Source organism: Medicago sativa, chromosome 7 (assembly GCF_051527215.1).
Source record: "Medicago sativa cultivar Bolivia chromosome 7, Bolivia_mono, whole genome shotgun sequence".
NCBI lineage: Eukaryota > Viridiplantae > Streptophyta > Magnoliopsida > Fabales > Fabaceae > Medicago > Medicago sativa.
The window spans coordinates 46,123,361-46,195,449 of NC_140755.1; the positions used below are offsets into that span (position 1 = coordinate 46,123,361).

At 34.1% G+C, this 72,089-nt stretch overlaps 1 protein-coding gene, 2 long non-coding RNA genes, 1 other non-coding gene and 2 pseudogenes across 9 annotated transcripts; 4 read left to right on the forward strand and 2 right to left on the reverse strand.

Annotated features, from left to right (window-relative positions):
- Nucleotides 1-6,124: 6,124 nt before the first annotated feature.
- Nucleotides 6,125-7,226, reverse strand: LOC146906202 (uncharacterized). The gene is made up of 2 exons (XR_015018318.1): nucleotides 7,025-7,226; nucleotides 6,125-6,937 (listed from the first exon to the last, which is right to left on the reverse strand). It is a non-coding gene; the product is annotated as an uncharacterized LOC146906202 (long non-coding RNA).
- Nucleotides 7,227-12,237: 5,011 nt separating this feature from the next.
- On the reverse strand, nucleotides 12,238-13,232 carry LOC146906203 (PR5-like receptor kinase; annotated as a pseudogene).
- Nucleotides 13,233-20,544: 7,312 nt separating this feature from the next.
- Nucleotides 20,545-21,975, forward strand: LOC146906204 (uncharacterized; annotated as a pseudogene).
- Nucleotides 21,976-31,059: 9,084 nt separating this feature from the next.
- Nucleotides 31,060-31,166, forward strand: LOC146906205 (small nucleolar RNA R71). The gene has a single exon (XR_015020881.1). It is a non-coding gene; the product is annotated as a small nucleolar RNA R71 (small nucleolar RNA).
- A 9,900-nt stretch (nucleotides 31,167-41,066) lies between these two features.
- Nucleotides 41,067-43,012, forward strand: LOC146906206 (uncharacterized). The gene is made up of 2 exons (XR_015020539.1): nucleotides 41,067-41,317; nucleotides 42,725-43,012. It is a non-coding gene; the product is annotated as an uncharacterized LOC146906206 (long non-coding RNA).
- Nucleotides 43,013-56,282: 13,270 nt separating this feature from the next.
- On the forward strand, nucleotides 56,283-68,336 carry LOC146906207 (PR5-like receptor kinase). Of its 6 annotated transcripts, XR_015020537.1 has the most exons (8): nucleotides 56,283-56,664; nucleotides 57,651-57,840; nucleotides 60,879-60,905; nucleotides 65,208-65,624; nucleotides 65,757-65,792; nucleotides 66,232-67,648; nucleotides 67,866-67,998; nucleotides 68,248-68,336. XR_015020537.1 is itself a non-coding variant. In XM_085730336.1 (7 exons), exons 3-7 carry the CDS (start codon nucleotides 57,756-57,758, stop codon nucleotides 67,326-67,328), a joined length of 1,662 nt encoding a protein of 553 aa, XP_085586462.1. In that variant the 5' UTR covers nucleotides 56,528-56,664; nucleotides 56,920-57,058; nucleotides 57,651-57,755; the 3' UTR covers nucleotides 67,329-67,756. The 6 variants fall into 6 exon arrangements, 3 of the variants coding, with proteins under 3 accessions (XP_085586460.1, XP_085586461.1, XP_085586462.1); XR_015020536.1 differs by having other exon boundaries at nucleotides 67,866-68,336; XR_015020538.1 differs by lacking the exon at nucleotides 67,866-67,998.
- The last annotated feature ends 3,753 nt before the right edge of the window (nucleotides 68,337-72,089 follow it).

Sequence of the window (72,089 nt, forward strand, 5' to 3'; positions counted from 1 at the left end):
ATGTATGAAGGAATAGATTGTAACACAAATTTGATCATAACTTCCTTTCCCGCCTTCGATAATTCTCGTCCCCTCCATGCATTTATTCGTTTCCAAATACGATCCTTGATAAAAGAAAAAACAGACCTCTTATCTCTACCAATCATGGAAGGTAACCCCAAATACTTTCCTGTACCCATCACATGTCGGACACCAATAATGTGTGACAAATCCTTTTGCGCCGCCTCACTCATATTGCGACTAAAAAACACCTCAGACTTTGATAAGTTAATTTCTTGTCCAGATGCTACCTCATAAGTGTTAAGAATAGTGAGTAAACATTATGCTTCCACCACATTGGCCCTGCAAAACAAGAAACAATCGTCTGCAAACAACATATGAGACACCACTGGTGCACCGCGACATACTTGTACCCCATGAATATCACCTCTATTAATTGCCAAAAAGTAAAGAATAAGTGGAAGAAATAGAGGAAATTAGGAAGCGTGACTTTGGGGGGCTTATTTTTCTTCAAAATATAAAACCCACCTCATTGAGGGAACTAAAAAATTGTATTGGAGGAGAGTTTTGGGGGGTTTGGGAGGGTTTATATGAATTCTTCAAATTTAATATATGTTTTTATAATATTCTTAAAATTAAAAATATATTAATAATAAGCATTAATTTATCAATCTCTAAAAAAATACTCTTTCAAAAAATGTGAAAATTTTCTCCAATATTTCTATTCCCTCAAAGTCTTTCCTTCCCTTCCTCTCCAAACTCCCAAATAAAGCCTTAGTTGATAAGTAGTTGATTCATGAAAAAGGTTGTGGGCTTAATTGTCATTGTCAATGTGAGGACGTATTTGGTGGGTGATTTGTATGTACTTTTATAAACGCTCTTTGAGCTTAAGTCTTGCCTTGGCGCTTGGTGAGTACCCGGAGCTCACCTAAACTTTCTATAACCAAAATTTTTAATGGATAATTCATTTTTCAAATAATAAATTTCCAGAGAAAATTTGAAAGAATCCTTTAACTAAAATTAAATTACTTGTTTTAATCAATTTTATATATAAGAAATTATTTTTTTTTACATGTGCCCATAAGTTTTATGTGCAAAAGGCTCTTTATTTTTATTTTTTTCATGCTAAAATCCTCAATGTTTTCTGCTCAGCAGCAGGAGGAAGAGGAGAAACAATTATTGTTTGTGGGTTATGTTGACATTAAAATGATGGAAATAAATTCTCTAAAGCAACTTTGTCATATAATTTTTTTTTGTCCCGTAATTCGATCTAATTCAGTGACAAAGATCATTTAAAATTGATTTTGTTATTGTATTGTTTTAAGATTCTGATTTTAATTTAACGGATGAAATTGTCTAATGCGTGTAAATGTGTGCTTCTCTTACAGTAGGGAATTCGGATCCCAAAATATAAAACAATTATTGTCATGGCCATATAGTCAAGGAAGGAGGCTGGTCAATTGTGAAATCACTACTCTCTTTCCTATTTCATAAAAAATATGGTGGCCACGGAACAAAGAAAATGGAATCCAAAACCAGGTCAACACATTTTATGTAGTCTCTATTTTATGTTTGTTTTTTCCTTAGTTGATTTGTCTTTTTAAGTTTTAAAGTACAGTTAGATAATATAATAGTTTTGGGAGCACTGGGAGCTATTGGGAATCCATTAACATCACGATTGTGTTGTGTTGGGGCGCAGGGAAGTAGGGGTTTTGGTTCCCTAGTGCATCAGTTTTTTACTACTGTTTTTGAGCTGTGAAGTATGGTTATGTTTCTTTAACAGGGAGTGCTTAGTTTTGGAAAAGCTTTTCTTTGGATGGTTTTTTGCAGGGTCCTGCTTCACTGTTGGTTTTTAGAATTTTGAGCTGCGGCTGTTTGGTGTGACCATAGTCACATAATTCGCGGTTCGTTCCGGTACGCGGTACGGGTACGGGTTCGCGGTACGCGACAGGAGAAGAATTCGGTACGTATAGGGGTATACAGCTTCGGTACGCTCCCGGTTCGTAGTAGTAATAATACCTAAATAAATATAGTGAGCTATAAAAAAAAAGTATTTTTTTTACCTAATTTCTTCTACCAAGTTTCTCACTCTCCACTCTTTGTTCATGTTCTTCTCACTCAGTCTTCAACTCATGGTGATTCATTTTATATTTACTTTGTAGTCTAAACCTTTTTTTCAACCAATCCATGCTTTGGTACGCTTGGTTCGCTGGTTTGTGCGTACCAATACGCCGAAGTACCCGAATTCGGTACTCACGTACCAATTCGCAATTCTCCCTTGATTACAAGAATTATGTGACTATGGGTGTGACCCTCCTTTTACTGGTTTTGTGTATTGGTTCGGGTGTTCCGCCTATATATGGCATCCAGTTTTAGGTTGTATTCCGTTTTTCTTTGCCGGCTCTCGTACTTCTTGTGTAGGTCAAGCATAATAATATTTGCTGTTTCAAAAAAAATATTAACATCATGATTAGAATAAGGTCAAATTTGTAAAAAAAAAAAAACAGAGAGAGAAGAATAAGGTCAGATTAGGCATTGGTGTGTTTACCGCAGTTTTTTTCCTTCCTTTATGCAAGATAAATGAATTCATTTAGCTTAGAGTTAGGGAAGCTCGCGTTAGAGAAGCGGTTTAGTTTCGATTGATTATGAGACAAAAAGTCATTTAATCTAAAAATTCAAAGAACTCATTTGGGTTGGCACAATGGTATTGGATTAGGACCTGAGAGTGTACTCATCTTCAAGGTGTTCGATTCTCTCCGATACCAATTTGAATGGACAAATTTAGCTTCTTGAAAAAATCTAAAAATTTAACTACTTGTGGTTCCATGGTTCCGTTTGAATCATTTCTGAAAAAAGGTGTCGCCACGGTAATGAGTTTGATTGTGGAGGTCTATATGGGTGTGGTTATGGTGCATAAGGAGATCCTTATGCACCGTGCATAATTGCTTTCTACACCCAACATAATTGCTTTCTACACCTCAAGTGAAAGCTTAATTCTAATAAGTAGAGGTGTCAATAGAGCTCCAAATTTCAAAGCCCACTTAAAAAAGCTCCCACCAAGCCCACTAAATTAAAGCCCCATATTATAATTTTTTTCTTAACAATTTATTTATGCAAAATAGTTTATTCGAAATAGTTTATTTATGCAAAACAACTTATTAGAATGATTTTTTAAAAACCACTTATTCAAAACAACTTATTTATGCAAAACAACTTATTCCGATCTCATTTTAAAAAGCAACTTATTCAAAACAGCTTATTTATGCAAAACAGCTTATTCGAAACAACTTATTAGGATCACTTTTTTTAAAACCGCTTATTCAAAACAACTTATTTATGCAAAACAACTTATTTGTGCAAAACAGCTTGTTTATACAAAACAGCTTATTCCGATTTCATTTAAAAAAACAACTTATACAAAACAACTTATTTATGCAAAACAACATATTTATGCAAAACAACTTATTCAAAACAGCTTATTTATGCAAAACAGCTTATTCGAAACAACTTATTTATACAAAACAGCTTATTTGTGCAAAACAGCTTATTTATACAAAACAGCTTATTCCGATTTCATTTTAAAAAACAACTTATTCAAAACAACTTATTTATGCAAAACAACATATTTATGCAAAACAACTTATTCAAAACAGCTTATTTATGCAAAACAGCTTATTCGAAACAACTTATTTACACAAAATAGCTTATTTGTGCAAAACAGCTTATTCAAAACAACTTATTTATACAAAATAACTTATTTGTGCGAAACAGCTTATTCAAAACAGCTTATTTATACAAAACAACTCATTCTGATTTCATTTTAAAAAACAACTTATTCAAAACAACTTATTTATGCAAAACAACATATTTATGCAAAACAACTTATTCAAAACAGCTTATTTATGCAAAACAGCTTATTCGAAACAACTTATTTATACAAAATAGCATATTTGTGCAAAACAGCTTATTCAAAACAACTTATTTATACAAAACAACTTATTTATACAAAACAGCTTATTCCGATTTCATTTTAAAAAACAACTTATTCAAAACAACTTATATATGCAAAACAACATATTTATGCAAAACAACTTATTCAAAACAACTTATTTCTGCAAAACAGCTTATTCGAAACAACTTATTTATACAAAACAACTTATTTGTGCAAAACAGCTTATTCAAAACAGCTTATTTATACAAAACAACTTATTCCGATTTCATTTTAAAAAATAACTTATTCAAAACAACTTATTTATGCAAAACAACATATTTATGCAAAAACAACTTATTCAAAACAGCTTATTTATGCAAAACAGCTTATTCGAAACAACTTATTTATACAAAATAGCTTATTTGTGCAAAACAGCTTAATCGAAACAACTTATTTATACAAAACAGCTTATTTGTGCAAAACAGCTTATTTATACAAAACAGCTTATTCCGATTTCATTTTAAAAAACAACTTATTCAAAACAACTTATATATGCAAAACAACATATTTACGCAAAACAACTTATTCAAAACAGCTTATTTATGCAAAACAAATTATTCAAAACAGCTTATTTATTCAAAACAGCTTATTCGAAACAACTTATTTATACAAAACAGCTTATTTGTGCAAAACTGCTTATTTATACAAAACAGCTTATTCCGATTTCATTTTAAAAAACAACTTATTCAAAACAACTTATATATGCAAAACAACATATTTACGCAAAACAACTTATTCAAAACAGCTTATTTAAGCAAAACAGCTTATTCGAAACAACTTATTTATACAAAATAGCTTATTTGTGCAAAACAGCTTATTCAAAACAACTTATTTATACAAAACAGCTTATTTGTGCAAAACAGCTTATTTATAAAAAACAGCTTATTCCGATTTCATTTTAAAAAACAACTTATTCAAAACAACTTATATATGCAAAACAACATATTTATGCAAAACAACTTATTCAAAACAGCTTATTTATGCAAAACAGCTTATTCGAAACAACTTATTTATACAAAATAGCTTATTTGTGCAAAACAGCTTATTCAAAACAACTTATTTATACAAAACAGCTTATTTGTGCAAAACAGCTTATTCAAAACAGCTTATTTATACAAAACAGCTTATTCAAAAAAACTTATTTATATAAAATAGCTTATTTGTGCAAAACAGCTTATTCAAAACAACTTATTTATACAAAACAGCTTGTTTGTGCAAAACAGCTATTTTGCACAAAATAAGCTGTTTTGAATAAGCTTTTTATGAGTTAGAGAGAGAAATGAGTATGGATTATGAGTTTCTTTACTGGAACGTTGTTTAACATGTTATACACTGAAATTATTACTGAAACCATAATTATGGTTTAATGGTTTTGATAATCATGTATGTGAAACCAAAATAAATGTGTAATGATTTTTAATGAAATTATTATTGTTAGATGGTTTTGAATAATGATTAAGATGTTATACACTGAAATTATTACTGAAACCATAATTATGGTTTAATGTGTTTGATAGTCTTCTATGAGAAACCAAAATAATTGCCTAATGGTTTTGCTATGGCTATGGTTTCTGTGAGTTGGTTTCAAAACCATTTTGCTGTGGAAATGGTTTCCGTGAGTTGTACTCCAAAACCATTTTGCAGTGAAAATGGTTTCCGTGAATTGTACTCCAAAACCATTTTGCAGTGAAAATGGTTTCCGTGAGTTAGACTCCAAAACCATTTTGGAGTGAAAATGGTTTCCGTGAGTAATGCTAACACCAGATCCGAACCGGATTGATCATAAACAACACAATTCATCACAACATTCTCAATAATTCATCAAATCCGAATTCCAGCTTATACCAACAGATTTCACATCGAATCGTTTCCCAATTCCAGTGAAAATGGTTTTGTAATAAAAAAATTGTGATAAACATTTAAATCATTATTAAGTAACCACTTAATAGTACACACTTATAACCTAATGTGAATTAATCAATAAGTAACCACTTTTTTGTAAAGCCTCGTCATCTCTCTTTTATTTCTTACGTTGTAAAACGAATTTCTGACTTTGTCTAAATATAATCGCGCTTTAATGGTTTTAATAGACTTGTATGTGAAAGAAAAATAATTGTCAAATGCTAAATAAAATAAAAGAATAGTGAAAATTATTATTGACAAATGATTTTAAATAAAAACTATTACTGAAACCATAAGTGTGGTTTAATGGTTTTGATAGTGTTCTACACGAAACCAAACTAATTGTTTAATGGTTTTGCTATGGGTATGGTTTCTGTGAGTTGTACTCCAAAACCATTAGATGTACTTAATGGTTTTCTTTGATCCAACATGGTGCATATCACAATCAAAAATAAAAAACATATGGAATTTTCTAACCATAACAGAACATTTTCAAAACCATCAGATTCAGGCACCAACTTTGAATTCTTAGCAACAGAATCACAATTCTCAGAAAAATTCCCAATTTGATTTCGACAATTTCTCAAACCAAGTCCATCATCAATTTTCCCAAATTCAAATCAATCCCTAATCCCTCCAACTCATTACTCCCAATTCTCCTCCTCTTCAACGTCGTCCTTTCACAATCAACGTCGTCCTTTTTCTTCCAAAAATCAAGAATGCAAAGGAACTTGAAAATCTCCAGCAAACTTCATCACCAAACCAATCAAACCCATCATCTATATGTAACCAAAATTGAAAATCATATCAAGATTCGAATTCAAACACAAAATCATCGGTAGTAACAGTTGACAAATTCCTGAAAGGATGGGACCTGAGAATTGAACCAAAACAAGTGAATGAAATAAAAGTGAAGAAAATATGAATTTCAATCAAAACAGAACACAGTAACATACATTTGATTTTCTCAATGCGTCTCTTGATTTCTTGTGAACAAGCTTCACAATACATGTGAACTTTCAGAATCACTATCATAACCTTAGGCTGCACCATATAATAAAATAAAAATGATAAAAATGATCCATCACAGATTCAGATAAATTTAAAAAGAAAAAAAAATAATTAATTAACCTCTTCAGCTTTCTTTTCTTCCTCTGGCTTAGGTTTCTCTTTCTCTTCAATTTTTTTCTCTTGTTCTGAAGGTGGTTTTGGGATCGGAGAAAGAAGCTCAACTTGTCTATGACTCTTCCTCTGAACTCTTTCAAGAACCTTCAATGGATTCGCTTTTTCTCCTTTAACAACAACCTTGTGAGATTTGCAATCAGTAACCACATCTTCATAATTATAAATCTACACGAATTCACGCATAGCGTTCCGCAATTCAAAATTGAAATCTCTACAAATTCACAATCACGTAAACTTGTCACGAATTACAATACACACATACCTCAGAAGAATAGGGATGATCTGCAATTCCGTTTGGGATCGGCAACCTAGGAAACGAATAAGCTGTTTGTGCAAAAGAGCTTATTTTGTGCAAAATAGCTTATTTTGTGCAAAATAGCTTATTTTGTGCAAAATAGCTGTTTTGCACAAATAAGTTGTTTTGTATAAATAAGCTGTTTTGCACAAATACGCTGTTTTGTATAAATAAGTTGTTTCGAATAAGCTGTTTTGCATAAATAAACTGTTTTGAATAAGTAGTTTTGCATAAATAAGTTGTTTTGAATAAGTTGTTTTTAAAATGAAATTGGAATAAGCTGTTTTGTATAAATAAGCTGTTTTGAATAAGCTGTTTTGCACAAATAAGCTGTTTTGTATAAATAAGTTGTTTTGAATAAGCTGTTTTGCACAAATAAGCTATTTTGTATAAATAAGTTGTTTCGAATAAGCAGTTTTGTATAAATAAGCTGTTTTGAATAAGCTATTTTGCACAAATACGCTATTTTGTATAAATAAGTTGTTTCGAATAAGCTGTTTTGCATAAATAAACTGTTTTGAATAAGTTGTTTTGCATAAATATGTTGTTTTGCATAAATAAGTTGTTTTGAATAAGTTGTTTTTAAAATGAAATTGGAATAAGCTGTTTTGTATAAATAAGCTGTTTTGAATAAGCTGTTTTGCACAAATAAGCTGTTTTGTATAAATAAGTTGTTTTTAATAAGCTGTTTTGCACAAATAAGCTCTTTTGTATAAATAAGTTGTTTCAAATAAGCTGTTTTGCATAAATAAGTTGTTTTGAATAAGTTGTTTTGCATAAATATGTTGTTTTGCATAAATAAGTTGTTGTGAATAAGTTGTTTTTTAAAATGAAATCGGAATAAGTTGTTTTGTATAAATAAGTTGTTTTGCACAAATAAGCTGTTTTGTATAAATAAGTTGTTTTGAATAAGTTGTTTTGCACAAATAAGCTATTTTGTATAAATAAGTTGTTTCGAATAAGCTGTTTTGCATAAATAAGCTGTTTTGAGTAAGTTGTTTTGCATAAATATGTTGTTTTGCATAAATAAGTTGTTTTGAATAAGTTGTTTTTTAAAATGAAATCGGAATAAGCTGTTTTGTATAAATAAGCTGTTTTGAATAAGCTGTTTTGAACAAATAAGCTGTTTTGCATAAATAAGCTGTTTTGAATAAGCGGTTTTAAAAAAAGTGGTCCTAATAAGTTGTTTCGAATAAGCTGTTTTGCATAAATAAGCTATTTTGAATAAGTTAGTTTTTAAAATTAATCGGAATAAGCTGTTTTGTATAAATAAGTTGTTTTGAATAAGCTGTTTTGCACAAATAAGCTGTTTTGTATAAATAAGTTGTTTTGAATAAGCTGTTTAGCACAAATAAGCTCTTTTGTATAAATAAGTTGTTTCAAATAAGCTGTTTTGCATAAATAAGCTGTTTTGAATAAGTTGTTTTGCATAAATATGTTGTTTTGCATAAATAAGTTGTTTTGAATAAGTTGTTTTTTAAAATGAAATCGGAATAAGTTGTTTTGTATAAATAAGTTGTTTTGAATAAGCTGGTTTGCACAAATAAGCTATTTTGTATAAATAAGTTGTTTCGAATAAGCTGTTTTGCACAAATAAGCTATTTTGTATAAATAAGTTGTTTCGAATAAGCTGTTTTGCATAAATAAGCTGTTTTGAATAAGTTGTTTTGCATAAATATAAATATGTTGTTTTGCATAAATAAGTTGTTTTGAATAAGTTGTTTTTTAAAATGAAATCGGAATAAGCTGTTTTGTATAAATAAGCTGTTTTGAATAAGCTGTTTTGAACAAATAAGCTGTTTTGCATAAATAAGCTGTTTTGAATAAGCGGTTTTAAAAAAAGTGATCCTAATAAGTTGTTTCGAATAAGCTGTTTTGCATAAATAAGCTATTTTGAATAAGTTAGTTTTTAAAATTAATCGGAATAAGCTGTTTTGCATAAATAAGTTGTTTTGAATAAGCGGTTTTTAAAAAATCATTCTAATAAGTTGTTTTGCATAAATAAACTATTTCGAATAAGCTATTTTGCATAAATAAATTGTTCAGAAAAAAATTATAATATGGGGCTTTATTAGGCCCACAAATAAATAGATTTTATAGTGGACCCAAATAATTCTTTTCACTTGGGGTGTAGAAAGCAATTATGTTGGGTGTAGAAAGCAATTATGCACGGTGCATAAGGATGTCCTTATGCATAATAACTTTTGCCGCACATGAGCATGTGTCAGACACATGTTGACGTGCACAAAAATCAAAATTTTTTATTTTAAGAATTTGGGTCATTGAAAAGTAATACACACAACCCAAGCCAAGTTGGCCGATCGGACAACGGCAGAAGCCACATGGGTGTGGTGGTCATGTTGATTGTATTTCTCTCTGTCATTTACAAATGTGGGACACGCCATGAGTGCCATGCCTCCACTATATAAACACTTGTGTTCCAACAAATATTATGTCCAGTAACTAGTAACACACCATATCAAGAGCTCTTTTTTGATGTGGTTCTAGTCCCTTTGAACTTAACTAGAGAATGCAATTGCGTTAAATTTTTTTAGGAAGTGTTATATGGTCCATTGTAGTCTTATCTTACTCGAGAAATTAGTCTCAATGTTTTTTGTTTATATTTTTATTATATTACATTAAATTATTATTTTTACTCTGTCAAATCATTTACTAACGTTTTATATAATTTAAACATATTGATCTACATCAATTATTGATGTATTTTAAAGATATTATTATGGAATAGAAATTATATAGATGTTATATGAAGTTAGATTCTCTAATCTTATTGATATATTAATGATGAGTTGCTTTTAGAGGGATATATATGAATCATTTTCGGTATTTGTCGCCTAGCTCTTCTTGTTTTAAATGATTTCTTTTGAACATCCAATATTATTGAAAAAATCAAAATCCACTCGAGAAAAGTTGGACAGAACATAACAAAGAACAAATAAGCAATCCTCCAAAAACAAACAGGGACACAAATACAACAAGAAACCATAACCATAACAAGCCCCATGAAAACAACGCATGCCAAGTGCCAACAGTAGCCCTCTAAAATCTCCAAGCACAACCCCCAGTATGAAAACAATAGCAAGATGTTTTCTTAAATTCCAACACCACTCATAGAATAAACACGTTGCAAATTTCAACTTACTCGTACTCCAATACCAAGAAACCACCTTAGCTTGCTCCACCATCTCATCAACCTCCAAAACCTTATTGTCGAAAATTCTGTCATTTCTCGACTTCCAAATGATAAGCTTGCCAAATTAGCAAAGCAGTGTGTCTAAGATTCTTGGCGTGCACCTCATTCGTCCAACAATTAAGATGATCAAACAAATTTGGTGGCGTCATAAAATTGAATTGCATCCAGTTCATAACATAGAGCCGAGATAACTTCATAGCGAAGAAAAAGATGTACCGTTGTTTCCTCCTCACAACCACAAAAAAAAAAAAAAAAAAACTCTAAGAACTTTGTACATCCAAGAGGAGTTTCTTTGCAAGGTTAACTCTCATTGGCATACAATCAAGTAGTAAAGTCCAAGAGAAGGTCAAAACCTTTGACGGAGTCAGGTCCTCCAAATTTAGCGAAACACAATCTCCTCCTCTACATTCACCTCTTGTATGGACCACAAATTCTCTAGTAAATCGTAATACGACATTACCAAGAAAACCCCTTCCCCTCCTTCCAGCCTCCCTCGATCCAAACTTTCCCCAGCTAAAACTTCATCAAGCCTTTCTCGAAAACTTTGATCAAGATCCTCTTCCCAAACAAACAACCCCTATGCCAATAGAGAAACCACGGTTCTCCTTTACTTAGGCCTCGCCACAACTCCCCCACCATGCTATCTTTGTGATTGTATAATGAAAAGGGATGGGAAAGCCATCACGAAGATGCACATTTTCCAACCAAGTAAAAAGCCAAGAGGAAGTACCCATGCCATTTCCCATCTTTCTCATCAACTCCCTATTAAACCAATTTATTCAATTCCAAGTTCCACTGCCCAAGTCCACTCTCCTACTCACTAGTGGCCCGTATTTCCTCTCTAGAACTTTCTCCTAAAGCATATTCTCATCATGAAGAAGTCTCTATCTTCATTTAACAAAAAGACTAAGGTAAACCAATTTAATGTCTTTCACACCTAAACCTCCCCTACTCCTTAGTGACAAACTATCCTCCACTTCACCCAGAAAATTTTCCTTCCACCTACTACTCCGCCCCAAAGAAACTTTCTTTGAAGCCCAACAACTTTCTTAACCCCTCTAACCCGCATCTTCAAAAAGGAAATATTTTAAATCATATAAACACATCATCTAGAATCTTCCCTTCTGAATATACCTTCATTCATTTCAGCCATGCTAGTTCTACTTGTACCTGCAGCACCAGCAAATTTATTCTTTAATTTAGTAATTAGTAGAAAACATATTAGAGTTTATTTGACCGATTTGTAATGCATTTACATACACTATAACAACAGTTTAACACACATGTGATTTATTGCTTTATAAATACCAAAAAAGCATTATGTGCCCGTCTTTTCGCTCTTTTTATTATGTTAGTGTGTTTAAATTACAAAAAGTGTGTTTATATTTAGCATTTTCATATTATAACAAACTATACTTATCTTTTTTTAATGACATGAACAATATAACAAATATAATATAAATTCTTATCTTTTTGAATCACACTAACAATATAACATTTTTATATGCAAATTTGTCTAAGGGTATAATTGAAAGTGAAAAGATCAACCCAACATGATATATTCTCTTTATATACAGTATAGATAATAGAAAAAGATAAAAAACAATTATGATTAAAATAATGTAGTGTGGAAGACTTGCAACATAAATTTTATGAAACTGATGATTTTGGTAGTGATCTAGAAGGAGAAGAAAGAATTGGTTTTGGTGGTATTTCCAATGAATTCACATTGCCTTCTAACATTTCAATAACTCTACTCATTGCAGGTCTATCATTTGGAAGTGTTTGAATGCACCATAATCCTACAATGGTCATTCTCTTTGCGATATCATCTTCTGTGGCAATCACTTCATCGAGTCTCAAATCAGTGTCTTGATCAAACCTTTTGTATACCCAATCAGGAAAGTATTTCTCCCTTGTATGACTTGCATTGGCACTAATATTGTTTTTCCTTCCTCCGATCATTTCCAACAACATCATTCCGTAACTATAAACATCAGACTTGTACGAAACGCCTCCAAAATTTCTATTCCACAACTCAGGAGCTACATATCCCATTGTTCCTCTAGCACCTGACATCGAAATAATGCTTTCTTTCTTGAGACAAAGTCTTGCAAGTCCAAAATCTGATATCTTTGGACAAAAATTCTCATCTAATAAAATATTATGTGGTTTTATATCAAAATGTTAAATTCGAGTACTACATCCTCTATGCAGGTACTCCAACCCTCGAGCTATCCCTTTAGCAATTTCATAAAGAATATCCCAACTCAAAGATTGATAGGTTTCATGTTGCGCGTTGTAAATAAATTTGTCAAGCGAACCATTAGACATGAATTCATAGATCAGAGCTTTTTTGCGACCGCCAAAACAAAATCCAAGAAGGGCAACAACATTAACGTGAGAGGTTTTAGTAATGCTAGAAACATCGTTCATAAATTCTTCACCTTTGCCTTTGGATGCGTTCAATATCTTCACGGCCACAAGGCAGTCATTGAGTAGCTTTCCTTTGTATACTGTACCATAACCACCTTGTCCTAGTTTGACTTTGAAGTTGTTGGTCATTTTCTTGATATGCGAGAATTTGTATCGTCTTATAGTAAAATTTTCATTAGTTTTTAAGAATGCTTCGATGTCTTGGTTAATCTTTTTGTCTTGATTATTCTTTATGGACTTGTATGGGAAATATAAGATAGTGATGCATATCGATAATCCTACAAATGTTGCACCTGCAATTCCTGTTACGATTATGAAAAGATTTAGAAACTTTTATTTATATAAGCAATTTTGTGTAATTGAAACAATACAAAATTCCATAACTCTATGTAAGCAAACTTACATTGGCAGGCAAGGCATGTACATAAGGTTTGCCTAGTACATATTTAACGCTAATAGTTTGCTCATAAAAAAATAGTCCAAATTAGCGAGCAAGTAGCCCATTATGCCCAATTCGATTCATTGCGATTCTTTCGCACGTGTAGCTTTAAGATAGACCTTGAGTAGAATGAAGGATAACTATGTTATTAGAAACTGTCCAGAAGCCTGTTTAAATGACTATGATTATTAGCAAAGAAGTAATGGTTTATAAGTATTATTATGATGTTTTATGATGATTCTATTGACATGATTCATTCCTCAAATGATGATATGATATTCAAGCACTGTTATATGTTACATTTGTTGTTGTTTACTGCTGTTGACCATTTAATGTCACGAAGTTGTATAAGTCGGTCCAAGTTGTAAATATTTAAAAAGTTGTCCATGTTAATGGAATTATAAGATATGTTCATGATGTTGTCTAAGTTGTAGGAAGTTGAGTCCATTGTATACTCATTAAAGATGGGGGCTTGATGCCTGGAGCTTTTGCTCAAACTACGTTGGGGCTTGATGCCCTGGAGCTTTTGCTCACTTTTGTTGGGGGCTTGATGCCCTGGAGCCTATTTACGCTCATATATGTTGGGGGCTTGATGCCCTGAATGGTACCACATGCATTTGCATATCAAGAAGTTTTAAGATGATTTAAGATGATTAAGAGTTGCATTGTCAAGTTGAGTCGCATTGTCGAGTCAAGTGTTGAGTCGAATAAGAGGTTGATTAAGATTTATTGTTTATGAATTAATGATGATATTTGATTATGATTTATTGTTTATGATTTAATGATGATATTTGATTATGATTTAATATGATGCTAAGTGATAAATGTTTGATATGTTAACAATGTTTTATGTTGTTAAATGTATTTTGATGAATTATATGCTTAATATGTTGTTTGTGAAATCTCACCCCTTCTGCTTGAAAATGTTGCTCTTCGTATAAGTAACTTGCAGGTAATAAAGACTAGATGCGGTCGTGAGTGGACTCCTCACATTGTGTCCTTAGGTGCTCTGATACGTAACGTGATGGGACTTTGACTTAATTTCTATTCCTTACGTATTACTTATGGGATTTTTATGAATAAATGTTGAACAAGACTTATGAGATTTTATGATGAGGCCTGCATGCCAAAGACTTTTTACTGATGTTGAACTAATTCCGCTGCGAGGTTTTGAAATATTTATGTCAAATGATTTTTGAAGGATAAATTGTTATTTATTCAGTTTATGAATTTTTAAGAAGTGTATCATTCTGTTTAAAGTTGTTAAACTCTGATTTATATTTAAGAAATTTTTATGTTGGGAAAACGGGGTGTTACAATTGGTATCAGAGCAGGTCGGTCCATCCGGCCAAGTAGTTGAGTCGAGTAGTGTCGTTTAAAAGTTGGAATACTATTATTATGCTGTTCTGATTGTTAAGGTTGTGTCAATGAGTGGACTATTTTTTTATGTCAAGTAAATCATAGGAAAATCATAATTTGTCCATTATTTATTTCCACACATTCATTTAGTACCTAATTTTTTTTATCTCTCTTTCTATGGTATCACTAATTTATCATATCTATCACATTTTCGTTATCTCTTTGTCTCTCGAGGTGTATACACAATTACAATAGGGTGTCCATCCACGAAATAATTTTAATGTAGGGATCTCTGAAAAATAGTCCATATGTATATCCTTGTTATTTTGAGCAAAAAATAAATTTGATATGAACATTTGCTTATAATAGTGATCAGAGTATTTTTATTTAAAATTTCTGCTAAAATTAAACATTTTTCATTGCATCTTTAACTGTTTATTTGCGAGCTAACTATCAGGCATCTATTATACCCTTCATTTAAATTATTATTTTAAATCTTGTAAAAAAAGATTATTATTTTAATCACAAATTTATCTTTCGCATAATACTATTTAAATTTTTAATTAAAAAAATCAATTAAATTTCGTTATAATAGAAACAATTCAAGTATAATTGAAACAATAAAATTAAATCTTTATTTGATTATATTATATTCCAAAAAAAGCCAATGAGTCGAAGATCAGACATGGTGAATCAGTGAACCAAAGATGGTGACTCGATGATCGAACATGGTGAATGGTGATCGAAGACGCGAAGCTTCTGTTTGGGACGGTGAATGTAATATAAGCTTTGTAAAAAAAATAAAAAAAATAAGCTAAAATAAAATAGTAATAACTTGTTTTTTGTGGCATTTCAGTGGTATTTTTAATTCAGATTTGCTTTTTTGATCATTGAAAAAAAAAATAGTAAAATAATAGTAGCAAAATCTTTTTTTTTTTATCAAAAAAAAAAATAGTTTATTTTCTTGTAGTGAAATAAATATATGATTACGCGGTATAAATAATGTGTTCGTCTTCACGCTAGTTCAAGATAGTTTTTTTAGGAGTAACGCATACTCTAACATATATTCCTCTATGATTTCTCCTACTATCGCAGGTAAGGAGTTGAGCTGGCAAGGGAAAATGAAAATTATCGCAGGTGACACATCTGATTTCATATTTGATTTGTCTCATTAACTATTTGTGGTGTCTATATATATATATATATATATGAAAATGCTACTTCTCAAGAAAAATAGCTTCAAGAATTTTTCAAGACACAGTTGGCAAATTTTAATTTGATGATTTATTTGTCCACTTCCTATTTTTCAACCACACCTCCTTGAATTGTGGCAAATAGTGCATCGTGATTGGCTACTCTTTATTCTTGAAGAATTCTTTATCCAAAGAAGATAACTAGACTCAAATGAATATCTACCATCTCTTGCTCATTCATCATATCGTCATATCCATCAATTCTAGGACCCATTTTTTTAGTTCTTCTTTTTGTTTAATTTTTTTACTTTATCTTTTTCATATCATTAACAAATGTTAATTTTTAAAACAAAATTACAAAAATTATCAAAACAACATATCATTTAAACATAATGAATAGCTAATTAGTTCTATCAAAACAACTTGTACTAATCTAAATTTCAAAGGAGACTTTTTATACTTGACTAATTGCATGTTTTGGTTCCGGGTCCAAAATTGATTTCTTACATGATTTGCTTAATTAGTTGAACATTCAAGCTTCTCCCTAAAAGTGCTGCTGCGTCCGAATCACCATTAGAGACCAAACACACCTTAAATGGATGTGAGAATCATTTTTTACCATGTAAGAATTATGAACTAAACTGCTTCCATAATAACTTTTTTTCTTTTCTTCATCATTCTAAACAAAATGTTCCAAAATATCACATTCATCTCTTTCTTTTTTTCTTCTTATTATTAATAATCACTTATTTTCCAACAGAATCCCACTCTCAACCACAACAAAATGAATCAGTTAACAATTATTCAACTTGTCAAAATACAAACTACACCTACAACTGTGGAAATCTCTCCAACATTTACTATCCATTCTGGGGACAAAATCGTCCTTCGTACTGCGGCGCCGGCAACCATTTTCACCTTAACTGCCACAAAAACATTACTACCATTGTAATATCCTCACAAAATTTCACAGTACTGGATATTTATTTACTCACAAAGTTACACCATGATACTCAAAAGAACTGACCTATCCCAAAATCTTTGTTCTCCTCAATTTGATGATACTTATTTGTCTCCAACTTTGTTTCAATATCCACAAAATGTTAACAACATCACCTTACACTATAATTGTTTGTAGTTCCACTGTCTCTCAATATATACTTGAAAATTCTCTATGTGGATCACACAACCCTTCTTTTTGTTATATTGGTAACGATGATGAGTTGTTAAGGAATTGCATGAGACATGTTGAAGTGCCAGTAGGAGATGATTTTCCTATGAATGATGATTTACTTGACACAACCTTCAATGATTTTCCTCAATGTTTGCTCAATGTTTGCTATGAATGATAAATACAACAATGATATTAATTTGTCCATTATTTATTTCCTCAATGTTTGCTATGTACTTTAGGTTTTTACTTGCTAATGTAAGAAAAGATAACTGTTCTTCTTTTACTGCATATAGATAGATAGATTGATTGATCTTTACGATATATATATATATATGAGCAATGCTATATCTCTAGAAAAATAACATATTGAACCAACTTTACTAAGAGATACCTAGATATTTTTATGGAGTTTTAATTCTGATACAATTGTTTTGAATGTCCAACCACTAGTGTTTTGGTTTTGAATGTTTAAACTATGTACTTTATCTATGTTGTTACTATCGAAAGAAAAAAAATATATGGGATTTAGATAATTTTAGTTATATATTTATGTATTTATCAATACATTTATTTAAATTGTCAACGAAAATCGCCCCGTTCAATTTTTTTTATTTATTTAAAAAAACTAAACATTTGTGACTGTTGTGAGGGGTCGCAAATGTAGATTAAACCACCTACTTTGCGACAGTTCTGAGGGGTCGCAGATATAGTATTGCGACTGTTAGGAACTATCGCAATAGCTTTTGTGACGATTGGTACGACCATTCCTTGAACTTTCGCAAAAGACAGTTGCAACCCCAATTTCAACGCTTGTTGAGAAACAGTCGCAAATTGACATCTACAACCTTTCTAACAGTCGCAATCCATCATTTTAAAAATTGTAAAATGCACTTTTTCTTGTTGTCGATGAAGATGTTGAATGAGGGGGAGGGATAAAAACCAATAATGTTTGATTTACATTAAAAAAATGATTTAGACAATTTTGTTTTCTCAAAGCGAACCGTGAATTCCATACTCGAGAAAGGGACCAGCGGTCCATAATTGGGGTGACTATGATGGGTGTTAAAACAAATGTTTGAAAAGTCCCCTCCCTTGATTGTGAGACCTTCTCTAAACAAGTTAATATAAAAGTACATTTTAACCTTTATTTTCACTTAACATTTTCTCTAGGCATATAGACGAAATGTTACCGACTATTAGCGAGTGACAATATAATGAAAGAGTTGGGGTTCAAAATTCGGTTATGGTGTCTGACCAAATAATTTCAACATTTTTACGACTTAAGTTAAGATAGGTGACTTGTTGACATTTTTCCCTTACATTTAAACCTCAAATAACAAACAAATGCAAATCAAGTGCACATTTATCTCACAAGTGCAAACAAATTTTTTAGACGGCAAAGTTGTCATATTCAAATGCGTGCCTCTCATCAAAGAAAAAAAAAACTTTGATTATAAGAAAAGATAAATGACATTGTCACATAAAAAACATGAAGAGTAGTCCACATGATCCTAAGAATTATATTTCCCATGTAATCTCCTTAATTTAATTGGTTAGGGATTCTCTCGATGTACGAAGAATTTACCAAAATGAACTTCAAAGTGCTAAAGGAGAGAAATAGTACAGCATGGTTTTACTTGGGTCATAAACTTTCACTTGTACATGTTAGCAATAAACTTATAACCATCTAATCAAAACCTTGATTTTCTTTAATTTTAGATATAATTAGATGCTAGATATTGGTTCTCTAATTCATTTTATTGGGGGCCTTGTGATAAGTACCAAGAAGTGTTAATTTAATGTTGTATTTTAGGCACTTTTGTTGCTTGCTTTGCAAGTTATTGAGGGAAAAGCCAAGAGATAAGTGTTAATTGCCCTATTACGCTTTATATATCTTACTCTACCCAATTGTGCAGGATTTGACTTCAAGACACTAAGAAGAGAAGAAAACCAAGAAAAAGTACAAAGAGGCAGAAAGCACCCCATTGCTCGCGAACCGAGCAATCCAGCTCGCAGTGGCGAGCACAGCAACTCGTAGTGACGAGTAGCAAGGTGAGAAGGAAACAGAGGACACCCCTTTGCTCGCGAGGCGAACTCAGCAACTCGTAGTGGCGAGCATCAGAGCAAAGAAAGAAACAGAAAGCACCCTATTGCTCGCGAGGCGAGCAAAGCTACTCGCAGTGGCGAGTAAGGGCAGTCTAACCCCCCCCCAGAGGTGACGTGGCAAAAACTTAATGGTGAAGAAACTTCAACTCGCCATGGCGAGTGAAGGAGCTCGCGAGGCGAGTTGATGCAGATCAGATTTTTCTATAAATAGGCCACTTACCATTCATTGAAGAAATCTTATGATCTCTTAGTTTTCTTTTAGTCTTCACTTGTAATATCTTTTAGAGAGATAAATAGGGTTAGATCTCAGAGTGAGAGTGATTAGAAGTTGGATTCTTCTTCCTTTGTTGAGACATCACAAGTTGTAATGAATCTTTCTTCTTCAATCCATTCTTGCAAGGCTTCCATGACAATGAGTAGCTAAATCTCCTTTGTTGGGATTAGACGTACTTGATCTAAGTTAACATGTAATCTTTTTGATCTATAAATATATGGTTCTAGCATTTTATTTGATATTGATGTTATTCTTGCACTTTAATCTTCATGTTTGATTTATTAGTGATTGAAAAATGCTTTTGAATCTAGATCTAGAATAATCATCTATCAAAACATAGATTCTAGACATGGAATGGATGTTTTGATAATCACCTTTTGTATCCAAACTTAATGCTTACTTATCATTCAATAGATTGAGAAATCATCGGTTGAATGATAAGAACGACTCTTGAATCATTCAATAGTTTGAGACATCGACGATTGAACGATACAAGAGATCTCATGATATTGTTTGGACACAAATGATGTTGTTGAGGGATATGTGATAATATCAAAGGAAAGCTAGAATCCGTATATGATCATTAGGTTATATGTGACACTTAATTAAGGAACTCTAATCCTAACAAGTTTAAACGCCTTATTAATCTCCATTTTATTATTTGCAAATTAGTTCATTTAGTTTAAACAAACAAACAAGTACTCTTATAACTTAAAATGATATTTGGTGTTGAACGGTCTTTGATATTGCACTAGTCCCTGAGGAGACGATTTATAAATACTTATCTTGTTTGATGCAAAAATATTACATCAAAATGGCGCCGTTGCCGGGGACTGGTGTTTAGATATCATAGACAGTACGACTATTATATCGTTTTAAGCAATTTTGCACATAATTACTTTGTATAGATATTTATATCATTCATTCATTATCCTTGGTGTTGCTAATATTGTGGTTAGATTCTTGAAATTTGTTTATGCGAGGTACAGTTCCACCAGAGAAACTAAAGTTTGATCCTGAGATTGAGAAGACGGCTCGCAGGAACAACAGTTTAAAGAAAAAGAAAGAACGAGAACTAGCCAAACAAAAGCAACAAGAAGGAACCTCAGCTTTCATTCCTTCATTAACCACATTATTTGAAGAAGAAGAAGAAGACATGGCTAATAACAATCAAAATGTTGATCAAAACAATCAAAGTGTGATGCCTTGTTGGACAAGTCCAAGACGCTTGGCTCATCTGGGAAAGGACAAGGAGAAACAAGTGGAGTTGAAGTCTGGAACTATACAACTTGTCTCAAATCATCCTTTTGCAGGGCTAGATCATGAAGATCCTTATCAACATATGTCGGTGTTTTATGCCCTAGCCAACAGTCTTGGTCAATCTGAAGTTGATGATGAAGCTGGGTTCGTTAGGTTGTTTCAACATTCACTCATCGGCAAAGCTCGGGTGTGGTATCTTGATCAACCATCGTCTATTTTGAATAATTGGAATGCACTGGAGAAAAAGTTCCAAGAGAGATTCTTTCCGGATTATAAACACATGGATACTAAAACCGCAATTGCAATGTTCGCTCAAGGTTCAGATGAGTCCTTATGTGAAGCATGGGAGTGATACAAGTCATTACTCAGAAAGTGTCCAAAGCATGGATTTGACGGCCAAACTCAAATCCATATGTTCCGTGGAGGATTACTACCAGAGCCAAAGCTTATCTTGGATGCAGCTGCACATTGTTCTTTGATGGCATTAAGTCCTAAAGACGCCGTGGATATCATCAACAAGATGTCACTCAATGACCGAGCAGCCAAACACAATCAAAGTGGTGAACACAGGAAGTCCGAAATTCTTGAGTTAGTGTCAAGTGATGCAAATCTAGCACAAACCAAAATCTTAACTCAACAACTTGAAGAAATGAAAGCTCAAATGAAGGAGATGCCTAAGCTCATTAAAGAACAAATTCAAAAAGAACAAAGGCATCAACAAGTTCATTTTTGTGAGATGTGTTCCGGTGATCATCCAACAGGTCATTGTCCACCGCAACTTGAAGAAGAAGTCAATTATGTGGGCAGTCAACAAAGGCCAGGACAATTTCAAGGACAATATCCGGGCAATTCAAACCAACAATGGTATCCGAACAACAACAACTTCCAAAGAGGAAAAAACTTTGGACAACCATGGAGGTCTACTGCCGGACCTTCAAATCAACAGCCATACAACAACAACTTCCAACAATATCCACCACAATAAGACTGCACACAAAAGATTGAAGACACCCTCAATCAATTCATGCAGCTTACAATGGCCAACCAACAAAACAACACCGCGTCCATCAAGAATCTCGAGACACAAATGGGACAACAAGCTCAACACTTGAGTCAAATCTCCCAAATTTTGGCCAATCAACAATGAGGTGTCTTCACAGCTAATACTCAAAACAATCCCAACAAAGGCAACAATGGAAAGAACGAGTAATGCAAAGCCATTTCAACAAGAAGTGGCATGGTAATCGGGCAAGGGATTGGAGATAACTTGGAGGTGGAGAGGCAAGTTGTTGAAGATGAAGAGGAGGTGGATAAAGAAGAAAGTGAGAAGGAAGAGGTGGATGTACATAATGATGAAGATGTAGATAATAGAAGCTTAGTTGAAAATGAAAAAGAACAAAAAAATGAGAAAGATGAAAAAATTCAAAAAAATAAAGAAGTGGTTGAAAAGGATGTGGGGAAGAACAATAAGAAGGAAGTCAGGAAGGATGTGCCGGCTCACAAGCTTCCATATCCTAAAGCTCAATCAAAGAAGGACTTGGAGAAGCATTTCAAGAGATTCCTAGATATTTTCAAGAAGTTAGAGATCAACATTCCTTTTGCAGAAGCTCTTGATCAAATGCCAACATATGCCAAGTTCATGAAAGAGATCTTGTCTAAGAAGCGTCGATACAATGATGAAGAAACAATTCAACTTGACGCAAATTGTAGTGCAATCATCCAAAGACGGTTACCAAGGAAGGAAAGAGATCTCGGAAGAGTTACACTGCCTGTAGCAATTGGTACCGTCAATGTCGGTAAAGCTTTAATTGATCTTGGTTCAAGTATCAATCTTATACCTTATTCGGTTGTTAAGCGTGTTGGTGGCTTAGACCTTAAGTTAACCAAGATGACTCTACAATTAGCCGGCAAATCCATAGCCCGACCAATGGGAATAGCTGAAGATGTTTTGGTTAAAGTGGACAAATTTGTGTTTCCCGTAGACTTCGTGGTGATGGATATTGAGGAAGACGATGATGTGCCCTTAATTCTTGGACGAGCATTCATGTTAGCCGCAAGAATGATGATTGATTATGATGATGGGTTAATGAAAGTGCGGCTTGACAATGAAGAGATCAACTTCAATCTCCATGATGTAATGAAACATTCCAAAGACAATGGAGCGTGTTTCAAGGTTGATGCAATGCATAAACCTACAACCCTTGAAAGAGTGCTCACCGATGCACTCAATGTTCTTGGTGTGGAAGAGGAAAAGGAGATTGAAGAATGTTTGAAAGAGTTAGAGACTTTGAAGGAGATTCCCCTAAAGAAAGCCAAGATGGAGGAATTGAAGGACAAAGACAAAGTTGATGAACCAAAGATTGAAATGAAAGTCTTGCCGTCACATCTTAAATATGTGTTCCTTGAAGAAGACAGCACAAAACCAGTGATCATTAGTAGCTCTTTGTCAAAGAATGAAGAAAAGAAATTGATTGAAGTTCTTAAGAGAAACAAAGAAGCAATAGGTTGGAAGTTGTCTGACCTCAAAGGCATTAGCCCTTCCTATTGTATGCATAAGATCAATATGGAGGAGAACTTCAAACCGGTGGCTCCACCTCAACGCCGGTGTTCTTAAGAGAAACAAAGAAGCAATAGGTTGGAAGTTGTCTGACCTCAAAGGCATTAGCCCTTCCTATTGTATGCATAAGATCAATATGGAGGAGAACTTCAAACCGGTGGCTCCACCTCAACGCCGGTTAAATCCTACAATGAAGGAAGTAGTCCGCAAGGAAGTGGTTAAGTTGCTTGAGGCCGGCATGATCTATCCAATCTCGGATAGCTCTTGGGTAAGCTCGGTACAAGTAGTGCCAAAGAAAGGTGGTATGACGGTGGTAAAGAATGAAAAGAATGAGCTCATACCAACAAGAACCGTCACCGGGTGGCGGATGTTTATTGATTATCGGAGACTTAACCAAGCCACAAGGAAGGACCATTTTCCATTGCCCTTCATGGATCAAATGCTTGAACGTTTGGCCGGGCAAGCATATTATTGTTTCCTTGATGGTTACTCGGGCTACAACTGAATCACAGTCAACCCGGAGGATCATGAGAAAACATCATTTACTTGTCCCTTTGGAATCTTTGCATATAGAAGAATGTCGTTCGGTTTATGCAATGCACCTGCCACATTTCAAAGGTGTATGCAAGCAATATTCTCTGACTTGATTGAGAAAATCATGGAGGTATTCATGGATGATTTCTCTATTTTTTGGATCATCCTATGATGTGTGTTTGAACAACTTGGACACCGTGCTGAAGCGGTGTAAAGAAACCAATCTTGTGCTTAATTGGGAGAAATGCCATTTCATGGTGACTGAAGGCATAGTACTTGGTCACAAGATAAGTCTATTGTTTTTTATAATGATTGTATAATTGCATTTGAAACTTTGAAAGAGCGATTGACCTCCGCACCAATAATCACAACTCCTAATTGGGACTTAAACTTTGAATTAATATGTGATGCTAGTGATTATGTTGTTGGTGCTGTGTTAGGTCAACGCAAGAACAAAATTTTTCATGCTATACATTATGCAAGTAAAGTTTAGAATGAAGCACAAATAAACTATGCTACCATTGAAAAAGAATTATATGCAATAGTGTATGCATTGGAAAAGTTTCGTTCATACCTTGTAGGTTCCAAGATTGTTGTTTATACTGACCATGCAGCCATTAAGTACCTCCTTACCAAGTCGGATTCAAACCCAAGGCTCATCCAGTGGATGTTGTTATTACAAGATTTTGACTTAGAGATAAAGGACAAGAAAGGTACAGAAAATCTTGTGGCTGATCACCTATCAAGGCTAATGAACAAAGAAGTGACAAAGAATGAACCGGAAGTTCGTGAAGAATTTCCCGATGAAAAGTTGTTTGCAATCGATGGAAGACCATGGTTTGCCGATATGGCAAACTGCAAAGCAACTGAATTCATTCCCGAAGACTTTACTTGGAAACAACGCAAGAAATTCCTCCATGAAGCTAATCATTATGTATGGGATGAACCATACTTATTCAAGATTGGAGCGGATAACCTTTTGCGTAGGTGTGTTGATGATGATGATGAGGCAAAGAAGATATTGTGGCAATGCCATAATTCACCCTATGGAGGTCACTTCAATGGGGAAAGAACCGCCGCAAAGGTGCTTCAATCCGGTTTCTATTGGCCAACACTTTTCAAAGATGCCAATACTCATTGCAAACATTGTGATGAATGTCAAAGAACTGGATCAATGTCAAAGAGAAATGAGATGCCTCTACAAAGCATTCTTGAGGTAGAAGTGTTTGATTGTTGGGAAATAGACTTTGTTGGTCCCTTTCCTTCATCATATTCCAACGAATTCATCTTGGTAGCTGTTGATTATGTTTCAAAATGGGTAGAAGTCGTCGCATCACCTAAAGCCGATAGCAAGACGGTAGTGAATTTTCTTAAGAAGAATATATTCACCCGGTTTGGTACACCAAGAGTTCTAATCAGTGATGGAGGATCACACTTCTGCAACACATCACTTGCCAAAGCCTTAGATCATTATGGAGTTAAGCATAAGGTGGCATCACCTTATCACCCTCATAAAAATGGCCAAGTTGAAGTTTCCAACTGGGAGGTGAAAAGAATTCTAGAGAAGACAGTCTCTACATCTCGAAAGGATTGGTCTGCGAAGCTTGATGATGCTTTGTGGGCATATAGGACAGCATACAAGTCTCCTATAGGCCTCACTCCATTTCAAATGGTCTATGGCAAGTCGTGTCATTTACCGGTTGAGCTCGAACACAAAGCATTTTGGGCACTCAAGTTTTTAAATTTTGATCAAGAGAAAGCCGGTGAAAAGAGAAAGGTTCAAATGCATGAGCTTGAAGAAATGAGAAATCAAGCTTATGAATCTTCAAAGCTTTACAAAGAAAGGGTCAAGAAATACCTTGAGAAGAAGATCATCCAGAGACAATTCAAGCCTGGACAAATGGTGTTGTTATTCAATTCAAGGCTAAGGCTTTTTCCAGGTAAATTGAAATCTAAATGGTCTGGACCTTTCATGGTTAAAGAAGTTAAACCATATGGTGTAGTGGATCTAGAGGATCCAGTTACAAAGGCTAGCTGGACATTCAATGGGCAGAGGCTGAAGCCCTATTTTGGTGGTGAAATTGATGCTTACGTCGACGATTTCACTTGACAATCCATGATTTCAATGCAACAGGCGTCGAGCTAATGACGATAAACAAGCGCTTGTTGGGAGGCACCCCAATTTTGTAAGTATATTTCCTGTTTTATTGCATATTAGGTACTAGAGTCGTGTGCATATCAAACCCAATCCAAAACAGAAGTCACAAAGAAAGCAGAATTCTGAACTGTCACAACTCGCGAGGCGAGTAAAACAGCTCGGCACTGCGAGCAACTTGGTCATTGACCATGTTGACTGCCAAAATACTCGCTACTGCGAGTAAAGTTGCTCGTGAGGCGAGTAACTGCATTTTTGACAGTTACGCATCCCAAAGCCACTAAATCACGTTAACTCCCCCATTATTCTCCTTAACCACCCATAACCTATTCCTTATCAGTTTCGTTTTTCTTTCTCTCTCTTCAAAACTTCTCCATTTTCTTCTCTCAACACCATCACTAACCCTAAAACACAAATCTAAAAATCCAACACCAAAATTTCAAAGTCAAGTCAAAAGCACAGCATAATCATTTCTGCACTTGCATCACTTGATTAAGGTTTGTACTTGTTATCTCTACTTTTTGAATATTAATGAATTGGAAGCATGCAAAACCCAAGGATAGTGGATAGAATAATCTTCATCTTTGTTCTGAAGAGATACCCACATGATTGAGATCAAATAGAATCATACACAGATGCTTGTTCCTTTTCATTCACATCCGCAATTTTGTTAACCCTTTTTGTAAAAAAAAAATTCAAATAAAAATGGGTTTTGTGGAACAAATTCAAATTTCAAAGCAAAAGCATGATTCAGTTCATCTCTAGATCATTATCAGGGTCGAAATTGTTTTGTTTAGGGTTAGAAACCATGAAAAATAAAGAATTTTTGAAAATGGGTTGATTTTGCAAATTCTGGGCAGAATCATCACTTTGCTCGCAGCGGCGAGCACATCACTCGCCACTGCGAGTAGACAACTGATTCCCAGAACTGTGCAATAACTCGCCACTGCGAGTAACTCTGCTCGCGAGGCGAGTAACTTCAGAACCTGCAAATTAATTTGGCCAAATGCTCTCTGATTGAATTGAATTGTTTCCATAATGTTGTTTAGTGATTGTATTGTCTTTTGTATGGTATTTCCTGGTTGTTTTGCAGGTATGGCTCCTAAAAAACCTACCCACACTGGAAAGAGAAAAAAAGGTGACACCTCTGCTCCACCCCAACCATCCTGAAACCAAAACTTTGACCAGACCAGATTTAAAACCCGTTACCAGCAGGATAGGTACGTCGAGTTACTCGACCAAGCTATGTGGAGTGAGAGAGTGTTTAAAATTAGCCCTGAGGGACCCTACAAATGAATCACCAAACTTTTCAGAGATCAAGGGTGGGACATCCTCTGCAACCCAATCACTAACCTTAATGCGAACTGGTGCGTGAATTTACGCCAAGTGCCCTTCCCGACAAACCTCACGGCTGAGTTATTCCCATTTGAAACCTTTGTGAGTGGTTGAACAATCCGCTTTGACCGTGATGCTATCATGATTACTTGGGCAACCCTTTTCAACTCCCCCCACCTCCGGATGAGTTCGATGATTTCCACCTTAAGCGAAGAAGTGGTTACTTCCCTCTTAGACGATGTCCATGAGGGAAATTAAGAGGTTTGTAAGAAGAAGAAGAAGAAGAAGAGAAGAAGATGAGAAGAAGAAGAAGAAGAAGAAGAAGAAGAAGAAGAAGAGAAGAAGAAGATGAAGAAGAAGAAGAAGTAGAGAAAAGAAGAAGAAGAAGAAGAAGAAGAAGAAGAAGAAGAAGAAGAAGAAGAAGAAGAAGAAGTAGAAGAAGAAGTAGAGGAAGAAGAAGAAGAAGAAGAATGAAGAAGAAGAAGAAGAAGAGAAGAAGAAGAAGAAGAAGAAGAAGAAGAAGAAGAAGAAGAAGAAGAAGAAGAAGAAGAAGAAGAAGAAGAAGAGAGAAGAAGAAGAAGAAGAAGAAGAAGAAGAAGAAGAAGAGAAGAAGAAGAAGAAGAAGAAGAAGAAGAGAAGAAGAAGAAGAAGAAGAAGAAGAAGAAGAAGAAGAAGAAGAAGAAGAAGAAGAAGAAGAAGAAGAAGAAGAAGAAGAAGAAGAAGAAGAAGAAGAAGAAGAAGAAGAAGAAGAAGAAGAAGAAGAAGAAGAAGAAGAAGAAGAAGAAGAAGAAGAAGAAGAAGAAGAAGAAGAAGAAGAAGAAGAAGAAGAAGAAGAAGAAGAAGAAGAAGAAGAAGAAGAAGAAGAAGAAGAAGAAGAAGAAGAAGAAGAAGAAGAAGAAGAAGAAGAAGAAGAAGAAGAAGAAGAAGAAGAAGAAGAAGAAGAAGCTCACAATTTTATTGAGGTCCATAAGGTGGACTTTGGAGGGTGAAGGTGTTGTATCATGTTTCGGAGCATGTGATTGTTTTCTTCATTTATTCAATTGCTCCTTTAGACATTGTTCCTTTCAACACCTTGACTTTGTCTCTCTGTGCTTATTCTTTGAACTTTGGTTTGCATTCATGCCCGCCGTTCATCATTATAGCTTCAACCGGCTTCTTGTTCATGGTGCAAGTTTGCACCTACCTCCTCTTCATTACCACCATCATCACCATCATCTTGTACCTGTGGGTTAGTACCAACATAAAGCAAATTTTCCACCACCTCCGGATTAGTTATGTCCGGGTCAGGTAGAATAATCAAACAATTAGCTCTAATAATTCTCCATTCATATTGGTAATTGTGAGTAGGGTCATGGGTTCTAAGGAAGGACAAAGTAGTGAGAGTATATAAGTCTAGTAATAGTTCCCATCTATCCTCTTGATCCCTTGATTCATACTCACCCCAAACTTCCTAGCAATAAAAGTGGTGATTCCACCTACCATTATATCACCCTTATGATCCAGTTTCTTTTTAGCAATTGAAACAAGATAATCAAACAAATAATAACAAATGTAAGCAGTGTGGTTATAAAGCATAGCCCACAATATGAACAACTCATCAGTCCTCATCATTCCCTACCTCTTTTCTTCTCTATACGGTGCAAGCCATAACCCTTTCAAGGTACCTAAGCACAGGGTTGTGTTATTCAACAGCCTAATCACATGTTCCTCTATTCCTAGTCTATACATATCATTAACATCAAGGTACCTTCAAGGAGAGATAGTTCTAGAGATTAGAGATTTATACCTATTTCTTTGCTCGGGATCCTTGAATTTGATCCCATGATTGCGGGCTGTTCATTGCTTCTTGCACTACTTTCGTAGTCTTCAATTTCCTCTTGGATGCCATGGTCCTAGTTGACATGAATTTGGTTTTGGGTTAAGGTTAGGTTTTTGTGTGGGAAATGTTGGTTTAGTGATTTGGTTGAGGTTTAATGAAGGTTTTTGAGTTTAATGATGAAGATTGGTGAAGAAATTGGGTTAGGGTTTAATGGTGTATGAATTTGGTGTTTGGTTGGATGAAAGTTGGTTTTGATTGGTGGTTAAGTTTGGAATGATGAATTGGGATGATTTGGTTAAGAATTTGTTGGATTTGGTGGAGTTATGGAGGTTTGGTGGTTGGGGGTTAATGGAGTTTTTAGAGAGAAGTGAGTGAATGAGGAAGGGGAAGAAAATTTTTGAGGGTATATGGTGCAGAAGCTTGGCACGAGCAGTGCCAACATTCTGCCATTTTTTTGGTTTTGGGTGGTTTTGGGTTGGCACGGCCGTGCCAACCTTAGCACGAGCCGTGCCAACATTCTGGCATCCTAGGCTCAATTTTTTTTCATTTTCTTGAATCATGCTCGGACAATTACCTACAAAACAACTTAAAACAACGAAAAACAAACAAACTAAAAGCAGTTAAATGAGTGGGTTGCCTCCCACGAAGCGCTTGTTTAGAGTCATTAGCTTGACGGTAAGAAAGTGGTTTGTCTATCCTATACCCAATCTTTCAGAAAGGGACAACGACATCAAACTGACATTCTCTCCCAAATCACACATGGCTTTTGCTATAGTTTCAGATCCTATGACACAAGGTATGGAAAAGCTCTCTGGATCCTTAAGTTTAGGTGGCAATTTGGTTGGAAGTATTTCAATAAAATTTCTAAACTGCTCATCTAACTTGGATTTGGCAAACTCTTGTGATAAAGGAATTTTAGGCTCATGAGATGGTGAAACAAATGACTTATCATTCTCTCCTATGGCTTTCTCACCTTGAGGCTTATCACTCCCTATTTCTCCTTCATTGTTCTTAACTTTCACAACTGGGTCCTCTAATTGTTTACCATCCCTAAGAATAGCATCACTTATATGGTCTCTGGGGTTGGTTTCAATATGGCTTAGAAGGACTTTGGAGGTATGAGAGGAAGCAGCTGCTTGTTGGGCTACTTGAGAGATTTGAGTCTCTAGCAATTTTTGGTGAGTAGAAATGGAGTCTTCTTTTGAAGTAAGTTTGGCAAAAAGAGTCACTCAAAAATTCAGTTTGATTTTGAAGCTTTTGGAGCTGCTCGGATTAATTTATAATAAAATTTTCTAAAAAAAATTTCAATCTGGATTTTTGAGGGACTCTTTGGCTGTTTGCATAAATGGGTGGTGTTGTTTGTTGTCCAAAAAGATTTTGAGGGGTTTGAAAAGAATTTTGGTTGTTTCTAAACCCTTGATTATATTGAGCATAGTTTACTTGCTCAGGACCTCTAACAACTCTACCTAGTTCGCAATCAATGCCAATATGGCCAAATATTCCACAAAATTCACAAGGTGGTGAAACAGGAGTAGGTGCGACAATACTTACATTTAATTTATCAAATTTTTGAAAAAGTATGTCCACCTTAGCAGATAGATGATCAAGGGGAGAAATTTCATACATACCTGCCTCTTGTTTAGAGGGAGAAGAAGTAGTGATGGCTCTCTCGCTTGTCCATTGATATTGGTTTTGTGTCATGTCCTCAATCAAAGCATATGCTCATGTGTATGTTTTATTCATCAAAGCTCCAACTGTAGCTGTATCAACATAAACTTTTATGGTATACAAAAGACCATTATAAAAAGTGTGAATAATAAGCCAATTCTCTAAACCATGATGGGGACAAAGTCTAAGCATTTCTTTGAAATGCTCCCACGCATCGTAAAGAGATTCTCCATATTTTTGAGTGAATTGTGTGATTTGATTCCTTAATTGGACGGTTTTAAAATAGGGAAAGAATCGGGCAAGAAAAGCTTGCCTCATTTGTTCCCATGAAGTGATAGAACCAAGTTTCAATAAATGAAACCAAGTACTAGCTCTTCCCCCTAAGGAGAAAGGAAAGTAGTGCAGCCTTTCGACCTCTTGGTTTGCATTTACGGTTCCACTGAGTCTTAAAAATATTGAAATATGAAAATTCGGATCCTCAGTGGGTGATCCGAAAAATTGATTTTGCTGCACTAAGTGAACAAGTGCAGGTTCTATTTCAAAATTGTCCTCAACCGTTGGGTACACAATAGCATCGTATAACTCATTTGAAAATGGGATTGCATACTCTTTGAGAGAGCGTTCCTGAGCCATATCGTCATTATCTTCCCAAGAAGTTAAAGGAAAAATAAGAAATAGAAAAAGAAAGAAATAAAATAAAATAAAATAAAATAAAGAAAAAGATTTATTTTTTTATTTTTTCTTTAGGAAGGAAATATAAAAAGAAAAAAAATAAAATAAAAAAACAATAAAATAAAATAAAATATCGAAAAAGATTTTTTTTTTTTTAGGTCTAATCGTTAAAAAAAAATTAACCAAATTGCAATAACTCCCCGGCAACGGCGCCAAAAACTTGATAGGCCAAACATCAAGTGCACGGTCTATCGAAGTAATAGTAGTAAAAGAGAGTATCGTTCCGACAGGGAGTTATGAATTCAATTAACTTTAGATAACAATTAGATGAAGGTTTCGAGAATAAAGTTTGGATTTTTAATTATAAGAAAATAACAATAATAAAGTAAAAGTGTCTTGGGATTATTGGTTCATCCTAATGACAAATCCTTCACTAGCCAAAACCTTAACTTCTAGTCTCATGCTTTGCACCTTAATTTCTAAAGACCGATTTCCCTTTAGCCCCTCACCTTTCCGGTAAAAGTCCGGTGAGAGTTTACCCCTAGTAACCAAGCCTATTTCGCTGACTTGATTACTAGAAGAAGCTTATAAGGATTGAAACTACACATGTCTCAATAATTGCAAAGACTATTTCGCTGCCTTTGCAATTATTGTCTAGATTCACTTGTTCCAATATCAAAGCTCCGCTTTCGCTTTATGAATTGATATTTGGGATGATGGATTAACAATTATCAAACCCTCCACTTTCGCTTCTACGGTTTGATAATGGTTAATCCATGTTGAAACGGTGAATCTAAATTAGAAATTACGGCTACATGAAATTAGGGTTAAAGCTTGGTTCGATTAGGATTATTTCATTAGACTTATCCAACAATCCCAAGACAAGAGAAGTCTACTCACTAACGTTCATCGTAGACATGGGGGAGAAGAGAGAAGGCATAAAATAATAAAGAAATAAAAGATGAACTTTATTTAGAAAACAATTGTCACTATTGATTCCAAGAATAAAGATGAATATTTGTGGTGGAGAGCTACTCTATTTATAGCTTTACAATCGACTTAAAATCTAAGCTATTACAAGGGCTTTTCGGTAAAACTAAAACAGAGTAACTTGGCCTCGAAGCAAAAGCAGCAAAAGCAATCCTGGGAGGTGGCACGACCATGCCAACCTTAGCACGGGCCGTGCCAAGCTTCTGACTTGGGGGAGACTTATTTTTGTCTACGAATCTTCGTATTTTCGCTCCAAATCAGCTCCAGACTCCTTTCTTGTGCTCCAAGGCTCCTTCCACCATATATTCTTTCCTAAAATATAAAATATGCAATTGTAGTAAAAAGACTCAAAAAGGAAATAATATTTAAATAAAATAAAACTAAATCTAAATAAAAATAAACTAAATAATGCATAAAAATAGACTAAATATTGACTCATCACCAAGGTACAAGTTTCCAGTTTTTCTAGGCTTTTACTCGAATATGAAACGAGTACTCTATGTAAATCTCATTCCATTTAGTTCTCCGCAATAATATGTTTGTTTGTGAACCACTTAGTTCTAGCCGAAAAGTGAGGAAACATCAAATGTGTTGTACTATATGCAAGGAGACCGGCATTCATTGTTTAACTCGGTCATTTTATGTTAAATCTAATAATTGTTTTGAATTGTGTGAAGGCATGGTAATGATCAAGGCACATTTTTGTTAATGAGTGAAACACACTTGACCACAAATAGCCTACCTTGTGAGAAGAGCGAGTATTTGTTAACCCACTTGAGCCAAATGAATCGGATTCCTCAATTATAAACTGTCAATTCATAAGCACAATGCTTGATGAATTTGCCCTTAAGTTTTTCAAAATCCAGTTCATTTTTGACGCACTTAAGGACTCTGAAATGTTTTTAATTGTTGAACCCTAAACCTTCATTGTTTATTTGTCCCTTTTGCCATAGAGTAGGGGAACATTCAGATAGGGTATTTTTTTATTCAAGTTGGGGAAAAAAGGTATATGTAAATCATCTGTCAAGTAAATGGGTGTAATTTCATTTTTGATCAAGGCAACATTGTTTTTAAATACAACAAAAGAAAGAAATGTGTACATGATGAAAAAGAAAAAGAAAAGAAGAAAAAGAAAAAGAAATAAAAATCCAAAAATAGAATAAGTTGTCAATATCAAAGTGTTTCATGTTTAAACACCAAGGGTTTGTTTAGAATTAAGGGGAATCTTGTAAATTTATCTTTTGGATGTGAATAGAAGGAATGTTCCCTTATGCTTGGCCATTTGAATTCAATTGACCCACAAATGTCCTTTCTTTTGTAGCCAAGCCAAGTTACAACCTTTAAAGGCCTTTTGATCCATGTTTTTGTGCCTTTTGAAATGATATTTGGATGGACAAATAACTTGATTGGAATGTTAACTTGATTGCCGGATGCGTGTTCATAACCCTCACTCATATGATTTTAATTATTTATCTACTTACAAAGAAGTGTGTTAGGTGTGGTTCGTGAATAAATGTATTATTGACTAGAACTATTTGACATGAACTTTGTACATAGGACTCACATCATATTAGTAGTAGAATTCGAGATTGGTTGGAAACTTAGACTTGCCTGTGCATTCACTTTGAATCAGTCATCTGAAAAAGTTTTCAAAAGCCTTTTGTACTTGTGGCTTGTCCTATTAAATTGTTTGATTTTCAATCTTTTGTTTGAGGACAAACAAAGAGTTAAGTTGGGGAGAGTTTGATAAGTGCCAAGAAGTGTTAATTTAATGTTGTATTTTAGGCACTTTTGTTGCTTGCTTTGCAAGTTATTGAGGAAAAAGCTAAGAGATAAGTGTTAATTGCCCTATTACGCTTTATATATCTTACTTTACCCAATTGTGTAGGATTTGACTTCAAGACACTAAGAAAAGAAGAAAACCAAGAAAAAGTACAAGGCAGAAAGCACCCCATTGCTCGCGAGGCGAGCAATCCAGCTCGCAATGGCGAGCACAGCAACTCGTAGCGGCGATCAGCAAGGCGAGAAGGAAACAGAGGACACCCCTTTGCTCACGAGACGAGCTCAGCAACTCGCAGTGGCGAGCATCAGAACAAAGAAAGAAACATAAAGCACCCTATTGCTCGCGAGGCGAGCAAAGCTACTCGCAGTGGCGAGTAAGGGCGGTCTAACCCCTAGACGTGATGTGGCAAAAACTTAATGGTGAAGAAACTTCAACTCGCCATGGCGAGTGAAGGAGCTCGCGAGGCGAGTTGATGCAGATCAGATTTTTCTATAAATAGGCCACTTACCATTCGTTGAAGACATCTTATGATCTCTTAGTTTTCTCTTAGTCTTCACTTGTAATATCTTTTAGAGAGAGAAATAGGGTTAGATCTCATAGAGTGAGAGTGATTAGAAGTTGGATTCTTCTTCCTTTGTTGAGACATCACAAGTTGTAATGAATCTTTCTTCTTCAATCCATTCTTGCAAGGCTTCCATGACAATGAGTAGCTAAATCTCCTTTGTTGGGGTTAGAGGTACTTGATCTAAGTTAACATGTAATCTTTTTGATCTATAAATATATGGTTCTAGCATTTTATTTGATATTGATGTTATTCTTGCACTTTAATCTTCATGTTTGAATTATTAGTGATTGAAAAATGCTTTTGAATCTAGATCTAGAATAAACATCTATCAAAACATAGATTCTAGACATGGAATGGATGTTTTAATAATCACCTTTTGTATCCAAACTTAATGCTTACTTATCATTCAATAGATTGAGAAATCATCGATTGAATGATAAGAACGACTCTTGGATCATTCAATAGTTTAAGACATCGACGATTGAACGATACAAGAGATCTCACGATATTGTTTGGACACGAATGATGTTGTTGAGGGATACGTGATAATATCAAAGGAAATCTAGAATCCGTATATGATCATTAGGTTATATGCGACACTTGATTAAGGAACTCTAATCCTAACAAGTTTAAACGCCTTATTAATCTCCATTTTATTATTTGCAAATTAGTTCATTTAGTTTAAACAAACAAACAAGTACGCTTATAACTTAAAATGATATTTTGTGTTGAACGGTCTTTGATATCGCACTAGTCCCTGAGGAGACGATTTATAAATACTTATCTTGTTTGATGCAAAAATATTACGTCAACTTGCTATATAGACAAGTTTTTGAGGGAAGCATACATAAGATGGCATGACTTGGAGGAAGTTGATGGGATTTTAAATGATAACATTGCTTTCCAGAAGTTATTTTCAATTAATCATCAAGGATTTTTTGTTGTCGGTATGCCAAATTATTTATACATAAATATAAATAAGACAAAATACTCACGTGGGTTGACTATTTTTGTTAGAACATCTTTGTATAAAAAAATAAGTTTTTTCAAATAAAAAAAATCATATTTAAAAGTTTTTGTCTATTTGTTGAAACTAAAAAGAAAAAAAACTAAAAACTGAATCAAAAATATATGAAATTCTGGCAGACTACCTTTCATGTGTTTTACACGATGTTATGAACAGAATGTCGAGTAAGATGTTTTAACATCTAGCTAGCAGAAAACAGACAGATCAAGGCAAATATAACAGATGTAGAATTTTAGCACGTTAGTTATAAGCTGTTTTTATGTGATGTTTTAATTCCAGATGCGCAGAAGGCAGATGTTCTGTTTAATGTTTCAACATCGTGCAAGCAGAAAGCATAAACAAACAGCAAAATAAAGGACAGGAAAGTAAAAAGGCACAGAGAGTTTGTTCACCCAGTTCAGCACAACAAGCTTACATCTGGGGGCTACCAAGCCAGGAAGGAAATCCAGTAGTGTAGTCCTTATTCAATAGCTTTTAGCAAACTCCTCGTTTACACTATATGACCTAGGACCTACCCGTATAGACTTCAACCTAGGAACTCCTAGATCTGAGATCCCATCTCACTATCCTAATGGTCAGTCACTGCCCCAGTGACCTATCAGACCTCAAACACAACAAAAGTAGAAGTTACCTTCCAACACAATCAACTAAACCTTGTTTCACAACTTTGGTTTAGTGCACAAGCTACCTAGCTCCTTGCTTCACAACTTCGGAGCAGTGAACACAGTAACCTGTCATAGACTTGCATCACAAACGATACAAGAGAAGAACACACAGGGAAGACGACTCAAAACCCTAAAAATCTATTCTTTTACAAATCGATGGTTTTGATACATTACAACTCAACTAAAGGTCCATCTCGATGCATCAAGGTGATACAAAGAGAGGCTCACAAATAAAGCATGAGTTGAAACCCTAAAGACTCAATCCAATATTCTTGAATTGGTAAATAAAACTAAGGTACAAGTCTTCCTTATATAGCCTCTCAACGCATGGGCATTTTCGTCATAGGCTAAACATATATTTGTATCAAATATTCTCTTCAGAAATATGTTGAAACAAATATTCTTCAGAAAATATATTTTCTAAAATCTCTTTTGAAAATATATTTTACAAGTATGGTAACTCCTAAAAAGTAGGAAAATTTTTAGGAACTTCCATACACACCATCAAGGAATCCTAAAATATTGTTTATATTTTAGAAACAAATCTTCCAGTTTATTCTTGGCAATAACGCGCTGCTTGGTGAACAAGAAATAGGGCGTGGTTTCCTTACTGAGATAAAGATTGCGTAAACCAAGCCACTTGAACAGGGCACACTGAACCATGTCAAGATGTTGGAACATCGTATCCAACATACATGAGTATTTGTTTTAGCAACAATGAAGCCAATACCCAAATACCCAACAATCTCGCCCTTTGGATTTATTTCTTGTTAAAACAAATCTTAGACCATTCAGACAAGGTAGAGAGATACCACACATACATTTCTTCATCCGCAACCATGAAGAAAAGTATCACAACTGCAAATGGACATGTTGAATCATCATCCAGCACATTATCCAGCATCTTGCAGAGATGCCTATCCACATGTTAGAACATTGGTTCCAACTTACAGAACGAGGATATTTGTTTTAGCAATAATGCAGCCAACACAAATACCCATCAATATAAATTGTTTCGAATGGTATTGAATATAAAAACTCCAACAAATCTTTCATCATTTTCTTCCATAAAATGGAAATTAGAAAAAAAAATTTAAGCAAAAGACAGGATGCAGAGGGGTAACCTGCCGCAACACCCTAATCTTATCTTTTAATATTAGAAATAAAATGAGTACAAAAGAAGAGGGGGTACTAAAGCCAAAACCATCAACAAAAAAGAGGGAAACAAGAAAATAAAATCAAAAGGAACAAAATAAAAGCATAAGGAACAACAACAGACCAACGAGCTAGCGTGGGGTACCGTTCGAAGCACCTACCTTGAATCCTTTGTTAGCCTCGGTTTGTTGCTTCTTTAACCTGCTCTTTGACTTTCTCGGAACCACCAATTGAAATGTTTGATTTGTGTTTCCACCCAAATCAACACTCTTATCATTTTGAGCCATGTTAGACCAGGATTCAGTTAAAAATTCCATAACTTGTTGGGCATCATTAGGAACTAGCCCTAAAACTTGCATGTCATGAATTACATTTGAGCTAAAGTTCGACAAATTAGGGTTTGTCACCACCATAGATCTACCAAAGTCCTCCTGACTTGAAGGAAAATCTTGAATATAATCTGCATCAGTGACTGTATCACCCCAAGGGCCAACAATAAGCATATCCGAAAATTTGTTGTGATGTCGGTCATCATTCTGTGTCTCAGCCAGAACAGAATCATCAACCTGCAAAGTTTGCTCACTAACCACTCCAACAGAGATATTAGGAATCTCTTCCTCATGGTTTAATCCCACAAACCTAACATTTGTAACTTCCCTAGATCTTATTATATCATCAATAAGCGGGTCTATTTCTACAACAGTTTTATTGTAATCTATCACTTTTTTTAGCGTAGCCTGCAGGTGGTATGATCACGCTGTCAACCTTCTCAACATTTGAGGCAGTAGGCTTAATAATAGGCTGCACTTTGGGACTTTGATACTTGCAATTCTTAACAGAATGTCCAACAATCTGACATGAGTTACAGAATGGGGGAAGTTTTTCAAACTCAACATCCACATAGAAATCAAAATCCTTCCTTTCAACTAGGATTATTTCACGCATCTCTAATGTTAGATCAACCACTATTAGAACTCTAGTATAATGACCGAAATTTCTCTTGTTAGTTACCTCATCAAGTGCCAAAGGAGTTCCTAGGGCCCCTGCTATTTCAAACAATGTTTTTTTGCGCCAATATTCTCGAGAAAGACCATGAAGGAGAATCAATGTTTGAGCAATTGTTTGTTGCACCTTGTGAGGATTGAAGTTGATAGTCCAAGCAAATGTACGAAGGTCACCCGGTGAGAGATTCCAAGCACCAATAGATCGAACAACACTTAGATCATCTAAGGATGAAAAAACAAATTCAAAGTAACCTTTACCTAATGAAACCATGGACCACGGACCTTTAGTTTTCCAAAACTTTGAGATTCTTTCTTTCAAGTCCAAAATATGCACCGGGGAAGAACCCTTTGGAAGAGTGGACCTCCCGTAAAGGACATTTTGACAGTCTAAAATTGCTGCCAAAACTTCATCTTCAGAAATTCTTATTGAGAGTTGCTCACCTTTCAAACAAGGCTAAGGCAATTGTGAATTAGGAATGCTGCATGAATTGGTTAGAGCTTGAGCAAACGATTTTGTAACCCTCGACTGTAGAGTGTTGGAAGCCATCAGAACTCACACAATCAAGACAAGCACAAATCGCAGCACAAAACATAAAAACAAATCCGAATCAATCTTAACCCAACAACTAGTAACAATGACAGAAACCAATCGAACATAGAACCAATCGAAATGATCAAAATTGGCAAACAAAAATACACCCCAACAGAGAACCAGTCAAACCCAGCAAAACCTCAACCACACAAAAACAGAACTGGAAACAAACCTAGCAGTCAAGAATCAACCGAAAACTCACTGTGAGGAAATGGCAGATCTTGACCACAGTGTTTAAATCGTACCAGATCGAAGTTATGAGCAACCAAAGATTAAATCGGGTTATTGTTCATCTGTGTTTTTGAAATCTCCAGAGAGAATTGGTTGATTCATCAGGTTACTGTTCATCTCTAGTTTGAAACCTCAAAATCGCGTGAGAGAAAGGAAACAAATAAAGGAGAACAGCGGCCGTATTCGGTGGTAACGGAAGCCATAGTTCAGTCATTCTCCACTTTTGTTCTGACAGAAATTAAAAAATTAATTGTAACATGAATTCACTTGCGTCTTAAATACCAATTAAACTACAACATTTTCTTTCGCTTTGTTTTTACAATGTCCTTCTTATTGATGTTTGTTGGCATCATTGCAACATGGTAGTTTTCTTAAGATGCATTCGTTGCTCTTCACTTATAGATCATATTATTTATTATTTATTTGAGTGCTTGCATTCTAGAGAGCTTTTGTAACGCCCGTCTTAATTAGTTAATTATTTTAATGAGTTTAAGCATATATTTATATACTTTATATGTGATTTAAATGATTTATGAGGTTTACGTGATTTATATGATTTTCATGAAATTTAAGTGAATTATAAGATTATAAGATTTATGAGGAGTTATGTGATTTTTAGAGATTTTATGAAGTATTGCGACGTATTTTATAATATAAGATTTAGAAATAAAATAAATATTTAGAGGAGGGGCTGTTTCATAAATTAGAAAAGTTTAGTGGAAGAAAGAAGAAATAGAGAGAATAGAAGAGGTGTTATAAATCGAGGAGTTAGGTTGAGAGAAAGACAGAACGTACGATCAGTTTTCGGTGAAAAGGAGAGAAAAGTCAAGAGAAGAAGAGGAGACCTGGAGAGCTGCGATTTCATCTGTTATAAGGTAAGGGTGAGACTAACTTTCAATATTATTAAGTCTATGATTCTGAGAAATGGATTTAGCATGATTTAAGATGAGTTTTGTGAGAATTAAGAATTAGGGTTTGAGACCGATTTTGATGATTAAACCATGAAAAATTGTTAGATTGATGTAAAACTTGAGTACAGACCTTAGATATTGCATAGGGTGATAATTAGCTAATGTTTTGATGTTAGAACCAAGAGATTAGGTGAAATTTTGAGAAAAACATAATTCTGGCCATACTGACATTGATCGCTCGCCGCAGCGAGCACCATCACTCGCATCGCGAGCTATGAACATCATCGCTCGCCACCGCGAGCAATCCACTCACCTCGCGAGCAAGCTATTTTCAAGACTCCAGGAAGCATGTTTTACTCGCCGCAGCGAGCAATCCCACTCGCCGCAGCGAGCAAGTAGCCCATTCTGCCCATTTTGATTCATTGTAACATCCCGCTTTTTAGAGACTGAAGTATTAATTGGATCGATTAAATGCGTACGAGTGTGGCAAGGGGTATTTTGGACTTTTCACGTGGAGGTGTTATTTTTATGTGGGTTAGAACCACAAAATCTTCATAACCTTCTTCTTTTCTCTCTCTAGGGTTTGTAACTTTGCTCTCCCTTCTCTCTAAGAGTTTTCTTTCCTCTACTCTTCTCTACATGTAATCTTCACACCAAATCATCCAATCTTCTCTAAATCTTCCATAAGTTAGAGCTAAACAAGGATTTGTTAAGGGTGTTAACAAGAATTTGGGAGCAACTTCTCCAACACACTTCTCTATCTTTTAGGGTTTTGCTCAAAGGACTTTGTCTTCAAGAACTTGAGCTTGTTTCCAACTTATTTAAGGTGAGTTCTTAGATAGATCTTTTCCATGGGTTGTGTGTTGCTTGTGAGAGAGTAGTTGTTTAGTTAGGGTTATACATATAATTCATTTGCCCTTTTCATGTGATGCTTGTTTTGCTTAAGGATACTTGCTTTGAGACTGTTTTTACAGGTTTAAATGTTCCTAAGGGTCATATTATGCTTTGGGATACTTGTATATGAGGTCTTTTGATCAAAAACACCATTTTGGGTGATTCTGGACTGTTAGAGCTCGCCTCGCGAGTAAGTTGCTCGCCATAGCGAAGCTCGAAGGCCGCAGGGGGGGTGTTGCTCGCCTTCTACTCGCAGCTGCGAGTAAGGCAGCTCGCCTCGCGAGCTCTTGTACTCGCCTAGGCGAGTAAGTCAGAGCAGCACTGCACTGTTTGCTCGCCTCTCGCCTTTGGTCGTTCTTCGAGCTGCTTTCTTTGGACAGTCTTTTTATAAGTGAACCCCTCATAACAATGTCCTAAGGCATAGGCTTTCAAATGTTTTCTTGAGAATAAAAGAGTGAAGCAAGTATTCGTTGGTGATGGCAAAGCATGACATGAGAGAAAGCTAAGTCCTGAAGGGGTAGCAAGCTATACACTATGATAAAGGGAGAGAATTTAGAGCCTCGATCTATATATCGATAATTAGATAGTTAAGTTTTGTGATTTATTAACAAGAAGAATAACGAATAGGAATCTATTCACGAGTAAGATAAGACGAGAATCATACGAATAAGATTATTAAGAAGTAAGGTGTCGTGTCTGTTGTATACCTTCCAAGGTTGGGTACAAAAGGTTCTCCAAGGGGAATGGGATAAGCCGTAAGGGACCCGCACGTTCACTAAGGGAGTCCGGTACGCCCTTGCAAGGCAATTTTACCGGTAGTAAGGATGAACTTCCGGGGTTACTCCACTCGGGACTAATCCATAAAATGAATTCAGATGTTATTGTTTGTTCAACACAAACCTCTAACTTAAGTTTGAGTATAAGTGTATATGATTATGTATGTAAAGCAATGTTTATTATATATACAAGTTTAGAAGCAAGATCAAGAAACTTTGTCGTTAACGAACGTAGGTTTCCCTAATCGTTCGACATAGAATTTTAAAGTGATCATGATTAGTTAGGCCTTGACGCATAGAGCGAATCTTGGCACAGCGGTTTAGTTACCCTTTAACCGCCATGACACATATAGGGAGTTTAACCTATGACAAGTTGAGAAGAACTATGACGGCCCTAGCATGAACCACCGTCTAGTTAAGAAAACCACACACGTATAATCAACCGACAGGTTGTATTTTAGGCACGTGATAATCATAGGTTTTTCCCCCAAGGTTATCACGAGCCTAGGGATAGATAGAACTCACTGAGGCATTATGTCTCACCCAACTCCTTATTTGTTCAGGTTCTCAGGTTACTCATGGAAAAGGTAAGGAAAAAGCTTTGGATTGACCGAGTTCGCAAGAAACCATCATGAAGTTGATCTATAGATGCATATGTTATATTATTTAAGAATGTTGTTAAACGTTGTAATTAGACTTATGAAGGAAAAATCCTTGGTGTGTAATAATGTAACATATGACTTGGTAGCGTTGTATCTTGATGTTCGCCTTGGAAGCGAAACCGTATTGTATAATTAATGTATTCAGTATCACTATATAACACTCTTTTGATTATTCTAGACAATTTCAAATTGGGTGTTACATTTTGGTATCAGAGTTGGTCGATTCAGATCGTGCTTTGGGTCATTAATAATACAATCCAAGTAGTCGTTCTTTTGTGTTAGGATATTGTCCTCATTGTTATATTTGGTTAAAATTGATCACTTTGACTTAAATATGGCAGTTAGAGTGAAAATGTCTGGAGCACGAAGGGGACGAGGTCGGGCAAGAGCTAATCAGAATGAAGAGGAGAATGTTAACCCTGATGCTCAGATGTGGGCGCAGTTGCTGCATCAGAATCAACAGATGATGCTTTTGATGCAGCAACAGATTCAGCAGAACGCTCACTCTCATCAGCAGTGGGCTGCAAATACCCATCATGGTCAGGGAGTACCCCAACCACCTCCAGTTGTAGGAAATCCTACTTTTCGAGAATTTAATCGGAACCATCCGCCGGAGTTCGATGGTAGTGGTGAACCACCTGAAGCTAAGAGGTGGATCAAGCAGATGGAAAAGATTTTTCTGATGGTTAACGGTACTGAGGAGGACAAGGTGGTTTTTGCAACAAACCTTTTTCGAGGTGCAGCGCAGGATTGGTGGGAAACTGCTCGACGTAGAATGGTGTCAAATGGAGTATTAGTGAATTGGGAGAATTTCAAGCAAGTGATGAAAGAGAAGTACCTACCTTTGCCATACAAGGTCAGGAAGGAGCAAGAATTTCTCCATCTGAGGCAAGGTCATATGTCGGTGACAGATTTTACGAAGAAGTTTGAGGAATTATCTTATTACTCTACTCACAATGAGTATGCGGGTAATGAGATGTGGAAGGTCAATCATTATAAGCATGCTTTGAGGGGGGAACTCTATGCTGTAGTTAGTGGGCAAAGGGTAACGGATTTTGATGAGATGGTGCACAACAGTTTGGAGGCTGTCAGAGAGGGTACCGCGTCCTTTGATAGAAGAAGAGGTAATTTCGTAGATAGGCATCATGATAAGTTGAAGCCAAAGGGGTCTCCTCAGAAGGGGTCTCCTCAGAAGTGGTCGTCTCAGAAGGGAAGGCAGATGGCTTCATCTAACTCTTATGTCGCTTGTGGGAAATGTGGAAGGACTCATGCTGGACCATGCAAAATGGGTGATGATTCATGTTATGCTTGTGGCCAGAGAGGACACTTTATGGCAGATTGTCCAACTAGAGTGAACAAGGGTAAGGGTGTAAGTTCTACGATGAGCAAAGGAAGGGTGTACTCATTGGATGGCAGGAAGGCACAAGCTAATGAAGATTTGATCGTGGTACGTGTTTCCTTGGCCAGAATCCTGTTAATGTTTTATTTGATTGTGGTGCATCATGTTCTTTCATTTCATCTCAATGTGTAGAAGCTCTTCAGTTGTCTGTTTCATTATTAAATCCCCCTATGAAAGTAACCACGGCCACGGACGGAAGTATTGTAGCGAACTATATTTGTGAAAATTGTCCCATCACTGTATCTAGTAAGACGTACTATATAGATTTAGTATGTCTTCCGATGAAGCAACTTGATGTTATATTGGGTATGGACTGGTTGTCAGCCAATCGTGTGTATATAGGATGTGCAGAGAAGACTATTTACATACCAACTAGTGATGCGGTAGAAGGAATAGCCTTATCAGAACTGCTTAAGCACACGTACCAGATGGCTCATTTCATTTGTGCTCAAGATAAGGGTTTTTATGTTATGCTCACCGTAACTTCAGAATTAGATTTGAGTCCAAGCGATATTCCTATTGTCAGCGAGTATCCAGATGTTTTTCCGGCCGATATTACAAGTTTACCACCAGAAAGGGAAGTTGAGTTTTCAATTGATCTAATTCCGGGAGCGGAACCAGTGTCAGTAGCGCCTTATAGAATGTCTCCTCTGGAACTCAAGGAGTTGAAATCCCAACTTGAAGAGCTCATTCAAAAACATTTCATAAGACCTAGTGTGTCTCCTTGGGGTGCACCGGTGTTGTTAGTCAAGAAGAAGGATGGTAGCATGAGGTTGTGTATTGATTATCGTCAGTTGAATAAGGTGACCATCAAGAACAAGTATCCTCTGCCAAGAATTGATGATCTACTTGATCAACTTAAGGGAGCGTCCGTGTTTTCGAAAATTGACCTTAGATCGGGATATCATCAAATAGGTATTAAGTCTTCGGATGTGTCTAAGACGGCTTTCAGAACGCGTTACGGGCACTATGAATTCTTAGTTATGCCTTTTGGTGTATCCAATGCCCCAGCGGTATTTATGGACTATATGAACAGGATTTTTCAACCGTATTTGGATCAATTTGTCATTATTTTCATTGATGACATATTGATTTATTCTAAGAGTCCGCAGGAGCATGCTCAACATCTGAGGATAGTGTTGGATGTTCTCCGAGAGAAACAACTTTACGCAAAGTTTAGCAAGTGTGAGTTTTGGTTGTCGGAGGTCAAGTTTTTGGGCCATGTAATCTCTCAGGGAGGTGTGGCAGTTGATCAGTCAAAAGTGGAGGCCGTTCAGAATTGGACTAGGCCGAAAAATGTGTCTGAAGTTCGAAGCTTTTTGGGATTAGCGGGTTATTATCGGCGATTTATCAGGAAGTTTTCCCAAATTGCTTTGCCTCTAACTCGACTCACAAGGAAAGAAGTGCCTTTTGTGTGGGATGAAGAATGTGAAAAGAGTTTTAAGACTTTGAAGAAGAAGTTAACTCAAGCTCCTGTTTTGACAATACCAGACCCAGAAAAGAAGTATGTTGTATTTTGTGACGCATCGTCTAAAGGACTTGGGGGAGTGCTTATGCAAGAAAATAATGTGGTGGCATACGCATCTAGGCAACTCAATACGCATGAAGAAAAATTACCCTGCTCATGATTTAGAGTTGGCGGCTATAGTTTTCGTTTTGAAGATATGGAGACATCACCTGTATGGAGCGCATTTTGAGTTGTTCAGTGACCACAAGAGTCTAAAATATTTATTTGATCAGCGGGATTTGAACATGAGGCAGAGGCGTTGGATGGAATATCTTAAAGACTTTGACTTTGATTTGAAGTATCATCCGGGAAAGGCCAATGTCGTGGCGGATGCCTTGAGTCGCAAAGTTTTAGTTCAAGCTGAAGTGATGATGCACGCTTGTAAGATGTATGAAAAAGTTCGTGACCTTAACCTTGGAGTCACAGAAGTTGGTGAAGGTATTTGTTTGTATAATTTGGAAGTCTCATGTGATTTGCGTTCAAGGATTGTACAAGCTCAAAGTGTTGATTTGGAACTTCAGAAAAGGAGTGTTCACCCGGAATTTTCTTTAGCTTCGGATGGGGCAACCTTGTTTGAAGGAAGAGTATGTGTTCCAAACGACCAAGAACTTCGAAGACTGATCTTGGAGGAGGCTCACAAGAGTAGTTTCTCAATTCACCCCGGATCCACCAAGATGTACCAGGATTTAAAGAAGGAATACTGGTGGCCTGGTATGAAGACTGATATTGCTGAGTTTGTAGCAAGGTGCATAGTATGCCAACAAGTTAAGATAGAACATCAAAGACCGGCTGGTATGTTACAGCAGTTAGAGATTCCTCAATGGAAATGGGAGCACATTACCATGGATTTTGCAGGAGGTTTACCCCGTACTCAAAGAGGACATGATTCAATTTGGGTAATTGTAGACAGGTTAACCAAGTCGGCTCATTTCTTACCGGTTAAGTCTACCTACAAGACATCGCAATATGCGGATTTGTTCATTTCAGAGATTGTCAAGTTACATGGAGTTCCTGTGAGCATCGTATCAGATAGGGATCCAATTTTCACATCACATTTTTGGAAAGCTTTTCATAGAGCTTTGGGAACTAAATTGAGATTAAGCACGTCTCACCATCCGCAGACAGATGGTCAGTCGGAGAGAACCATTCAGACCCTTGAAGACATGTTACGTGCTTGCATATTAGAAGACGGTGGAAGTTGGAATCATCACTTACCTCTAATAGAATTTTCCTACAACAATAGCTATCATTCAAGTATCGGCATGGCACCGTATGAAGCTCTATATGGAAGGAAGTGTAGAACTCCTTTGTGTTGGGCCGAAGTGGGAGACAAGAGCATTATTGGACCAGAAATCATTCAAGAAACGACTCTGAAAATTAAGTCAATTCAGGAAAAGATCAGAACAGCTCAGAGTCGTCAAAAGAGTTATGCGAACAATAGACGAAGACCGTTGGAATTTAGCGAGGGTGATCATGTATTCCTAAAGGTTACCCCTAAGTTAGGTTTAAGGGGTATTTTCAAAACTAAGAAGTTGAGTCCAAGGTACATGGGACCGTTTATGATACTCAAGCGCATCGGACCCGTAGCTTACCAGTTAGCTTTGCCTCCAGCTATGTCGGGATTACATGATGTATTCCATGTATCACAATTGAAGAAGTTCATTCCGGATCCTTTCCAACCTGTTGAGTTAGATTCCATAGATTTGAGATCGGATTTGACGTTCCAGCCGGAACCAGAAAAGATAGTAGATCGTGATGTCAAAACCCTCAGGAACAAAGAGATTCCTATAGTGAAAGTAGTTTGGAGAGGTTCACCAGATGGGGAAGCTACTTGGGAGCTTGAATCAGAGATGTTGGGTCAATATCCGTTTTTGTTTTCAGGTATGCTCTAAATTTCGAGGACGAAATTTTTTTAAGGGGGGTAGGATGTAACATCCCGCTTTTTAGAGACTGAAGTATTAATTGGATCGATTAAATGCGTACGAGTGTGGCAAGGGGTATTTTGGACTTTTCACGTGGAGGAGTTATTTTTATGTGGGTTAGAACCACAAAATCTTCATAACCTTCTTCTTTTCTCTCTCTAGGGTTTGTAACTTTGCTCTCCCTTCTCTCTAAGAGTTTTCTTTCCTCTACTCTTCTCTACATGTAATCTTCACACCAAATCATCCAATCTTCTCTAAATCTTCCATAAGTTAGAGCTAAACAAGGATTTGTTAAGGGTGTTAACAAGAATTTGGGAGCAACTTCTCCAACACACTTCTCTATCATTTAGGGTTTTGCTCAAAGGACTTTGTCTTCAAGAACTTGAGCTTGTTTCCAACTTATTTAAGGTGAGTTCTTAGATAGATCTTTTCCATGGGTTGTGTGTTGCTTGTGAGAGAGTAGTTGTTTAGTTAGGGTTATACATATAATTCATTTGCCCTTTTCATGTGATGCTTGTTTTACTTAAGGATACTTGCTTTGAGACTGTTTTTACAGGTTTAAATGTTCCTAAGGGTCATATTATGCTTTGGGATACTTGTATATGAGGTCTTTTGATCAAAAACACCATTTTGGGTGATTCTGGACTGTTAGAGCTCGCCTCGCGAGTAAGTTGCTCGCCACAGCGAAGCTCGAAGGCCGCAGGGGGGGTGTTGCTCGCCTTCTACTCGCAGCTGCGAGTAAGGCAGCTCGCCTCGCGAGCTCTTGTACTCGCCTAGGCGAGTAAGTCAGAGCAGCACTGCACTGTTTGCTCGCCTCTCGCCTTTGGTCGTTCTTCGAGCTGCTTTCTTTGGACAGTCTTTTTATAAGTGAACCCCTCATAACAATGTCCTAAGGCATAGGCTTTCAAATGTTTTCTTGAGAATAAAAGAGTGAAGCAAGTATTCGTTGGTGATGGCAAAGCATGACATGAGAGAAAGCTAAGTCCTGAAGGGGTAGCAAGCTATACACTATGATAAAGGGAGAGAATTTAGAGCCTCGATCTATATATCGAAAATTAGATAGTTAAGTTTTGTGATTTATTAACAAGAAGAATAACGAATAGGAATCTATTCACGAGTAAGATAAGACGAGAATCATACGAATAAGATTATTAAGAAGTAAGGTGTCGTGTCTTTTGTATACCTTCCAAGGTTGGGTACAAAAGGTTCTCCAAGGGGAATGGGATAAGCCGTAAGGGACCCGCACGTTCACTAAGGGAGTCCGGTACGCCCTTGCAAGGCAATTTTACCGGTAGTAAGGATGAACTTCCGGGGTTACTCCACTCGGGACTAATCCATAAAATGAATTCAGATGTTATTGTTTGTTCAACACTAACCTCTAACTTAAGTTTGAGTATAAGTGTATATGATTATGTATGTAAAGCAATGTTTATTATATATACAAGTTTAGAAGCAAGATCAAGAAACTTTGTCGTTAACGAACGTAGGTTTCCCTAATCGTTTGACATAGAATTTTAAAGTGATCATGATTAGTTAGGCCTTGACGCATAGAGCGAATCTTGGCACAGCGGTTTAGTTACCCTTTAACCGCCATGACACATATAGGGAGTTTAACCTATGACAAGTTGAGAAGAACTATGACGGCCCTAGCATGAACCACCGTCTAGTTAAGAAAACCACACACGTATAATCAACCGACAGGTTGTATTTTAGGCACGTGATAATCATAGGTTTTTCCCCCAAGGTTATCACGAGCCTAGGGATAGATAGAACTCACTGAGGCATTATGTCTCACCCAACTCCTTATTTGTTCAGGTTCTCAGGTTACTCATGGAAAAGGTAAGGAAAAAGCTTTGGATTGACCGAGTTCGCAAGAAACCATCATGAAGTTGATCTATAGATGCATATGTTATATTATTTAAGAATGTTGTTAAACGTTGTAATTAGACTTATGAAGGAAAAATCCTTGGTGTGTAATAATGTAACATATGACTTGGTAGCGTTGTATCTTGATGTTCGCCTTGGAAGCGAAACCGTATTGTATAATTAATGTATTCAGTATCACTATATAACACTCTTTTGATTATTCTAGACAATTTCAAATTGGGTGTTACATTCATTGCGATTCTTTTGCACGTGTAGCTTTAAGATGGACCTTGAGTAGAATGAAGGATAACTATGTTATTAGAAACTGTCCAGAAGCATGTTTAAATGACTATGATTATTAGCGAAGAAGTAATGGTTTATAAGTACTATTATGATGTTTTATGATGATTCTATTGACATGATTCATTCCTCAAATGATGATATGATATTCAAGCACTGTTATATGCTGCATTTGTTGTTGTTTGCTGCTGTTGACCATTTAATGTCACGAAGTTGTATAAGTCGGTCCAAGTTGTAAATATTTAAAAAGTTGTCCATGTTAATGGAATTATAAGAGATGTTCATGATGGTGTCTAAGTTGTAGGAAGTTGAGTCCATTACATACTCATTAAAGATGGGGGCTTGATGCCCTGGAGCTTTTGCACAAACTACGTTGGGGGCTTGATGCCCTGGAGCTTTTGCTCACTTTTGTTGGGGGCTTGATGCCCTGGAGCCTATTTACGCTCATATATGTTGGGGGCTTGATGCCCTGAATGGTACCACATGCATTTGCATATCAAGAAGTTTTAAGATGATTTAAGATGATTAAGAGTTGCATTGTCAAGTTGAGTCGCATTTTCGAGTTAAGTGTTGAGTCGAATAAAAGGTTGATTAAGATTTATTGTTTATGATTTAATGATGATATTTGATTATGATTTATTGTTTATAATTTAATGATGATATTTGATTATGATTTAATATGATGCTAAGTGATAAATGTTTGATATGTTAATAATGTTTTATGTTGTTAAATGTATTTTGATGAATTATATGTTTAATATGTTGTTTGTGAAATCTCACCCCTTCTGCTTGAAAATGTTGCTCTTCGTATGAGTAACTTGCATGAAATAAAGACTAGATGCGGTCGTGAGTGGACTCCTCACATTGTGCCCTTAGGTGCTCTGATACGTAACGGGGTGGGACTTTGACTTAATTTCTATTCCTTACGTATTACTTATGGGATTTTTATGAATAAATGTTGAACAAGACTCATGAGATTTTATGATGAGGCCTGCGTGCCAAAGACTTTTTACTGATGTTGAACTAATTCCGCTGCGAGGTTTTGAAATATTTATGTCGAATGATTTTTTAAGGATAAATTGTAATTTATTCAGTTTATGAATTTTTAAGAAGTGTAGCATTCCGTTTAAAGTTGTTAAACTCTGATTTATATTTAAAAAAAAATTATGTTGGGAAAACGGGGTGTTACAGCTTTGCCTCTATTGAATATATGGTGCTAAATTTTTTTCTCCCAAACTGATGTCAAACTTTGGCTTTATGAGATGACATGTGGTGCCTCCTCAATTTTGTTTGTCACGGGTTGTTGTAAGTATGGTGTTGGAGAAATAATATTATTTTTAAGGATCAACATTGGCGTACTCATGAGGTGGCGCGAAAGACCTTCTTCTTGAATAATGAGTGGATTGCTTACTATCCAAATCTTGGAATGAATTCACACTCACTCATCTCTTGGCTCACTAGAGCCCTCCTTTCAGAAGGTACTCTCAAACTTAATGTTGATGATGGTTACCTAGAAGACTATGGGTGCTTAGGTGTGGTGTTGTTTGTAACCATGCCAGTTACTAGGTGGTTGATTTTTATCACTATGAAGTTGGAGGTGATACATTGTTAGCCGAGTTGTGTGTTATAAAGATGTGTCTTGATTTTTGTCATAACAAAAGTTATAACAAGATTTCTAAGAATGATTGCTTGGAAGTCGTTGAATTGTTTATTGATGATCGTGATCATAACTTACACGCTTATGTTACTTACATCACAACTACAAAAATGGGCTTATATAGCGCTTTTTTTTACTTTAGATAGCGCTTTTGAAGTGCTATTGTAAATGGCGCTGGTAAAGGTAAAGGTAATATAGCGCTTTTTCTGTATAAAGCGCTAGCTAAAGCAGGGTTTATATAGCGCTTTAGGTCAAAAAGCGCTAGCAAAGGTTCTCCTTAGATAGCGTCTTTGTTTTAAAAGCGCTATGTAACAATATGTTCAGATAACGCTTTATAAAGGAAAAAAGCGCTAGGAAAAGCATTTATTTTATTTTATTTTTTGTCAATTTTTTCCTTTACAAATAACGTTTTTTATTAATTTAAAGTAATATATATATATATATATATATATATATATAATCATAAATTTAAAGGGAAATATATATAATTTTGGCACATTATAATTGAGACTATAATTTATCAAATAAAACTTATCCATAAAAAATGTATGTATATATAGCATAAAAGTCATAAATGTATAGCCTCTAATATGGTAACATGGATATCTCTAAGAGTTACAACTAATTAGTTAACATAAAGATCAAAATCTTCTATGGTATCGTGCAGTCTTCATCTATCTTCTTGGTCTTAACATTTTTATCCAAAACAAGCAGACAAATCATCATTCATTTCCAAATTTCGTTCACTCTCCTCCACCTGAATATATACCAGAAAACACCATTAAGCAATAACACTATATTATATTAGAGATAAATTCAAACTACTACTGATCATGAACCGACACCATTCTTCTTGGATTTCTATTAGTTTATCTTTTGAGTATGTCACACACTTGAAACCATCAATGTATTGCATATATTATAACATAAAAAATAATCATGTTACTTAATAAACTTAATTATATACAGATATTATACTTTAATATAAAAAAACATACCAGCTTTAGAATCTCATTTAGTTTTGAAATGAGAATCTCTTTCATAAAGCTCATCACAAAGTACCCGCAATCTATACCATTTTCTTGGCGAGGACACTACAAAAAATAAAATAAGTAATTGTATCAATAAAATTATTTATCGATAAGAAAAATTTGATTATAAAATAAGAAAAACTTGCACACTTGTATGATTGTTACAACACGTGTCGAACAACTGTCGTACGAGTATTGGACCCCCAACATGTGTCGGATACCGCGACACTTCTAATCTTAGAGGTGTTCATGCTTTATAGGTTTATATCACAAGATAAGCTTGGATTATCTCTTCCAAACACCTCCCTAAGGTTTGAAGTGGCAACCAGCTAACAAAGTAGGTTCATGGACTGAAATCATAATGTAGGACAGACTTACTAGTGACCAACTTTTTCATATGAACTTAATATACTATCATTGTAAATACCATTGTACTTTCTACACTCCAATTAAGAATTACTTTACAGATTTGTACAAAATTGGTTAAATTACTTTACCAACAACGTACACACTCAATATACCATCATTATAAACACAACTTTACCATTCAATTAAAGATTCAGATTATCTGTTCAAAACAAAAATAACAGAAGAGAGATTGCCGTTCGAATTAAGATTCAAATATTGAGATAAAAAAAAATTCAAAACCGCCGCCGAGAGACATTCAGATTCTAGAATTAATATTCAATTCAACATAAAACCAAAGAAAAAGTAGAAATCATGGAAGATCAGTACCTGGAGAAAGAATTGTCGGAGAGAGATTGGGGGAATAGTAACCACCGTTCTAGAGTGGTGATTAAGAGAGATCGGCAGCGGCGAGTGGTGGTGATGGACGGAGGATTGCGGTTTCACCGAAGAGAGAGATTCATTGACAGTTTTTTCATTGGTTGGTGGAAGTAAAGGTTTAGGGTTTGGGGGGAGTAAAGTTTGGATTGAAAGACAAACCAAATTTTTTTTTTGAGGGAGGGAGAATGTTTTTGGAAAATTTTTGAGGAAAGAAAAGGATCGAACAGTATGAGAAATTAAAAGGGCTTTTGATTTTGTTTCAAACAAAAAAGGGCTTTTGATTAATCAAAAAACTATATTTTTTGTTAATTTATTCTTTTATTTAGGAAGATCCAACAAAAAAGGGTATTTAAGTTATTCAGAAGCATTTTTTTTCTTTAAAAAAAAAAGCCTTTTATCTTAAAATATAAATGAAAAAAGTTTTTTCTTAAAAAAAAAAAAGCTTTTATCTTAAAATATAAACGAAAAAAGAAATAAAACATACCAAGCAAACTTGGTGCATGATATCCTCTTGTCTAACCACTGGGCTGAAGATAACTTCTGATACATAGCGCTTTTATTCGTAATATAAACGCTATCGTTATTGTACCTGTGATAACGCTTTTAAAAACGCTATCAATGATTGAGCCATAAATAGCACTTTCCATAAGCAGCGCTGTCTAAGAATAATCTTATTTTTTTTCCAAATATATTTATTATTTAATAAATCTATGATGGCCCTTTTTAAATAAAACGCTATATAACGTAAGAACCATAGATATCACTTTTATGACAAAGTGCTATTTAAAGCCTCCGTGTTTGATTTATAGCGCTTTTTTGTTAAAAGCGCTGGCAAATGGGCGCTATATTTTCCCAATTTTGTAGTAGTGCATTTTAATATTAGAGATGATTTAAATGAGAATAGTAACACTACATTGCAACATGATATCTTAAAGAACAAAATTTGTGTGCAAATTTTCTAGCAAAGGAGGGATCGATTTTGAGGTGCTCTGCTATGAAATCCTTTGTTATAAAAACTATTATTATAACATATTGAATTTTGTAGTATATGTTGTAAAATTAAGAAGGAAGAAACTGTTTTAACTTTTAAATATTCACTTGCAAAACAACAAAGCCATTATATATTCCACACTTTGATGGGGTGGATAACAAATTTGTTTAAGCTAAACATAATAACTAACCTACTAAACATAACACCTATTTGACATCGGTTGCCATTGTTAACCCGGTGTGAAATGCTATGTTTTTAGACTATTGGCGCACGTATCAAATCAGTGACTTGCTGCCCGATGTGGATTACGACATATCACAACGGTTCCGTATGCGATGTGAAAAGTTGATGACATAAGGGACATCATCGGTTGGGACCCGATGTGAAAAGTCGATTCCAACCAATGTGAAATGTCATTTCCGTAACAGTGTTTGCCTATAACAACAACAACAATCCAATCTTATCCCGAAGGCCGACTAAAATAATCAAATGCCATCATTATGTTTTATCTAACTCATTTATTTAGGTTTTTAGATCTAACTCATAATCTTTATATTTTTCTTAGTAGTTTCTGTTATAAAAAATTTTGACTGAAAGTTTCTCTTATAACTATATAAATCATCTTCTGTCTCTAATGTTCTAATCTATTTTCTTTACCTATCTTCTCTCTAAATCCTCAAATCACATAAACCTAATTTCAAGCTTCTAACACTTCCCTATAAAAATATAACCTATGCTTTGTTGAATGAGCCAGCCCCCTTTTCTACGAAATTGGCTTGTGATTACGTTCCAAAGGACACAGTTGATCGAGTAAGATTAGGACGTGTTTGTTTATAACCGCGTAATTTGTCTATTTGCTGTTTATGGTCAATAGTCGTCATAATTTATTATTAATTTGATGCATAATAGTCGTCATAATTTATTATTAATTTGATGCATAACATGTTCGGATTTACTATTCTCTCAAAAAAAAAAAAAAAAAAAAAAGGTTCGGATTTACTATGATGTGGAAAAAGAACATTCTCAAACCATATCACGAGTAACACGATGCATAAAAAGTAAGAAGATCCCTTATATATAACAATTATATTATTTTTAGTGGAAGCCTAAATCAAAACAAACTTTATTAGTAGGGTCTCCTTTATGTTGGGCCTATTGAAAATGTCATCTTTTTCTTTTTAAATTCTTCATATTTACTTTTTACATGGATATATAAAAACGAATAAATTTTCCCTCACGTACTGCATCATGAAAACAACACTAGATAATTGAGCTGAATTTAACATTCATCTTGATCACACAATCATCGTAATACTTGTTGCTTGATAGCCAGAAGAGTAGTTAAACCGAAAATATACAAAAGTGGATATTTTTCGAAAATTTATAAAATGAAAAAGGGTATACTTAAAATGTGAGGGTTGGTTTAATATTACATCTGTCTCTAATTACACCTGATCTTTTGGGAAAAATTTGTACTTATACACATAATTTTAAATTGTGAGATAAATTTATTTTTTTTCTTCTTTCAATTTTTTTTTATTGTTTTTCTTGATATATCTTAATACTACGTATTGATTTATTTTGGATGATAAAAACTAATTATTATATATATATATATATATATATATATATATATATATATATTATCATATACAAAATATGTGACTCAGATAGTGTTATTCTAGGGGATTAATTTTTATGCATATAATTTATTTTTACAAATATAAATTTTTTTCGTACAACTTTTTTACAAATACATTCAATTAAATAATGTTAAATTAATATTTATAAAGATATTTTAAAAACTAACATAATATGGTGAAATGATTGAGTGGTTTTATTGGATGCATGCGAAAAAAATTTACACGTTATTGATTATCCAAATTAAGTTTTCTTTTTATTTACCAACTTTAATTAATAATTGGGCATTTGACTTAGTTCACCTTGACTCACAAATCTCACCACCTTTAAAAACACGGGTTCATGTTTTTCCTTTGCCTATAACAAAAACTTCTATGCTAATGCTACCTACTTCTACTTCTTCCAAGTAACACACCACTATTAAAACACCACTTGGTAGTTTCTCTTTTTTTTAGTTTCAAAACTATGTTGAAGCAATTTTTTCTTCTGGATTTGGTGTTGTTATTTTGTGTTCTAGCACTTGCCTCGGCTCAAAGTGAAATCAATGTGAATGCTACATATCGTTCTTTCAATTCTCCAACAACTAAACAAGGTATTCGAAACAAGTGGGACTTGAACACATCAGGTGTGTTATGTGCATCTCAAGATGGGAACAAATCATTGTCATGGCGAAGCAAATATGGTTGGGCTGCCTTTTGTGGTGTATGGCTAAGCAAACATGCTTGTGGCAAGTGCTTAAATGTATGTATAATAATGTTTGCAGTTTAGTTTTTATTTTCTTTTATGTCATATAACCTTGTTGGAATCTGACCAGGGGTGGCCCTGAGGGTGGGCGGAAGGGGCGGCAGCCCAGGTCACCATTATTTTAGAGGCACTAAAATTATTATTTTTATTTAGTAGTTAGTATTATATAGATATATCTCTTTTTAATTCGGTTTGATTAATTATATTGAAAATATATTTTTAAAGAACTTTAATTAAATGAATCTTTTGCAGCAAAAAATGCAAGAAGAAAACTATTGGAATAATTAAAAGGACACAATTTTATTGTTTCGCTCATGCCATAAAAAATCTAAGGACCGGCCCTGAATCTGACACATCACGAGTTCAAATATCCATGCCCTAAAATGTATTTGTAAGCTGCAACGACCATCTAAACTTTTTCTTCTGAATTTTTGGATAACTTTCGAAGCAATTTGAGAAAGTTCTTTGAAAAACAATTTTTTTCCACATCGATAGGTGGAATCGAATCTTTGAGACTTGTAACACATTTAGAATACAAAGACAACTAATATTTGATTATATTTTCTGATTTTTGGGTGAACTTTAGGAGCAATCCAAAAAAAAAACAACTAATATTTGAACTTTAGGGGTTTAAATTCACGCCCTAAAATGTCTCTATAGGCTACAACCACCATTTAAAATGTACTTATAGGACTAAAATTGTTTCAATAGATAAATAATAAAATTGATTTTCTTTTTAATCTGTTTAGTCTGTTTAAATCGGCCAAATTAATTTTGTATATCATGTGAAGATTATTTTGATAAAAAATTTAAAATTTTGTTAATTTCACCTAGAAAGTAGATAATAGACCATAATCCTGAAGGTTGGAATAATTATTTACTCATTGTTGATTGATTTCATCATGAGTGAATGACGAATCTCCAGTGGTTCAGTCGATATATAAATCTATTAAGTCTTTTCATTTCGTCAACTCAAATTTCAGGTGACAAACAGAGATAGTGGGAGTGCGTTAGCGCAAGTAAGATTTCCGATCACCCAAACAGTAAGAATTGTTGATAACTGTAGCCATGGAGGGCTTGACTTGGATATGGATGTCTTTCAAAAGCTTGACACGAGTGGGTATGGGATGTCTCAAGGTTACCTCGTGGTGGATTATGAATTTGTGGATTGTGGTACTACTACTTATCTCTTTTACCATATTATAAGTTGAATATATTCTAGTTTTAATTTCAGTAAAGGAAATCATCAACATAGTTTATGGTTATATGATGTTTTGATTCTCATCGACATGCCAATATTTAGAAATGAGGAAGAGATCTAGGAAAATTTACAATAACATTAATTCTTTTCTATAGAATCATCAATATTAGTTTTAAGGGTCTCACATAGAAAAAAGGAACTATGCATTATTCTTATCCGAATCCAACTTTTTTTTAGCTTTAAAAATCTGTGGTAGTTAAAGATACTAAAAAAAAAATATTATCAAAAAATGAAACAGTTTTTTACTTTTTATAGTTTAACTACACAAATTTTAATGCAATAACTATTATATGATTTCTTTGTTTAATATCTTAACAGTGTTCGGGAGCAATCGATTAATGTTTCCCTTATTTTTAAGGGTCTCACATAGAAAAAAGGATCTCTATTATTATTAAGGGTACAATCCAACTTTTTATTATTAAGAGTAAAAAGGATCTCTATTATTAAGAGAAAAAAGGATCTCTTATCCGAATCCAACTTTATTTAGCTTTTAAAATCATATCGTACCCTCCATTTGTCGGATGCTTCAAAAGTTGAGATTTGTTGACTAATTGACTTTGACATAGGGAGTATACATTTGGTATATATCATTGTATACTGAAACTCTTGGTTACAGACGCAACACCTCATATTTAGGGTGTGTTTGGATGGTAAAAGAAAGTTTAAGGAAAGAAAGTGAAAGGAATGATTGTTATAGGAAAGAAAGTGAAAAGAAAGTGAGTGGAAAGTGTGATGATTTTTTAGTTGTTTGGTATGAGTGATAGTAGAAGGAAAGAAAGATTTATATTTAATAAAATGACTAAAATATCCCTATAAGAAGGTGATATATAACTAATTTAATGTTATAATTTTTTTTTAAAAAAATTTAAAGTTATCATTTTAGTAATAATCGAAAACTACATAACCGTATGATTTTTTTATTCCGATAGAACATGACCATACAAATTTACTTTCATTACTTTATATTTTTATTTTAATTTATTATACTCTAATGTCATGTTAAAAACATTTACATTTGTGGGCTTTTAAGTAATTTCCTTCAAAATAGTGCTTTCTTTGCACTTTCCGTTCTCAAAAGATCAGAAACATTTTTTTTGTGTGGGACACAGCCATCATTACCCTTTCCTCCCCTTTTCAAGGTGGTTCCAAACTAAAGAAAGATTGTTAATCCTTCTACTTTCTATCCTTCTTCAATCTTTCCTACTACTTTCACCCAAAACAAACATACCCTTAGGCACACTCTCATAAACTAAAAAAATTAAAACATAGTTAATTTAGTCAGATCAATTAATATAATTGAATTTCATTCTCTTTTAATTTCTTCCATTTTGCGTGAGTGTGCCGAAATCTTTTTGATTTAAGTTTGTGACCATAGAAGACTTTCTCCATTGTATATTGTACAAAATATTATACATTTTGTTCAAACATTGCAAAAAATTAAGTATTGTTCATAGCGATGATTCATAAATTTTGACTCATGGGGCCAATATTTTAATTTATATAAAAAATATTTATATAAAATTTTAACAATGTGTTGGTGATAAAATAATAAAATTATTATCATTGAGAAAAATACTTGAGATTATAAACACTATAGTATTATATTTTAGAAAAATTAAAGATTCTTTAACATCTATAAATTAAAATTGTTTTTACGTGTCTTTATATTTAAAAAGTGTTGTAGTTTGTTCATTCTCAACACTAAAAAATATCGCTATGTAAAAAAAATCATTTAAAATATCATCTCAAATGTATTTGCACATTTGATTCTATAAAATTCACGAGAAAAACTCTTATCGAATAAATTTCTGGTTCATTGGGGTAATCTATAATTTTAAGAGGAAGCAATAATTAAATATCAAATACTTTAACAAATAAAAGACAAACATTAGTGGTGGCAATTGCCCCCAATATTATGTGAATAGATTTGTGCCTGACCTGATTGTTCAAACGGGTAATGAGAAATCACAATAGTCCTTTAATGTATTAAAAACTCAAAATAGTCTTTGATTGTGCACTTCGCTAATCAAAAGTCTCTTATATTAAAATATTTTAAAAAATATTATTATTTCAGTCCTTCAATATACTTATTTATTGTCATATTAAGCCTTAAAAGTACATACTTATTGTCATTTCAATCCCTTTATGAAAAGAGTTATTGTGAGTATTAAGAGATTATTTTAGCATTAAGGATTATTTTGACTAACCAATGACTATTTTTAGAATTTTGATATATTGAGGAACTATTGTGACTACACATTACACATTCAGGGACCAAATTGACTATTACCCCGTAGAAGAACTATATCAGTTAAAATAATTGTAACTTTATTAAACTCTATCGTAATATTTTTCAAATAATATATATATATATATATATATATATATATATATATATATATATATATATATATATATATAGATATAGATATAGATATGTGTGTGTTCCGATGAAGTGCGTTTTTTTTTTTAAATCTAATATGCTCCGTGTACAACTGCGAAAACTACCCTCAAAATCTTTTTTATATAACATAACACAAATGCCAAATGGGGGTCATCATTTTTAGCAGTAAGTTTTGTTTTTGAAATGTTCCTTTAAAGCAAAAAAAATCTTGTGTTCTTTTATTCTTAGGTTTGTGAGTTGTAACAAATGCAGTAAGTTTGGGTTTTGAAATGTTCCTTTACAGAAGAAAAAAAACAAAAACTTGTGTTCTTTTATTCTTAGGCTTGAGTTGTAAGTTGTAATAAATAAATAAATAAAGGATACAAGTTAAGACGTTAAAAGTGGAACTAAAACATAAATATTGTCTTTGAAAGATAAGATTTAAATTTTTAAAATATGAAATGCATAATCTCCAATAAAATAGGCAGCATTTCCCATAAAAAAAATAAATCCTAGACTTGTGAGTTGTGAGTTGTGCCTATAACGAGTTATCATTGTTTTCTGCAGTGTCCGGAACTCTTGCTGCTGCTCCTGGTATGTTTCCTTATTGAGAAATGATATTTTGACAACCACTTTTTGACAATTTTTGGACAACTTTCTCTCTCATACTCACATGATGTTGTTATCCTCTCTCTTCCTTTTTCTCTCTCCATTGTTTTTGACCAATAAGAAGTGAGAAAAACAAGGTTGTCAACAAAGTTGTCATCAAATGGATGTCAAAATATCATTACTCTTCCTTATATAAGAGATTTTGATTTTGATTACTTTTGTGTGTGTGTGTGTGTTTTTTTTGTCAATAACTTAATGGCTGAAATTCACGTATTTTAAATGTAAAAAAGTTGGGCTATCCGAGTTCTAACCCCGACCCTGCATATACTATGCATTGTTCATACCAAATAATCTAAGCTTACGGAGACATTTTTGTGTCCCTTTTATCTATATCTGTTCAATACTATACATAAAGAAAACTGTCTCTTTCAGTTTTTTTGGGTTGATTTGTTCTCTTTCCAAAAATATCCTCAATTTTATATAAAGAAAACTATCCCTTTCGGTTCTTTTGGGTTGACGTTTTCTTCATATCGTGTTTGTTACATTTTTTTAGTGTTAAATATGTTTTTGGTCCCTATAAAATTGGGAACTTCTAAGTTTAGTCCTTACTTAATTTTAATAGGTTTTTTAGTCCCTACAAAAAAATATTACTTCTAATTTTAGTCCCTGCTAAAACGAAATTTGTTTAATTATCCTTAAATTCTTAAATTTTTGAACGATTTTTTTGAGACAAGTTTAGAAAACTATGAAAGGTTCATTTACTAAAATTTAGAATTTCTTAACATGAAATGAATTAAATATGAATTTTTTAAAACAACAACAGTTAAAGATAATACCAAATAAATCTAGACGTAGAAATCAAATTTTTCGACAATTTTTTGCTGAGGAACTTTTAGTAATGTTTTTAAAATGTGTGCAAAAAATTGTTCAAAAAATCTAAGAGTTTAAGCATAAATTAAAGAAATTTGAATTGAGTAGTGACTAATACTAAATGCAGAAAAAGAATTTAGGGACTAAAAAAACTATTAAAATTAAATAAGGATTAAACTTAAAAGGTCCGAACTTTATAGGGACCAAAAACATATTTTACCCTTTTTTAATATTTAAATTTATTCTTATCTATTTGTTACATGTGTTACTTGTATTGAAATGTAACAAACACGATATGAATATATATATATGTCTGTTTTTTTTTCCCAAAAGGGTTAAATATGTTTTTAGTCCCTATAAATATGTCAACTTTTCGTTTTAGTCCCTCTAAAATTTTCCTTCGACTTTTAGTATCCCCAAATTCTCCTTGATCCCCAATTATACATTTTTATTTGAAAATTATGAACAGTGTTTTTTCATGAAAATTTGATTATGATTAAAACTAAAAATATAAATGTTTGTTGCTTTCAAGTTATAACAAATCAAACAAAATCATGATTATTTATTCAATGACACCAACAATATAACAAAAAAATATAATCTAAATTCTTTTTTTTAATGACACAAAAAATAATCTTTTTATAAATTTTTTTAAAGGTATAATTGGGATAATGAAAAAGTAAGTATAAATATACTCATCTAGTTTGTTACACCTTTTAAATCATAAAGGAAAATTCTTCAAAAAAAAAAAGTATAAAGAAAATATATATATATATATATATATATGAGTCAGGATCCGTTGACACCAGGTGTCAACGGATTCGTTGACACCAAATCTCAACCGTCGATTGTTTTTAATCAAAGGGTGTGAATTTATTCGTTAAATTAATAGGGTGATCTTTTTCTCTCAAGACTCACAGGACTGCATACTCCTGCCGTAATACACAGCAGAGTTCCTTCTCGCCATCACCGATGACACATCTCCTTATTCATATTTCATACCCAAAAGGTGTGATCTTTCTAAATTTAATTAGGGATTCCGATATGATCTATTCAAGCCATTTTCTCACAAATTCAATGCAATTGCTATGAAATCATGTTTATTCAATTAATTCAATTACAAAAACTCAATTTAGGCTTATAGTTTGCATTGGTTTCAATGCATATGTGAAATAGTGGAGAACAAGTTTTCAAGCCGGAAAGAATGGAAATCATTACGGTGGCGGCGGTCATAAAATTGAGTTTTTTTTTTTATTTTCAATCAAATTAATTTTGTTTTAAAACTGATAACATACTAATCAAAGTTGTACCAAAAAAAAAAAACATACTAATCAAAGTAAAGATACTGTGATTTGGTGTCAACGAATCCGTTGACACCTGTGTCAACGAATCCTGACTTATATATATATATATATATATATATATATATATATATATATATATATTTATTTATTTATGGTGGCTGCTAACTTACACCTACCTAAAAACATTAAGGTACAAATTAGCAAGTTGCACCCACTTATAATTTACTAAAACACCTTTTTGTTTATATTCTAATTAATTTTAAATAGAAGAATTTTGTAACTAGCTTAAAAAAGATCCTTAAAAAAAGAAACCAAAAAGACAATGATATGCTTAAGGTACCAAACATGTAATAAAGACAAAGAAACAATATTTGGAATGATGAAAGTGGGTGTAAATCAGTGAATGTTGTTAACTTGCACCTAAATAATACTTATAAAAATGAGTGTAAATAATCAAGTGGGTGTAGGTTGCTAACTTGCACCTTAATAATTTTTGGTGGGTGTAGCTTGCTAACTTGCACCTTAGTGTTTTTAGGTGGGTGTAAGTTAGTAGCCCCCTATATTTATATATGTCTTTTTTTCTTTATCATTTAAAAAGTGTAACAAACTAGATGAGTATACTTATATTTAATTTTTCATTATCTTAATTATACCCTTAAACAATTTTTTTCTATGATAAAGATTGTTGTTGGTGTCATTAAAAAAAAGAATTTAAATTATATGTTTTTTGTTATATTGTTGGTGTCATTGAAATAAATAATCATGATTAGTTTGGTTTGTTATAACTTGAAAGCAACAAACATTTATATTCTTAGTTTTAATGCAAATCAAAATTTCATAAAAAAAAAAAGTTAATAATTTTCAAACGTTAGCGCAATAAAAAGAGCGGAAAGACGAGCACGTGAGCGTCCGGCTTTTCGCTAGTATAATATAGATTATACCCTTAAACAACTGTTTCTGAACTAAAGATTGTTGGTGTCATTAAAAGAAAGAATTTAGATTATATATTTTTTTGTTATATTGTTGGTGTCAATGAATTAGATAATCATGGTTAATTTGCTTTGTTATAACTAGAAAGTAACAAACATTTATATTTTTAGTTTTAATCAAAATCAAAATTTCATAAAAAAACACCGTTCATAATTTTCAAACGTTAACTCAATAAAAAGAGCGGGAAGACGGGCACGTGAGTGCCCGTCTTTTCGCTAGTTATATATAAAGAAAGAAAATAACATGTTTTGGTTCTTTTGGCCTGAATTTTTCTATTTTCAAAATTACCCTCAATGATGCAAATATCACATATAACAAATAGATAAGAGTAAATTTAAATATTCAAAGTGTAACAAATACGATATGAGTATATATATGTCCAGTTTTTTTCCTTTCTCATTTGAAAAGTGTAACAAAATGATGAGTGTACACTTACTTTTTCATTATCTCAATTATACTCTTAAATAATTTTTTCTCTAATAAAAATTGTTGTCAGTGTCATGAAAAATAAAATAATTTATATTATTATTTTGTTATATTGTTGGTGTCATTGAAATAAATAATCATGGTTAGTTTGGTTTGTTATAACTTGAAAGCAACAAACATTCATATTTTTAGTTTTAATCAAAATTAAAATTTCATAAAAAAAAACACCGTTCATAATTTTCAAATGTTAAGGTAATAAAAAGAGTGGAAAAACAGATACTCACATGCCCGTAGTATCATAACAATGAAAATTCTACGGCTCTGACCTTATGATCCAATTAAGCCTAGATATTTTTTTTCAAAAACAAATACTTAAAACTACTTAAGCTTTTATTTTTAAAATTATTTTTTGAAAGGAAACCAAGCATAGAGCAAACCATAATTGAAATCATTGATTGATTTTTTTTCGATTTAGCCCACGAAGAGAAAAATTTGAATTTTTAACAAATATTATACATATATTATACATTGTCCTTTTAACTACTGAACTAAGTTCACGGGAACCTATCACAAATATTTGATAAAGAGTCTTGTTTCTTACCAAATATTTTTTTTATCCTATTTTTAAAACGATCCACGTACAAATTTATCTGCATATACTGTTACTGATGGTATTTTTTTTTTACACTATATTTAGTTTGCAGCGATGGTGCACACGTTCTGTCAAAATTGAATGAACCACACGTTCTGTCAACTATAAAAAATGGTACACGTCAAAAGGCCTTGAGTGAACCACACGATCTGTCACCTGTAAAAAATGGTACACGTCAGAAGGCCTTGAGTGAACCGCACGTTCTGTCACCTGTAAAAAATGGTACAAGTCACAAGGCCTTGAGTGAACCACACGTTCTGTCACCTGTAAAAAATGGTACACGTCACAAGGCCTTGAGTGAACCGCACGTTCTGTCACCTGTAAAAAATGGTACAAGTCACAAGGCCATTAACAATAAATCAATTATATTATCTCCGACACCAACACCAGCACCAACAACAACATTCTTATCGCCCAATCCTTTATCAAATTTTACTCAACAATTTCATCGTGCTACAACCGGTATGTACTTCACCCTTCTACCTCTTTGATCATAAATATTATAATCTATGACACTATATATGTGTCTATAAAATTATTTATGCAGAATATATGTCAATTCCTCTTGCTCTTTATGTTTATGATTGTTTGCAGGTAGTCACTCTAACTGGAAAAGGAAAGTCATTGTAGGTAATATATCAAACCTCACTTTAATCGTTACTCTCCGCATGTATAGATAGGAGGGTAAGAAGTTGTAGGGAGATTTGATATGTTGAGGGTTTGAGACGCGGATTCTAATTTGCACCTTATACATATTGTGTGAGTTTCACTTATATACTTTTTTAATAAAAAATACTAGATAATCAATCTTAAATCAGGTGTCTTCAATTTCTTTAACCTAAAATGATTATTCATATTTTAGCATGTCTTTGATGATATTAATGTTTGTAAAGTCTAACCAAGATTCTTTGTATAACTTTACCAAGAGTATTTTGATTAAGCATTAGAAGGAAATCAATGACACACCAAATAACTATAATATAGGAAAAAAAATATAAATTTTATTTATAATTTATTTAGTTTAGTTTCTTCTATCAGGACATAATTAATTGATTCTTCTTTTCAACAGGTGTTGTAAGTGCAGTTATAACCGTATTGTTAATGTGCATAATTATTTACTGTCTTAGAAGCAAATCATCAATTCGGCAAGGAAAATTTCAATTTAGAACTAAGAATGAAAAAAATATCGAAGCATTTTTAAAAGATCATGGAGCTCTATTACAGAAAAGATATAAATATTCAGAAATAAAGAAAATGACAAACTCTTTCAAGGTTAAACTTGGTCAAGGGGGTTTTGGTGTTGTGTACAAAGGAAAGTTATTCAATGGTTGCCACGTTGCGATAAAGATATTGAATTCATCCAAAGGAAACGGTGAAGAATTTATTAATGAGGTTGCTAGTATTACTAGAACCTCACATGTTAATGTTGTCACCCTTCTTGGATTTTGTTTTGAAGGCACAAAAAAAGCACTCATATATGAATTTATGTTTAATGGTTCTCTTGACAAATTTATTTACAATAAGGGACCAGAAACCATTGCATCTTTGAGTTGGGATAATTTGTATCAAATTGCAAAAGGAATAGCTCGTGGACTAGAGTACTTGCATAGAGGATGTACCACTCGAATTTTACATTTCGACATAAAACCACATAATATTCTTTTAGATGAGAATTTTTGTCCAAAGATTTCAGATTTTGGACTTGCAAAACTCTGTCCAAGGAACGAGAGCATTATTTCGATGTCAGATCAAAGAGGGACAATGGGGTATGTGGCTCCAGAAATATGGAATAGACATTTTGGAGGAGTTTCATACAAGTCTGATGTTTATAGTTATGGAATGATGTTGTTGGAAATGGTTGGAGGGAGGAAAAACATTAATGGTGATGCAAGTCACACAAGTGAGATATACTTTCCTCATTGGGTATACAATAGGCTAGAGCTTGGCACTAATCTGAGACCTGGTGGGGTTATGGATACAGAAGAAGATGAGATCGCAAGGAGAATGACTACTGTGGGTTTATGGTGCATTCAAACATTTCCAAGTGATAGACCTACAATGAGTAAAGTGATTGAAATGTTAGAAGTTAATATGAATTCACTGCTGGAAATGCCACCAAAACCACTACATTCATCTCCAACAAGATCAGTATCAGAGTCTTCTTAACATTTGGGGATATGTATAATTGTTTTACATAGTTTTTAATCAGAGTCGGTAACCTCTTCAAATGATGAGAATCTCCACCGTATTAATCATCTTGTGAAGCATTTGGGTTCGGAAAATGTTACATGAACACCTTTTATTCACACACTCCATTGTACACCCCATGTGTTAGGGACATTTTGGTAAATTCATCTCACAACCACACTTTCTCTTCTAATTGTGTGGGGTCTAGGTTGCCACATATCAGAATTTTGTGTGGGGGTATGGGGTGTATTGCCACATGGGGGTGTACATGTATCACCACTCTTTGGGTTCAAGTGAACGTAAATATTTTTTATATTTAATGCAAACTCCTGAACAATTGATTAGTTAATGCAATGTTATAAATGGAGAACATGCTATACTAGAAAATGTTTATATCTTTTGTGAAAGTGACTAGTAAATCGTGATTGAGACATATCCTTAATGGGAAAAACTTCAGTGACATGATGTCACGGTACCATTATGCATAGAGCTAATAAAATTTTGACACATGTGCAGGGAGAGTTTATGTTTACAAGATCCTATGGACCAAATGCAATGGCACAAGATCCTATGGACCAAAATTAATGGCACCGTGTCGTTAATGGCACCGAAGTGCTACTCTCCTTAATATGTGTTATGAAAATATTAGGTATATGAGTAAAATATTCATATTCCCCCTAACTAATGACATCTAAATTTTTATTCTTTTTTTTTTTCGAGCAAATCTAAATTTTTATTCATACGCATCGATTGTAATGACAGCTAAATTTAAAACTGATGTTTGAAGGGATCAAATCCTTTGCTATGAATTTGTATTCAGATAGAATGGTTTATGATGGTTTCTTCATGCTGTGATGGCAGCTTTGATTGATGTAGAAAGGTTTTTTCTTGTTGGTAGGTGGATGTGGCTCTTTGGTGTGGGTAATGTTGGACGGGTCTCTCCTCAAGCGAAGCCACACAAAATAAAAAGAGAAAAGATTAAAAAAATGATGAAGAGGAAAAGAAAAAAGAAAAAAAAAAAGAGGTGTTTATGAGTTATTTTGGCTTTGATTCTTTATGAACCCTCCGGTCACATTTATAAGCAAAAAAACACTTTTTATATTCATTCAATGCTTAAAATATTTGGTCAATATATAAACCAAATACATTATGTATTCAATGAATCTAAAAGGTGCATTTTTGCTTATAAATGTGACTGGAGAGAGTATGTGCGTAGAGTGATAAAATAAAAAGGGATTCATCCCTAAGTTTGCAATGGGTGATATAAAAGTGATTTAAATCCCTACAAAACTTGCTCATAAACTTGCTTTCATCTCTACTTACAGTACAAAGCTTTTGTAGAGAGCATCTCTTCATGTGCTGTACAATATGTATACGTTATAATTGTACATCTCTATTTGGGCCTAAGTGGTATAACTCATCTTTAAAAATTGATTTTCTTACATGTGGAATTGCTTAAAAACACATGGAATTTACGCATTTGCTCCCAACAACACTTAACTATCATTCGTTATTTCAATGGTAGTAAACTATCGTTATACCAATGACAGTTAACAACTGGTGTGTATCAGTAATGCAGACAGTGCATTCTACATTACAAAACCAAGTCATTTTCAGCCTGTTATGACTTGTAATTAAGAACGGAAATTCCAAGGGAAGTAAAACCAATACACCAACTATACTGAGTCATAAACAATAACATTACATAATTTTTCATGATTCATTAACATTAAATCAATTCAACATTACGTGAACATTACACGAATGATTGAAATTCAACAAAAGTGAAGCATTAGGCTACACATTACACAGCAATACACGAATAAAGTTAAAAGTCCACAAAATGACATCAAATCTCTACTGACAAACTGAGCAGATGCAGTTGGAACGAACACAGAGATATAACACATTATTTTCAACCATAGACCTAAACATAAAAATCTGTGTCGCAATCATCACGAATAACCCGAGGAGAATAAACCATTTTCCACATGTCTTAATCTTTATCCGCTCTCAAATCTACACACGGTACTTGTACAAATACATGAGATGTAGTATGATTTTCACCGAGATAAACAAAGCATTTGTTAATTTGTGACTTCAACTCATCCATTGTGTCAGTCGGAGTTAAAAAAGCTTTAATTGTGTTCTTGAAAGCGGAGTATCGACACGAGCTTCAATTTGTGCATTTTGAGACATGTTGAACTTCACAGAATTTTATGAAATACCGAATATCAGAATAAAACAAAATGAAAGGTAAAGTGTAAATTTGCTGAAACATAGACACATATTAGTATTAAATGCAGAACCTTAATAACAAAGAATATTGTCGGTGCTTTTCCCACCACATAATATATTTATATAATTTATAAAATGTTATTTATATATTGGCCACAAAAAATAGAATTACATTATCTACCACAAAAAATATGTCGGTGTAATATCGACATCAAAAAAAGAGGATGAACACCGACAAAAAGTGTCATATTCCATCTAACGGAATTGAATCATCTTCATCTTCCGCAATAACTTCATATTCTTCATTTTCTTTTTCAGGAGTGTCACACAAAATTGGATTGTCTCGGTTTGACTCCTTTTTTAGTGATGACATGTTTGTCTCTCTTTTTGATGATCTTGGGGTCTCAGAACCAAGTTTGTTGATCCAAAAATTTAAATTACCATGATGATGCCTCTTTGTTCTTGTGTAGCTTCCACTCCGTAGTTGATGGAGGTAGTGGACATCCTTTTTTTTTAAAAAAAAAGAACAAAATGATTTGAGATTAAGCCAAGGCACATGATACCAGGCAGATTGTATGTGCTAATTGCCATTTAGCTAATGTGGGTTTTTGGGTTAAGTGGTGGTCCGCCTCTAATTGAGAAAAAAAAGTCTCTGAAATACCAATTCCATGATTTGGCAACTCCATCACAACCCTATTGTAATAGGTTGCAATGATAACACCCATATCCGGCAACGTAAACCACTTATCTTCAAGTGCAAAACCACTACTATTTTCGGGAGGATGCAATCAATTCAAGATATAGTTAAAATGATCATCACTAAAATATATCCGCATATAGTCGCTCCTATGTTCTTTCATCTCTTGAATAAGTGCCCTGCGAACCATAACATGACTTTCGTTTGTCAAACCCCTGTACTTAGCTATAGCGCGAAACCCACAATTTCCATCGCCTTTAACATCCAAAATTTTCTCAATAAATGGTCTCATGAATTTTGATATATAATGAATAGGACTATAAGCATATGTTTCTCTGAGTTAAGAAGTTGAAGCAACATCTGTAAAACCAAGGAAAGTTCTCCTTTTTCTCAGCGTCAGAAATGCAAAAGCAACCGAATATGTCATATCGGTTGAGGTGACCACAACTATCTCAAACAATGGCATCATGTTCAAGTTGATTTTTTTGGTGAGCCCAAGATCAAAACTGTCGGAAAATAGTTAAACAACTTAATCGATTCGGGATGAGCCCAAAATATGTCGTGAATAATAGCACTCTCACATGGTGTTCTCGTGAAATAAACATATTTGTACTCTTCCAACTTTGACACTAGGTACTGTATCTCCGTCTTGTCATATGTGATTGCATCTTTGAATTTATGACGTTCATTGTATATGATGACACCTTGTCATTACGTAATTTTTTATGTAATTTGTTCGCAAAAATGGAGTTCATAAGGAGACTTATGCAGCAAAAAGAGCAGAAAAACTGAAGAAAATGCAAAAAGGAAAACGTGTCACGATTTGGTAAAAACGTGACAGGATTTGGTGAAGACCAAAAACATGGGTTCGACATTAAGGTAAACGTGTCACGATTGGTAAAACGTGACACGATTTTGGGAAACCCTAATTCAGTTTCTTGCTCTACAAGGTGAAAACGTGTCACAGTTCACTTAAAACGTGACACGATTTGGGCGATATTCTGTGCCTATTTAAGCTGAAGTCTATTCCAAAAACAAGGGTTATAAATTACGGAGAGTAAAGTGCAATTTTGAGACTACAAGATGGCCAAGGAGGACGATTTCTTCATCCTTCCATCACTTTGTGTATGTTTTAATTCCTTTAATGATTATGTTATTTGTAAACACCATTATGAGTAGCTAAATCCATTAGAGGTTAGGTCTAAGATGATTCTTTGTAACCCTAATTGATAGATGATGCTTTGAAACTCTATTTATTGTGAATGATTATTTAGTCTTTATTTAATTCAATTGTTCTTAATACTTTTTATATCCTGATCAAATATAAACATGATTTTGTGAGAACGAATGACTACTGACCATAGCTTTCGACTTAGACCTATTGAGTTGTTCTAATAAACATGGTTAGTCTAGGAATAGATAATCGTTTGTTAGTGATATTAGGTTAACGTGCTTAAACCTTCAAAGATTATTAGACCACCTAAAGAATTAGGGGCTGTAGTTTGAGAAGAGGGTTCTAACTCAAGGGATTGATCAGGCCTATTTTGTTAACTATCGTGAGACTAGAAAATCATTCATAAGAATAGGTGCAGCATAACAATTAGGGGAACATAGATGATTCGAAAGACCTAAACTCATCTTTCTCTTATTCTTTAAAACCAACTTTATTTTCTGTCATTACTTTTATGCAATCAAACCAAAACTACTGCCTAGTGGCAATTAAAAATAACTTTTATACATCCTAAGTTCCAACGTAATTTACTTATTTAGATTAAAAACAGTCCTCGTGGGATCAATATTTTTAC

What these genes read in the sequence shown, in the direction of transcription:
- LOC146906207 (XM_085730334.1), top strand. Translation starts at nt 56,389, where the DNA reads ATGTTGAAGCAATTTTTTCTTCTGGATTTGGTGTTGTTATTTTGTGTT. An exon ending in TTATGAATTTGTGGATTGTG is followed by an intron (nt 57,841 to 60,878) that starts GTACTACTACTT and finishes TGTTTTCTGCAG; the next exon opens with TGTCCGGAACTCTTGCTGCT. An exon ending in AACTCTTGCTGCTGCTCCTG is followed by an intron (nt 60,906 to 65,207) that starts GTATGTTTCCTT and finishes CACTATATTTAG; the next exon opens with TTTGCAGCGATGGTGCACAC.